Source organism: Coregonus lavaretus (genome assembly GCF_964263955.1).
Source record: "Coregonus lavaretus genome assembly, contig: HAP1_SCAFFOLD_1026, whole genome shotgun sequence".
NCBI classification, from domain to species: domain Eukaryota; kingdom Metazoa; phylum Chordata; class Actinopteri; order Salmoniformes; family Salmonidae; genus Coregonus; species Coregonus lavaretus.
The window spans coordinates 3436-75524 of NW_028167062.1; the positions used below are offsets into that span (position 1 = coordinate 3436).

The window sequence follows — 72089 nt, forward strand, 5'->3', positions numbered from 1 at the left end:
AGATCAGTGGTCATAATAAGATGATACATCAGTGCATTTACACTTATCTACCTACGACATATTTGGCTGGACAGCAAAAACAACTTTAAAGCCTTTTTTGTCTTCAGTTGGACTGTTTTCTAGTTGATGCTCTTTGCCTTTGTAGGGCCATTTATTCAAGCAGTCAACGGACAACAACTCTTAATGCAATCACGGGGAAAACACTTTTGAAAGCAGTTTTGACCTTTGTTAAAAAAAGATGGGGATCCAAGCTTTTCATTGATAACACGCTTATTTCTATACTCCTACAATTGCGCTAATGCATTGTTTTAAAAATGCAGTTACAACTGGAGTATCAAGCATGGTTTAGGAACATTCACAACAGAGCTCTTAAAAGGGCAACGGCATCTTAAAACCGGAGTGTCAAGCATGGTTTAGGAACATTTGCAACAGAGCTCTTAAAGGGGCAACGGCATCTTAAAACCGGAGTATCAAGCATGGCTTAGGAACATTCACAACAGAGCTCTAACGATGTCACAACATTCAGTTCAGTGTTCAGTAGACCTGGGTTCAATTAGGATTTGTTTTCTTACAAATGCCTTAGCTGGGCATTTTTGAGCTTGCCTGGCACAATGAAACCAATGGAATAATCCCAAAAGTGCAAACACTCAAAATGTGATCAAATGCTCAAAGTGTTTGACAGAAAACAAATACTATTTGAACTCATCTGTGGGTGTTAGTGGCTGTTGCTGTGGTTGAATGATGTTGCTTGTAGAATGCAGCCTTGGTGTACCATGGTCTCCATGATGGGATCCTGCACTCAGTAGGAGGTAAACCCTGTGATGATGGTGCAGGGTTTTGTGCCATCCTTTGCATGAATGCCTCAGAGGCGTCGTGGTCAAGTTCAGTCCAGTTTCTTTTTGCCACCCATTGCTTGTGATGTTGGAGGAGAGTTTACTGAATTCCTCATAGGCGTCATGGTCAAGTTCAGTCCAGTTTATTTTTGCCACCCATTGCTTGTGATGTTGGAGGATAGTTTACTGAATGCCTGATAGGCGTCGTGGTCAAGTTCAGTCCAGTTTCTTTTTGGCACCCATTGCTTGTGATGTTGGAGGAGAGTTTACTGAATGCCTGATAGACGTCGTGGTCAAGTTCAGTCCAGTCTCTTTTGCCACCCATTGCTTGTGATGTTGGAGGAGAGTTTTGTGCATATAGTCTCCTGAATGCCTTAGAGGCGTCGTGGTCAGCTTCAGTCCAGTCTCTTTTACTGTCATCCACTGAACTTTTCCTTGTTTACGTTTGAGGTTTTAACCTTGGAGTGTGTGACTGTCACCGGCCCCAGTATGACCAGGTGGTGTCTCCAGTATGACCAAATCAAATCAAATCAAATGTTATTTGTCACTTACACGTGTTTAGCAGATGTTATAGCGGGTGTAGCGAAATGCTTGTGCTTCTAGCTCCGACAGTGCAGTAATATCTAACAAGTAATATCTAACAATTTCACAACATATACCCAATACACACAAATCTAAGTATGGAATGGAATTAAGAATATATACATATATGGACAAGCAATGACAGAGCGGCATGGACTAAGATACAGTAAAATATTATAGAATACAGTATATACATATGAGATGAGTAATGCAAGATATGTAAACATTATTAAAGTGACTAGTGTTCCATTTCTTAATGTGGCCCGTGATTTCAATAGGCAGCAGCAGCATCTAATGTGTTAGTTAGTGATGGCTATTTAACAGTCTGATGGCCTTGAGATAGAAGCTGTTTTTCAGTCTCTCGGTCCCAGCTTTGATGCACCTGTACTGACCTCGCCTTCTGGATGATAGCGGGGTGAACAGGCAGTGGCTCGGGTGGTTGATGTCCTTGATGATCTTTTTGGCCTTCCTGTGACATCACTGGTGTCTCCAGGGAGACCAGGTGGTGTCTCCAGGATACCAGGTGGTGTCTCCAGGGATACCAGGTGGTGTCTCCAGGGAGACCAGGTGGTGTCTCCAGGGAGACCAGGTGGTGTCTCCAGTGAGACCAGGTGGTGTCTCCAGTGAGACCAGGTGGTGTCTCCAGTGAGACCAGGGCACTGCTTACAGAAGTTTCTTCTTCTTTCTCTGTAGCTCCACCTCCTTTCTTGTTGTCTTCATCTCCTTGGAAGATGGTCGTCTTCTCCTTGGGAGTCTTTGAGTACATTTCCATCTCCCAAGCTGAGAAAACAGTGAGATGAGTTGTGGATATTGTGTCAGTGGGCTTGGTCTGGTTGGATTTGGAGTGGAATGCCGGTTCTGGGTGCTTTGTTTCCTTGATTGTAATTTTGTTTAATTTTCTAGTCTCCTTTCCTTGCTTTTAGTTTTGCTGTTATGGCTGCAATCTCAGTTTCCATGACCGACTTTTCTTTCCTTGCTTGCAATTCCGCTTGCTCCTTTTCCAAAGCGTGTTTTTGCTTCAAGCCAGCAGCACGTTCTACAAGAACAGCACGTTCAGCTTCAGCTTCAGGTTCCATTCGAGAAATGGAGTTGCTGATGACCTTCCACTGGTGAAATTCCTTCCACTTGACTTGGTCGAACTAGACAGTACACCAGTCTGAAAGATCAACATGCTCCCTCTCCTCCTTAAACAATTGCTGCACTGAATATTGGAGGGCAATGAATGTGTTCATGTGCTGCTGCAACACTCTTCTAGCTTTGTTCATAGCCCTCACAGGCTTCACATTTCCAGTTTGTCTCTCCTTGAAGATAAAAGTTTCCTTATTCGATTTCAATGATTGTTTCCACAAAACAATAGGTTCATAAAAATGTAGCAAACACTTTCCAACGTTGAAATTCGTAAAAGCACCCTGTTGGCACTTACAACTTGTCTTCACAGTTTCCAGTTGACAGGCAGAGCTTGGCATCAATTCGGTCTATTCCATTGGGCGCGTCTGGGACGCAGCATTCAACAAGAAGGGGGCGCACAGAGGAAAGAAGGGGGCGCGCAGAGGAAAGAAGGGGGCGCGCAGAGGAAAGAAGGGGGCGCGCAGAGGAAAGAAGGGGGCGCGCAGAGGAAAGAAGGGGGCGCGCAGAGGAAAGAAGGGGGCGCGCAGAGGAAAGAAGGGGGCGCGCAGATGAAAGAAGGGGGCGCGCAGAGGAAAGAAGGGGGAGCGCAGAGGAAAGAAGGGGGCGCGCAGAGGAAAGAAGGGGGCGCGCAGAGGAAAGAAGGGGGCGGCAGAGGAAAGAAGGGGGCGCGCAGAGGAAAGAAGGGGGCGCGCAGAGGAAAGAAGGGGGCGCGCAGAGGAAAGAAGGGGGCGCGCAGAGGAAAGAAGGGGGCGCGCAGAGGAAAGAAGGGGGCGCGCAGAGGAAAGAAGGGGGCGCGCAGAGGAAAGAAGGGGGCGCGCAGAGGAAAGAAGGTGGCGCGCAGAGGAAAGAAGGGGGCGCGCAGAGGAAAGAAGGGGGCGCGCAGAGGAAAGAAGGGGGTGCGCAGAGGAAAGAAGGGGGCGCGCAGAGGAAAGAAGTGGGCGCGCAGAGGAAAGAAGGGGGTGCGCAGAGGAAAGAATGGGGCGCGCAGAGGAAAGAAGGGGGCGCGCAGAGGAAAGAAGGGGGCGCGCAGAGGAAAGAAGTGGGCGCGCAGAGGAAAGAAGGGGGCGCGCAGAGGAAAGAAGGGGGCGCGCAGTGGAAAGAAGGGGGTGCGCAGAGGAAAGAAGGGGGCGCGCAGAGGAAAGAAGGGGGCGGCAGAGGAAAGAAGGGGGTGCGCAGAGGAAAGAAGGGGGTGCGCAGCGGAAAGAAGGGGGCGCGCAGTGGAAAGAAGGGGGCGCGCAGAGGAAAGAAGGGGGCGCGCAGTGGAAATAAGGGGGTGCGCAGAGGAAAGAAGGGGGCGCGCAGAGGAAAGAAGGGGGCACGCAGAGGAAAGAAGGGTTCAAACATCTACTGATTCAACTAGCCATCTAGTCATCAACCACTTCACTAGGACAGCACATCTACTGATTCAACTAGCCATCTAGTCATCAACCACTTCACTAGGACAGCACATCTACTGATTCAACTAGCCATCTAGTCATCAACCACTTCACTAGGACAGCACATCTACTGATTCAACTAGTCATCTAGTCATCAACCACTTCACTAGGACAGCACATCTACTGATTCAACTAGCCATCTAGTCATCAACCACTTCACTAGGACAGCACATCTACTGATTCAACTAGTCATCTAGTCATCAACCACTTCACTAGGACAGCACATCTACTGATTCAACTAGCCATCTAGTCATCAACCACTTCACTAGTTGAATCAGGTTGTAGAGGTTTATCTGTCTAAAACCTTCATTGGTATTCTTCATTGTTTGTGATAATATTTAATCAATCGAGTGGCGCAGTGGTCTAAGGCACTGCATCGCAGTGCTAGCTGTGCCACTAGAGATCCTGGTTCGAATCCAGGCTCTGTCGTAGCCGGCTGCGACCGGGAGACCCATGGGGCGGTGAATAATTGGCCCAGGGGAGGGAATGGCCGGCAGGGATGTAGATCAGTTGGTAGAGCATGGCGTTTGCAACGCCAGCGTTGTGGGTTCGATTCCCACGGGGGGCCAGTATGATTTTTTTTTTAATAATAATGTATGCACTCACTAAATCTAAGTTGCTCTGGATAAGAGCGTCTGCTAAATGATTAAAATGTAAAGTGAAGGATTAATCTACCTATAACTGAAGGCAGCCAGTGTATAAAAACTGCATCAGACAGATACAAATTAGAGTTTGACTGTGTTTTACTATAGACCATTACGCCAGCCAATGTCCAATCCCAAGAGCATGGGGACTCTTAATTTGAAGGGACATTTTACACTATGGTTCTACTGATGCTGCCAAGGGAACAGAGATGAACCAGTCGAGTAGCTGGTGCAAAGCTTTCGCTAACAAGCATGTTGGGAGAATGAAACCACGTGGGATAAACGTTCAGGACAGGTAGTGAGTGAAAATGTAAAGTGACCCGTTCAGCCACTGTCTGAATTATTCCATGGAACTTCTTATACGGTTTTTTTCTTTGCAATGTTTTTATTTACATTTTTTTTTTTTTAACAGATTCCAGTTGGAACGTTCCTCACTAAATATACCCCCCCCCCCCCCCAACAACAACAACAACCCCCCCTCAAACAAATACAGAGACAGTCAGCCAATGAAATTACAGGATATGATTTAAGATACAAACGTCAAATACATGTCGACAATCCTTCCTCCAAAAGGACCCTTCTATGGGATCACATGTCATGAAAATCCCCCAAAAAGCCATGTTCTTCTTTATTTTCCTAGCTTCGTGAGGAATCACCCAAAGAGCAAATTCACAATGGAAACCTTAGTCCTACCCTGAACCTCTCGTTGAGTCTTTGAAAGGAAGTTCAAATCCAAGGACACAGAAAGAATCCAATGGAACACGGTGATGTCATAGAGAATGATAGAGGCCCTCTAGTGGCCAAAACCCGTATTATCATGGGCAGGGCCTTTGAGGGCAACTGGGTGGGACTTCCATCTTTATTGAATGGCCACGCCTCCAACCACACCCGTACCTGCAGCCTTACAGGCGTACTGCCTAATAGCCAACTATCAGCACAATACATTGTGTTAACGTAGGATTGGCCGACTATCATCACAATACATTGTGTTAACGTAGGATTGGCCGACTATCATCACAATACATTGTGTTAACATAGGCTTGGCCGAATATCATCACAATACATTGTATTAACGTAGGATTGGCCGACTATCATCACAATACATTGTGTTAACACAGGCTTGGCCAACTATCATCACAATACATCGTGTTAACACAGCCTTGGCCAACTATCCTCACAATACATCGTGTTAACACAGGCTTGGCCGACTATCATCACAATACATTGTGTTAACACAGGCTTGGCCAACTATCATCAAAATACATTGTGTTAACACAGGCTTGGCCAACTATCATCACAATAAATTGTGTTAACACAGGCTTGGCCAACTATCATCACAATACATTGTGTTAACACAGGCTTGGCCGACTATCATCACAATACATTGTGTTAACACAGGCTTGGCCAACTATCATCAAAATACATTGTGTTAACACAGGTTTGGCCGACTATCATCACAATAAATTGTGTTAACACAGGCTTGGCCAACTATCATCACAATACATTGTGTTAACACAGGCTTGGCCAACTATCCTCACAATACATTGTGTTAACGTAGGATTGGCCGACTATCATCACAATACATTGTGTTAACACAGGCTTGGCCAACTATCATCACAATACATCGTGTTAACACAGGCTTGGCCAACTATCATCAAAATACATCGTGTTAACATAGGCTTGGCCAACTATCCTCACAATACATCGTGTTAACACAGGCTTGGCCGACTATCATCACAATAAATTGTGTTAACACAGGCTTGGCCAACTATCATCACAATACATCGTGTTAACACAGGCTTGGCCAACTATCCTCACAATACATCGTGTTAACACAGGCTTGGCCGACTATCATCACAATAAATTGTGTTAACACAGGCTTGGCCAACTATTATCACAATACATTGTGTTAACACAGGCTTGGCCAACTATCCTCACAATACATCGTGTTAACACAGGCTTGGCCAACTATTATCACAATACATTGTGTTAACACAGGCTTGGCCGACTATCATCACAATAAATTGTGTTAACACAGGCTTGGCCAACTATCATCACAATACATCGTGTTAACACAGGCTTGGCCAACTATCCTCACAATACATCGTGTTAACACAGGCTTGGCCGACTATCATCCCAATAAATTGTGTTAACACAGGCTTGGCCAAGTACATATATCAACACATTCATTTTCAAGTTTTATCATTTAATCATTTTCAGGGGCAATTTCATTTTGGCTTTATGCTTTCAAGTTACCACGTTCCATTCACCATTACACTCGGTTCATTCTGCTCCAGTCACTGCCTATGTACACCATCCGGATCCTCACTGCAAGCCTGCAGACATCAAGCATCTGTGCCACGTGTTGACGTGTGTTTATGTGTTTAAATGTTTATGTGTTTATATTTATACTGGACAGAGAAGGAACCCTGGGGGCTTTTACAGAATGCTAATGTCTTACAAACACACACACACACACACACACACACACACACACACACACACACACACACACACACACACACACACACACACACAACGCTGGAACCTTTGCCATGAGCTGTTAAAGCCATCGTCAGCCATCCTCCTCCTCCTCCTCCTCTGCCTCCTCTTCCTAATATTCTTCCTCCTCTATGGCTTCGAGGATCGCGAGTTCAATCTCAGTGCTAGTTTAAACCTATCCCAAAACCTTAACCCTTACCTTAACCAGTCGGAATTAATGCCTAAAGCATTTTTATCTGAGACATTCCCTTTGCCTTCCGGAGCCTTCAGACCCAGGTGTCTCAATGAGCTCTCACAGTCTCACTGCAGAATTAGACATTTTTGCACTTTTCTCTAAACTTCAAATTTCGAAGTTGCTCCAAAAGTCAAATTTAGAAGTTGCTCCAAACGTCAAATTTAAAAGTTAAGGGTCAAGGTTAAGGGTTAAGGTTTGGGGTAGGGTAAAAAAACATATAAAAAAAAATAATGAGTGTCTGCAACTGGGATTGAACACGCAAACTTTTGATCCAGAGTCATGGGATTACATAACCTTAGCAAAACCCAAGTCTACTTGGCGGTAATAACGCTCACTGTTGCCCCTAGTGGTCGGTTTTGAAGGCATTTCCTGACTTCCTCATGACATGGACAGACGTCCAGTTGAGAAATCAATCTTGAGCAATCTGGCTGGTCTAAAACAGATATTAGACCCAGGTCAGTCTAGTTTCCCTTCAATCCCAAACTTTAACGCGGCAATCAGCAATTGAAACAATAACAAAGCTACTCCACACCCGTTTCGGTAAAAAGCTGAGGGATGGAGCTGGATAAATGTATCCTCTCTCAATGTATGGACAGAGCTGTGGATGCAAGGACTGACCATCCACGATATCAACATTATAACTCTAACCTATAGAGACCAAGGACTGACCATCCATGATATCTACATTATAACTCTAACCTATAGAGACCAAGGACTGACCATCCACGATATCAACATTATAACTCTAACCTATACAGACCAAGGACTGACCATCCACGATATCAACATTATAACTCTAACCTATACAGACCAAGGACTGACCATCCACGATATCAACATTATAACTCTAACCTATACAGACCAAGGACTGACCATCCACGATATCAACATTATAACTCTAACCTATACAGACCAAGGACTGACCATCCACGATATCAACATTATAACTCTAACCTATACAGACCAAGGACTGACCATCCACGATATCAACATTATAACTCTAACCTATACAGACCAAGGACTGACCATCCACGATATCAACATTATAACTCTAACCTATACAGACCAAGGACTGACCATCCACGATATCAACATTATAACTCTAACCTATACAGACCAAGGACTGACCATCCACGATATCAACATTATAACTCTAACCTATACAGACCAAGGACTGACCATCCACGATATCAACATTATAACTCTAACCTATACAGACCAAGGACTGACCATCCACGATATCAACATTATAACTCTAACCTATACAGACCAAGGACTGACCATCCATGATATCAACATTATAACTCTAACCTATAGAGACCAAGGACTGACCATCCATGATATCAACATTATAACTCTAACCTATACAGACCAAGGACTGACCATCCACGATATCAACATTATAACTCTAACCTATACAGACCAAGGACTGACCATCCATGATATCAACATTATAACTCTAACCTATACAGACCAAGGACTGACCATCCACGATATCAACATTATAGTTTTAACCACGTTTTGATGCTCTACAGTGTTGACGTTTATGATGTTTACAAACATTTGCATAAAATAAGTAATTATTTTGGGTTCTGACGGGGTACCACTGTCACGGTACTGATGTGGATGCGGTGGTGAAGTCAGGCGCAGGACACAGAGGATAAGTCAAAACGACTTTACTGAAATACTTGGAACAAATACAAAATAAATGGCCTCGAAAACACCGGAGGCGAACTAATACGCGAAATGCGTAAAAACACTCACAAACAAAAGTACCGAACCTCGACATCAAACGACAGGCGGACAATATCACACAACTACCAAACATAACACAGGGAAACTTATAGGTGACATAATCATGACAGAATACGAAACAGGTGCACTTAACTAGACATGACAAAATAAACATCGAAAACATCAAACGGTGGCAGCTAGTACTCCGGCGACGACGAACGCCGAAGCCTGCCCGAGCAAGGAGGAGGAGCAGGCTCGGCTGAAACCGTGACATTGCCACTGTGGAAGCATGTGACTTGATTTCCCGGTCTCTGATTTCAGTTGAAACTCTGTGATCAACTTTTTATTTATTTGAAAGGAACACAGACAAGAACAAATAGCAGCAGGAATGTTTATACAACTAGAGACACAATACTGTTAAAATATATATATCAGTATATTATGGAAACTAGTTATTGCAGATAAATACAATTATAATAAACCACATATACAAAATGTGTTGTTTGGCTAGCCCCATGGATCCTAGCAGTGGATAGTTCTAAATAAATGATATCTATAAAAGTGCTGATCCAATGAGGTGTGGTGGTTGCCATCTTAGTTCCAACATATTTTTAGCTGCTGTCCAACCTGACAACATTATACGTCTTTGCTGTAATGACAGTGGTGAATTATCATTCAGTAATAACAGTTTGGGGGAACAAGGTATGAGGATACCTCTTTCCAAAACATGTCCCTTGGTCACTCCCAGTACATATGATTAAAGGAGCCCAAGGCACCTTGATTACATAGATCAAACAGAGGAGCAGTTGTGATTTCTATTAAATGATGTTTTCTAGGTGGAAGGTATACCCTGTGTATGAGATTATAAAATGTATCAGCTGGTGATTAGGATTGTTAGATGAACCCACTAAGTTCCTGATGAACTCAACTGGTGAGCCTCTTTAGCAGCTAGTTCCATGAACACACTGATTTCAATGTCCTTTGCCAAGGTCAGATGACTTTCAGTCAACAGTCTCTATTGTGTAGCTTCACTCCGTAGCCCACATACTAGTCTGTCACTAATGATGTCATTTACAACAGCATTAAACTCACAGTGTTCTGGTAGTTTCTTTAATGCAGCAGCAAACATTGTTACTGATTCTCCCTCTTCCTGATGTCTCCTGTGGAACCTGAACCTTTCAGCATTAACTAGTGGTTCTGGTGAAAAATGTCCTTTAAGTATCTCCACAATATCCCCATACGTCTTATTACCTGTTCTGTCTGGCTGTAGCAGGCTGCCTAGTAAATTAAATGTCTTTGGCCCCATTACACTAAAACATGGAGGCACAATGTTGTCCTCATCCATGTCATTTACAAGAACAAAATATTCAAACCGTTCTGTATATGAGCTCCACTGCTCAATACTTTCATCAAACTGTTCAATGTTTCCAACAATTCCAGCCATTTTTCGTTTCTCAATAAGCTCCTGATTGTCACTCACTTCAATATTGTCCTCGACCAAAGCAATATTTTCCTCAGTCACGTGATCTTCATTCACTTCACTCACTGACGTTTCCTCCTAAGTTCGCTCATTTAGCAGTTTTAATTAAAAGGTTTGTCTTCACAGTTTAATAAATGTCTTTCCTTTAATCAATATATATTCCTCCCTTTTTAATCAAGTTGTTTTCCTGCTCCGACATCCGTCTCAAGTCCTTTTCTGCCGTCCATGACGATGTTAACTCTCTTTCTTAGCTAGCTGGACTATGCATTTGCCTCTGTTATCAATACACTGTGCTAACATTAGCCTAGACTGGACCACAGAAAATAACAGTTTTAAACAGTTGTAAAAACCAACTTCTTCCAGACAGAGTAGTTCCTGTAGATTCAGACTTACTCATCACCAATCTTTTGTTATGTCTCGTGGGTTTCATAACCACGTCTGTATAACAATTCAATAATGATGAGACAGGAGACAGGAATCAGATCAACCATTTATCTGGAACGTGATCATCTCAACACATACAAACCCCATGATGCTCTGCAGCACAACCCCAATATACAACAAATACATAGATAAGTAAATGGACAGTAAACAAAACTCATAGAGGAATTTAAATGTTCAGTTGTAGAAAGCAGGGCCATGGGATAGGGTCAGAAAGGTCAGTATGTTTGATAACTGGTTACAGAGGTGACATAACAAGCATAAGGTCCATTATAACACAGTGAAGTAGAGGTGGGAGCTAAAAGCAGACATGGACAGTGAGACGGTGTGAGGAGGTCAGGGGTGAAACACTAGATCAGGACAGGTAGAAATGGCAGGGCTGGAAATAGACACAGAGACACATTCTGATCATGGCTCAGACCTGACCTGAGACACCCAAACAGAAGATGCCATAGCAAAGTCCTGTCCAGTAGGCTATTTGGGATTTCCTTTCATCAAAATTCAACACATGGAAATGTGTCCAGTGTGTGTGTGTGTCCAGCATGTGTGTGTGTGTCCAGTGTGTGTGTGTGTGTGTGTGTGTGTGTGTCCAGTGTGTGTGTGTATGTCCAGTGTGTGTGTGTGTGTGTGTGTCCACTGTGTGTCCACTGTGTGTCCACTGTGTGTCCAGTGTGTGTGTGTGTGTGTGTGTCATGTGTGTGTGTATCCAGTGTGTGTGTGTGTTTGTGTGTGTCCACTGTGTGTGTGTCCAGTGTGTGTGTGTCCAGTGTGTGTGTGTGTGTGTCCAGTGTGTGTGTTTGTGTCCAGTGTGTCCAGTGTGTGTGTGTGTGTGTGTGTCAGTGTTACCATGGTTATTATTTACAGGGACACTGAGGAGTCAACATCATGAACCCTAAACCCTGGATAGAGGGGCTCAGTGAATGTGGAGTGGAATGTGTTCAGGTGAGTCAGTGTGTCAGAGGAGACTCTGTAGAAGGACAGAGTGCCGGCTGGCCAGTCCAGATACACTCCTACTCTGTGGGAGCTGGAGGAGGGGACGTCTATGGAAGTGGACTTCTTATTGTGACAGGCTCTGTAACGGTTGCCATAGCAGAACAGACTCCAGGACTTGTCATTGTATCCAATCACACAGTCATTACCCCATCCTCTCCTGCTGATTCCTTTATATGCCACTCCTATATCAGCCCAACTCCCACTCCACTCTACCTCCCAGTAACAGCGTCCAGTCAGACCCTCTCTACACAGCACCTGTTCCCTGTCCTCAAATCTCTCTGGGTGATCAGGATACGGCTGCTTCTCTCTCCTACATGTCACCTTTCTGTTCTCCTCAGACAGAGAGAGGCGTCTGTTTACTGTGTTTAGGTCCAGTGTGAGATCACAGACATCTGATGGATGAAACCAGACACAATATTAGAAATCATCATCATTCACATTAGAATGTTAACTCACTTTTCACTAATTCATTTAATGTAGATGTTTCTAGGTATCAAAAGGAGAAGTTAAGGTAACTTTAGACTTGTTGAATGATCATATGTTATACTGTATGGTAATATAAAACACACTTATTCCCATTAATTACACACACACACACACACACACACACACACACTGAACACACATCCTGAACACACACACACACACATACACACTGAACACACACACACAAACACACACACTGAACACACACACACACACACACACACACATCCTCAACAAACACACACACACACACACACATCCTGAACACACACACACACACTCACCCTGAACACACACACACATTTCTAAAGTAACACGAACACGTCACACAGAGACACATATTGTCAAAGCAACTCTTTGTAAACTTTGGTGTCCCTGATTTGTGCTTCTGTAGAACTACAGCTGATATTTAATATGACCAAGTAAGTAATGATGGTGGTCTTTGACTTTGACTTCACTTGAATTAAAGACTTATTCTTAATCATATTCTTCACAGCAGTCAACACTCACATTTTCTAAGTCCAGGTTTCATTGTGTTCTCTCCACCATGTTCCACACTGTAGCAGTAAGCAGAAGAACAGACAGTCATTGAGGGATACACCTGAACTCACACACACACACACACACACACACACACACACACACACACACACACACACACACACACACACACACACACACACACACACACACACACACACACACACACACACACACACACACACACACACACACACACACACACACTGGACACACACACACACACACACTGGACACACACACACACACCCTGGATACATACACACACACACACACACACTGGAAACACACACACACACACTGGAAACACACACACACACACACACACACACACACTGTAAAAACACACACACACACACACACACACACACACACTGGAAACACACACACACACTGGAAACACACACACACACACACTGGAAACACACACACACACACACTGGAAACACACACACACACACACACACACACACAAACACACACACAAACAGTCAGTATATACATTTGTCCAAGTGTGTGTGTGTGTGTGTGTGTGTCCAGTGTGTGTGTGTGTCCAGTGTGTGTTTGTATGTCAAGTGTGTGTGTTTGTGTGTCCAGTATGTGTGTGTGTCCAGTGTGTGTGTGTGTGTGTCCAGTGTGTGTGTGTGTGTTTGTCCAGTGTGTGTATGTGTGTCCATTGTGTGTGTATGTCCAGAATGTGTGTGTGTGTCCAGTGTGTGTGTGTGTGTGTCCAGTGTGCGTGTGTGTGTGTTTGTCCAGTGTGTGTATGTGTGTCCATTGTGTGTGTGTGTCCAGTGTGTGTGTATGTCTAGTGTTTGTGTGTGTGTCCAGTGTATGTGTGTGTGTGTGTGTGTCCAGTGTGAGTGTGTGCGTGTGTGTCCAGTGTGTGTTTGTGTTTATGTGTGTGTGTGTGTGTGTGTGTGTGTGTCCAGTGTGTGTGTGTGTGTGTGTGTGTGTGTGTGTCCAGTGTGTGTGTGTGTCCATTGTGTGTGTGTGTCCAGTGTGTGTGTGTGTATGTCTAGTGTGTGTGTGTGTGTCTAGTGTGTGTGTGTGTGTCCAGTGTGAGTGTGTGTGTGTCCAGTGTGTGTGTTTGTCCAGTATGTGTGTGTGTGTGCGTCCTTTGTGTGTGTGTGTGTCCTTTGTGTGTATGTGTCCAGTGTGTGTGTGTGTGTGTGCGTCCTTTGTGTGCGTGTGTGTCCTTTGTGTGTATGTGTCCAGTGTGTGTGTTTACAGTGTGTGTGTGCGTGTGTGTCCAGTGTGTGTGTGTGTCCAGAGTGTATGTGTGTCTAGTGTGTGTACTGATACACGTGCACACACACACACGGGACACACACACACACACACACACACACACACACTGGACAAACACACACACACACACGACAGACACACACACACTGGACACACACAGACACACACACACCGGACACACACACACACACACTGGACACACACACACACACTGGACACACACACACACTGGACACACACACACTGGACACACACACACACTGGACACACACACACACACACACACACACACACACACACACACACCAACACAAACACACACACACACACGGTCAGCATATAACTTAGTCCAAGTGGTGGTCAGTATGTGTGTCTCAACTAGCCTGATAACTCCAACATGTCTGATATGAACATTGACATAAACCCTCTACATACTTGAGTTTCTCCAGTCTGCAGTGTGGATCCTCCAGTCCAGCAGAGAGCAGTCTGACTCCTGAGTCTCCTGGGTGATTGTAGCTCAGGTCCAGCTCTCTCAGGTGTGAGGGGTTTGACTTCAGAGCTGAGACCAGAGAAGCACAGCCTTTCTCTGTGACTAGACAGCCTGACAGCCTGCAAAGAGTCAAATCATATTAAAACCACACTGCTATTCTTTGGTGGTGAAAATAGTGGCAGTATATTTTTTTCAACATATTCAGATATATCAGTGTCCTGAAACCTGTCATATCTTTCATAAATGAATGTATCATTATTAGAAATGACAAATTATCAAAGTATTGCTTGTAGAGAGAAAAATATAAAAGTACAAATATTTGAGTAGACTGACCAGAGCAGTTTAAAAAGCAGTATCAGTCAAAAGAAAGACAGTGAGGTATCAGATTTAGATTGTATTGAGTATACAGTCCACACCATTTCTATTTTGACAGTGAAGCTAACATTTTAAATGTGGCTCTATACTCCACCATTTTGGATTTGAGATCAAATGTTTAATATGAGGTGACATTATATACTGTCACCTTTTATTTGAGGATATTTTAATACATATCTGTTTCACCGTTTAGAAATGAAAGCACTTTATGTATCTAGTCCCCCCATTTGAAGAAGTCAAACGTATTCTGACCATTTGACTTGTAATGCATTAAAGTAGTCAAAAGTGGAGTATTTGGTTGTAAACTCGTTGGTTGCATTTGCAGTTTGTTTTGATTGTGTTTTGGGTTATGTTTTGCCCAACAGTAACTGAATGGTGGATGATGACTGGATTCATCTTCTGTCTAAGTGAGTAGATAACATGTTTCTAAACACTACTAAATTAATCCTGATGATGCCATGATTAAGACAAATCATGATTGAATCATGAATAATAATGAGTGAGAAATTTACAGAGGCTACAACAAAATATGCTAACCTCTCACCATTACCAATAATAGAGGGGGTATGATCCTTGTTCCTCTGTAACTTTCTCATTCATCATCATTCACGATTCATTCATGATTATTCATAATTATGGTAGCATCCACATGAATGTAGAAGTGTTCAGAAACATATTCTATTCTTACTGACAATACAAGTGAAGTGACTCCAAAATGACAGGACATTATTCACCATTCAGTTTCTATTGGGAAAAACATCATCCAAAACACAACCAAGACAAACTGCAAATGTATTAAACCAGTTTGTAGAATCACAAGCTTGATGTAATCACTGCAGGAAAGAAATATGGGACCAAATACTAAACTTATGACTACTTCAATAAAATATAAGTGAATACAGTGATCCCTCGCCACTTCGCGGTTCACTTATCGCGGATTCGCTATTTCGCGGATTTTCATAATGCATTTTTTTTTTTTTGGTGCATTGTGCTCTGCATTCTGATTCGCTAAAAACTCACTCCCGCTTCTTGTATCAAAACATGCTACGAATTGTGCTATCATTTTGTCGTCTCGTGCAGTTATGTGTACGTACATAAAACAGCTTGGCAAATTTACATTAAGTTGGCCAAATTATCTTGTAATTTCGAACATCTCCTAAACCCATAAAGTCGACGAAACGGCCTGGACCGACAAAAGCACCTGCGGATGGGCCCAAACGGCGGAAGATGCTACCTATCTCAGATAAAGTTAAACTTCTGGACATGCTAAGGGAAGGTAAAAGCTATGCAGCCGTTGCTCGCCATTACGGAATCAATGAATCTTCCGTTCGTTACATAAAGAAGGAGGAAAAAAACATAAGGACGACAGCAGCAGTCAATGAGGAGGAAGGACTAACGCTTGGTCGCTTAGCAACCATGGTGCGAATGGCCACTGAACTTAAGCGAGTAGCTGAGGAATGGGACCCTTTGATGAGCCGTTCATTACAGTTCTCCAATGTAATCGATGGTGGCATGTCGGTGTACAAGGATCTTTTTGCAAAGAAGAAAAAAGAGCGACAACAGCTGCCTATCACTATGTTCTTCTCCCGAACAAACACACCTGCACCGCGGGCTTCAGAAGAAGAGAACACTGCAGAGCGCAGTCAGGATGCAGCGGCCCAGTCTGAAGAGCAGTGAAACGGCCTACACGTGAGTCACTGTATTTGTATACATGTAATAGTTGCTAATTGTAAAAAAAAAAAGTTTTCTATTTCGCGGATTTCACTTATCGCGGGTCATTTTCGGAACGTAACCCCCGCGATAAACGAGGGATTACTGTATGTCCAAATTATTAAGACCTTTTCAAATGGGAGAACTAGATACATAAAGTGCTTTCATTTCTAAACAGTAACACAGATATGTATGAATACCCTCAAATAAAAGGTGACATTATATACTGTCACCTAATATGAAACATTCTATCTCAAATGCAAAATGATGGAGCGTAGCACCAAATGTAAAACTGTAAGCTTCACTGTCCAAACACATATGGTGTGGACTATGTGTGCCTGGTAAACACATGTGGATCTGGTGAACAGTTATCACTTGTTGACCAACTACAGGAATACTGACCTCAGAGTCTCCAGTTTACAGTGGGGATTCCCCAGTCCAGCAGAGAGCAGCTTCACTCCTGAATCCTTCAGGTCATTGTTACTCAGATCCAGCTCTCTCAGGTGTGAGGGGTTTGACTTCAGAGCTGAGACCAGAGAAGCACAGCCTTCCTCTGTGACTCCACAGCCTGACAGCCTGACAAAGAGATCATCATGATTTCACAAACTGTTAATTTAACACCAGTAGTGTAGAAGGACAATGGCAGATGCATTTGGTTTATTCTCTTAAACAACCTATAGATTCATCTTCCGTCTTCTAGAATTGTATGGTCATATTGTTATACTAATGTGAACATCAATGCATTTATTCAATATGTTTTTCAATAAAATATTATATACATATTATAATACATATTTTACTCTAAACATAATATTTATTCCTGATGATTAGTACTCAAAAGTCATTTTATATACTCACAGAGCAGCTCTGGAGGCTTTGACCACTGGCAGCAGCCTCAGAAGACCTTCCTCTGATCTGGAGTATTTCTTCAGGTCAAACACATCCAGCTCCTTTTCTGAAGTCAGCAACACAAAGACCAGAGCTGACCACTGTGCAGGTGACAGTTTGGCTTCTGAGAGACTTCCTGATCTCAGGTAGCTTTGGATCTCCTCCACTAGAGAATGGTCATTCAGTTCATTCAGACAGTGGAACAGATTGATGCACCTCTCTGGAGAGGGATTCTCCCTGATCTTCTCCTTGATGTACTTGACTGTTTCTTCATGGCTCTGTGAGCTGCTTCTTGTCTTTGTCAGTAGACCTCGTAAGTGCTTCTGATTGGACTCCAGTGAAAGGCCAAGAAGGAAGCGGAGGAACAGGTCCAGGTTTCCTGTCTCACTTTGTAAGGCTTTATCCACAGCACTCTTGTAGATGGTAACTTTACGCTTCTGTCTGATCCTCACAGAAAAGTTGCTGGACGTTGATTGAGATTCATCCATTAGATTCTCATTGTTGTTGATGAATGAGAGGAACACATATACAGCAGCCAGAAACTCCTGAATGCTCAGATGCACGAAGCAGTACACCTTGTCCTGGCACAGGCCACATTCGTCTTTAAAGAGCTGTGTGCACAATCCTGAGTACACTGAGGCTTCATTGACATCAATGCCAGCCTCTTTCAGGTCTTCTTCATAGAAAATCAGATTGCCATTCACAAGCTGTTGAAAAGCCAGTTTTCCCAGTGACAGAATGCTCTCTTTATTCCAGTGTGGACCTGTCTCTTCTTTCCCAAGATACTTTTCATTCTTCTGTTTGGTATGAAACTCCACAAGGTGTGTGTACATCTCAGTCAGAGTCTTGGGCATCTCTTCTCTCTTATGTTTCAGCATGTGTTCAAGGACTATTGCAGAAATCCAACAGAAGACTGGAATGTGGCACATGATGTGGAGGCTCCTTGATGTCTTTATGTGTGAGATGATTCTGCTGGCCAGGTCCTCATCACTGAATCTCTTCCTGAAGTACTCCTCCTTCTGTGGGTAGTTGAACCCTCGTACCTCTGTCACCTGGTCAACACACCCTGAAGGGATCTGATTGGCTGCTGCAGGTCGGGTAGTTATCCAGAGGAGAGCAGAGGGAAGCAGATTTCCCTTGATGAGATTTGTCAGCAGAACATCCACTGAGGTTGACTTTGTGACGTCACAACAGATCTTGTTCTTCTGGAAGTCTAGGGGCAGTCGGCACTCATCCAGACCATCAAAGATGAACAGAACTTTGTACTTGTCGTAATTGGAGATTCTTGATTCTTTGGTTTCCATTGAGAAGTGATTGAGAAGTTCAATGAAAGTGTGTTTTTCCTTTTTCATCAAATTCAGCTCCCGAAAAGGGAATGAAAATACAAATTGGACATCCTGATTTGCTTTTCCTTCAGCCCAGTCCAGAATGAAATTCTGCACAGAGACTGTTTTTCCAATGCCAGCGACTCCCTTTGTCAGCACAGTTCTGATAAATTTGTCTTGTCCAGTTAAAGGTTTGAAGATGTCGTTACATTTGATTGCAGTCTCTGGTCTTGCTTGTTTCCTGGTTGTTGTCTCAATCTGTCTCAGCTCATGTTCATTATTGACCTCTCCTGTTCCAAACTCTGTGATGTAGAGCTCTGTGTAGATCTTATTGAGTAGTGTTGGGTTTCCTTGTTTAGCGATCCCCTCAAATACACATTTAAACTTCTTCTTTAGATTAGATTTGAGTTCACGTTGGCAAATCACAGCAAGCTCATCTGAATCTATAAATAACACAGAGGATATTAATATTATGTATGTTTTAATGCCTAAGTATTGTAAGACTGTGTTATAAAGTTGAACATTATAATCATTTATTCTCTTAACTGACAGTATAATTGTTTTCATAATGCATTCCACACTGGAGTGATTATATTATTATTATTCGTATTACTTTTCTCCAGTGTGTCAGCAAGCTCCTTCTGATTCATTTTCCTCAGGACGTGCAGTGTGATCTTCAGAGCCCCCTCTCTGGCACTGCTCTCCTGCTTCTCATCTTCAGCATCCACCACTTCCTTATCCTGCTTCTGACTCTCAAAGCCTTCTGGGAGTTCTGGACTAAGAATCCTCTTGAACATCTTCAGCTCGTTCTTCACAAATGTCATAATATTCTCTTCAAGCAACTGAAATAAATAAAGTAAATAAGTTAAGCAAGAGACTAAATGCTTTCTCATTAACACATTCATGAATGATTGACAGATCAACTTTACTTGAGGTAAACAAAAAAAATTGTACATAACAGGACCACATACACTGAATATGGAGGCCAGGTCTTTTTGATGACTCTGGGAAGACTGACCACTGAGAATCTCTGACTCTGATCTCTCCTGTTGGTTTCTGTGGACAAAACATGAGATTACATTTCCTCATCCAGGGAGTGCACACACACACACACACACACACACACACACACACACACACACACACAGGGAGGGAATGTTGTGTTTGTGTAATATTGTTTCAGGACTATGAAAATGGAAAAAAGTATTAGCCTATGGATTATGAAAACAACAAAAATAAATGGTAAAATGGGAGAGGAGAAATTACTAGAGACAGTGTTGTTTAACTCACTGACCATGACCCATGAGTTCTTCTTACCTTTGTTCAGTAGAAAAGTCTCCCTCTCTAAACGTTATAGGTTGTTCCATAGACCGGTCACTCTTCATGGACACACAGCTGGGTACAGGGGAGACTGGTCTCTCCTGCTTGATTGGGCTTCAACACAACAGAGACAAACATTACGTCTCTCATCTACTCTGAGTTCAGATGGGGAAACAAGAGTTTCATTCCAAAACGCTATATATCCATTTTCAGAAATGTTTGTAAATTAGCTTCTATTGTTTAAAGAAATTATCAAATAAATGGTTGTGTTTTCTCACTAGCTAATCATGGCATGGGGTTGTTCAATGACAGACGTGTTTGTTTAAAATCTATCACTTGATGGTTTCATTTCAGAGAGACAATAATCATGTTTTTTTGCAAAATGCTACATATCTGCCTCACTCTCAGAGAAATAAGTAGTACTGCTAGGTTTTACCCAGTAATAATATATATAGCTGCCTCACTCTCAGAGAAATAAGTAGTACTACTAGGTTTTACACAGTAATAATATATCTGCCTCACTCTCAGAGAAATAAGTAGTACTGCTACTTATTTTACACAGTTAAATGTAACAAATAACTACATTTTTAATAAAGACCTGTACAAATGATACACTTGTGACATCAATATTTAAATATATTTAAACAATTACAATAAATACAGTAATATGAGATCTGTATGTAAACATTTACATTTTATTTTTTAGTCATTTAGTCATTTAACATTTAGCAGATGTTTTTATCCAGGGTACGGATTCCCAAAAGCATTTTAAGGCCAAGTTCATCATTAGAACCTTGGTAGGAGCATTGTTAAATCTCTGAGCTGTTTCCCAAACCCCTCGTTATTAACGTTGCACTTGAAAACGCTCATATTCTAACACCTGCCTCAGACCACGTGTAGAACAGCCAAGTGCGTCGTTAGTGTCACGGATGCCGCCGAGGCTGCTCCTCCTCCTTGCTCGGGCAGGCTTCGGCGTTCCCGGAGTACTAGCTACTACCGCTTGATGTTTTCGATGTTTGTTTTGTCATGTCTAATTGATGCACCTGCTTCGTATTCTGTATTGATTATGTCACCTATAAGTTCCCCTGCGTTATGTTTGCATTTGTGTGTTATTGTCCTATTGTCTCGACTGTGTACCCTGGCATTGTTTTACGCACTCCACGTATTTGTTCGCCTCAAGTGTTTTGAGGCCGTTTATTTTGTGTACCTGTAGAGGTGATTAGTAAAGTCGTCCTGCGCTTGACTTCACCACCGCATCCACATCAGCACTCTTGACAGTTAGATGCTTTTTTGCCCTCTCGCGTCACTTTATACACAGAAGATCTCCACTAAACATAAAATCACATGGTTTATCCGTCTCTCTGTGACCGCCGATAACTTCAGAACAAAGTTGACTACAAATACAAAGTTGACAATGTCTTTGCAATTGATTCAAAACAACGGAAGTACACAAATTATGCTTCAAATGAAAACCGAGATGACTGCATTACAATATAAACAGTAGGCTATAGGCCTATTTCAATCATATTGAAATATAGTCAATGTTCAATATATTTAGTTGTATTTTGCTACTTGTAGGCTACTGTCTGTAATTTGTCTCAATATATTTCATGATGTGTAGCCTAACATGTGCGCAATGATGTGCCAAATCTGTGATTTAGTGAATTTTTATTGTGTAAGCATTTGAATAAACTACCTCAATATTTGCAGCCGTAGGTAGTAATATCTTTCTAGAAGCTGATCCGTGGTCAGTATTGTGAAATAATTATAATGTTAAGGAAAGATTTTAATGGAGAAAACTGATCCGAGAGCAGCGCTCCCCTTCTTTCAATCCTATCAGTATCGATACATGCTCCACCGGACATGATACCTTGTCATGCTGCTGATCCAGTTTCTACTGGTCTGCCTGCGGATCTGGAACTCTGACCTGCTCACTGGATGTGCGACCTTGTCCCGAACCTGCTGTTTCGACCCCCTCTCTCTCTCTCTCCCTCTCCTTATCTCTCTCTACAACACCTGCTGTCTTGACCTCTGAATGCTCGGCTATGAAAAGCCAACTGACATTTACTCCTGAGGTGCTGACGTGTTGCACCCTCTATAACCACAGTGATTATTATTTGACGGTGCTGGTCATGAACATTTGAAAATCTTGAAGAACAATCTGAACTTAATGGGCATGTACTCTTATAATCTCCCCCCAGCACAGCCAGAAGAGGACTGGGAACCCCTCAGAGCCTGGTTCCTCTCTAGGTTTCTTCCTAGGTTCCTGCCTTTCTAGGGAGTTTTTCCTAGCCACCATGCTTCTACATCTGCATTGCTTGCTCTTTGGGGTTTTAGACTGGGTTTCTATATAAGCACTTTGTGACAATTGCTGATGTAAAAAAATACACAATTGTGGTACGCATATGAAGCAGACCAGGCCAGGGTTTAGGGTTTGAGAAGTCCAAGAAGTAAAAATGACTTCCTTAGTTGTTAGTAAAACATTTTTTAACTCAGCATTGTTGGTTAAGGGCTCGTAAGTAAGCATTTCACAGTAAGGTCTACACCTGTTGTATTAGGAGCATGTGACAAATCTAATTAGGATTGATTTATTTGTTCATTTTATAAATGTTCTGTCTTTAGTAGTTGAACACATTATTACTTCAACCTCGTGAAAGTGACAAACTGACAGGTTTTCATGTTAGTCAAAAACAACTTTATATGGAAGGAGTGCCTTTGATTTGACGGCCTGCACATGCGCAGTTCGGCGTGAGACGACCGTTTGGCGTGAGACGACTGCTCGACCTGATGACATGTTTTTACGCATGACCTTCAAATTAAATTAAATGAAATTGTATGTCACATGCGCCGAATACAACAGTGGTACACTTTACCGTGAAATGCTTACTTACGAGCCCTTTCCCAACAATTTAGTTAAAAAGAAACAAAAAGTAGCTAAATAAACAAAGGAAATAGTAACATAATAAAATTATAATAATGAGGCTATAAGGAGTACCAGTACTGAGTCAATGTGCAGGGGTACCAGGTAGTTGAGGTAATATGTACATGTAGGTAGGGATAAAAGTGACTAGGCAATCAGGATAGAGATTACATCTCCTCATCCAGGGAGTGCACACACACACACACACACACACACACACACACACACACACACACACACACACACACACACACACAGGGAGGGAATGTTGTGTTTGTTTAATATTGTTTCAGGACTATGAAAATTGAAAAAAGGTTTAGCCTATGGATTATGAAATTAACAAAAATAAATGGGAAAATGGGAGAGGAGAAATGACTAGAGACAGTGTTGTTTAACTCACTGACCATGACCCATGAGTTCTTCTTACCTTTGTTCACTAGAAAAGTCTCCCTCTCTAAACGTTATAGGTTGTTCCATAGACCTGTCACTCTTCATGGACACACAGCTGGGTACAGGGGAGGCTGGTCTCTCCTGCTTGATTGGGCTTCAACACAACAGAGACAAACATTACATCTCTCATCTACTCTGAGCTCAGATGGGGAAACATAAGAAGAGTTTCATTCCAAAACGCTATATATCCATTTTCAGAAATGTTGGTAAATTAGCTTTTATTGTTTCAAGAAATTATGAAAGAGATTGGTGTGTTCTTTCACTATCTAATCATGGCATGGGGTTGGTTGTAAAATGACACACTTGATGGTTTAATTTCAGAGATTGCCGCACTCTCATATAAATAAAAATATGGGATGCACACAGTCAAATGTAACAAAAAACTACATTTGTAATACATATACAGAACCAGTCAAAGAAAACATTTACATTTGACATTTTAGTCATTTAGCAGATGTTCTTATCCAGGGCCCGGTTTCTCAAAAGCATCTTAAGGCTAAATTGATCTTAAGTTCATCGTTAGAACCTTCGTAGGAGCCGATTAATTCAGAAAAAAAGTTGACTACAAATACAAAGTTGCCAATGTCTTTGCAATTGATACAAACAAGGACGTATAAAATGATGCTTCAAATGAAAACCGAGATGACTGCATTAAAATATAAACAGTAGGCTATAGGCCTATTTCAATCATATTGGAATATATTTCATGTTCAATCAATTGAGTTCTATTCTGCTACTGTCTGTAATCTGTCTCAATATATTTCATGATGTGTAGCCTAACATGTGAACAATGATTCAAATCTGTGATTTATAATAAGCCGCCTCAATATTTGAATGGAGAAAGCTGATCTGAGAGCAGCGCTCCCTTTCTTTCGATCCTATCAGTATCGATACATGCTCCACCGGACATCCAACCTTGTCGTGCTGCTAATCCAGTTTCTGCTGGTCTTCCTGCAGCTATGGAACCCTGACCTGTTCACCGGACGTGCGACCTTGTCCCAAACCTGCTGTTTTGACCCTCTCTCTCTCTCTCTCTACCACACTTGCTGTCTCGACCTCTGAATGCTGAACTATGAAAAGGCAACTGACATTTACTCCTGATTTGCTAACCTGTTGCAACCTCTATAACCACAGTGATTATTAGTTGACCCTGCTGGTCATCTATGAACATTTGAACATCTTGAAGAACGATCTGGCAATAATGGCCATGTACTCATAAACTCAGCAAAAAAAGAAACGTCCCTTTTTCAGGACCCTGTCTTTCAAAGATAATTCGTAAAAATCAAAATAACTTCACAGATCTTCATTGTAAAGGGTTTAAACACTGTTTCCCATGCTTGTTCAATGAACCATAAACTATTAATGAACATGCACCTGTGGAACGGTCGTTAAGACACTAACAGCTTACAGACGGTAGGCAATTCAGGTCACAGTTATGAAAAGTTAGGACACTAAAGAGGCATTTCTACTGACTCTGAAAAATACCAAAAGAAAGATGCCCAAGGTCCCTGCTCATCTACGTGAACGTGCCTTAGGCATGCTGCAAGGAGGCATGAGGACTGCAGATGTGGCCAGGGAAATAAATTGCAATGTCCGTACTGTGAGACGCCTAAGACAGCGCTACAGGGAGACAGGACAGACAGCTGATCGTCCTCGCAGTGGCAGACCACATGTAACAACACCTGCACAGGATCGGTACATCCGAACATCACACCTGTGGGACAGGTACAGGATGGCAACAACAACTGCCCGAGTTACACCAGGAATGCACAATCCCTCCATCAGTGCTCAGACTGTCCGCAATAGGACTGAGGGCTTGTAGCCCTCACCAGACATCACCGGCAACAACTCCTATGGGCACAAACCCACCGTCGCTGGACCAGACAGGACTGGCAAAAAGTGCTGTTCACTGATGAGTCACGGTTTTGTCTCACCAGGGGTGATGGTTGGATTCGCGTTTTTCGTCGAAGGAAAGAGCATTACACCTTTTTCATGATGTCCATCCGGTTTGCTTCTATATGCCATATCTTTCTAGCTGTGCTCTTTCCCAAAAGCTCCCAACATACAACCTATATACTTATTATGGACACATTATGCTTACATTATTAGCTATCTTTGTTATTATTTGTTGTTATTTGTTATTAGTCCCATCCTTCAACTCTATTCAATACCTCCCATCTATCTCTTAACACCATCCATATAGGATTTCTATTTGCCTTATATATTTCAACCGTACTGTGATGTTTTACAAAAGTTCTGAACCTTTCTATTCTCATTGCTTCTACAGATTGTGAATGAAAAAATTAACATTTTTGCTAAAAGTATTATTATATTATTGATTGATTGACTATGACTTTTCAGATCACCCAGTAATGCTATCTGCAAGGTTAGCTCCAGTTAAATATTGCAATCCTTTAGCCATTCCTGGACCTGTGTCCAAAAACAAGCTACAAATGGACAGAACCAAAACAAATGATCTAACGTTTCTGTCTCTTCACAGCAAAATCTGCAGAGCTGGGAAGATTGTATACCCCATATAAATAACATTCTATTGGTAGCAATAATTTTATATAATAATTTAAAATTGCAAGATTCTAATTTTTGAATCCAGTGTTGTTTTGTGTGTCAGTTCATAAACATTATGCCATGGGATCGGTACGTCAAAGATCTCTTCCCAACTATTTTGCAATCTATATGGGACGGCTGTCAATCCTTTGGTCCTTAAGTGAAACTGATATACTTTTTTATTTGTCACAGTTTTCCTTAACCAATTATGTTCTTTAATGCAAGGCCGATAGACAAGTTCCTTACTTTCTCCCCCTTCCACTTTCCTCTTCCACTTTTGCGGTAAGGCTGCAATTATTTGGTTGTAATTTTGTTTTTGTTAGCTGCATGTGCGACATAACTCCACCAGTCCTACCGATGATATCATTTACGAAGATTATACCTTTTTTAAACATTCTGTCAAAAAATAAAGTTTTTTTGTCAATTAGTATATTTGAATTTAACCACAATATTTGTTGCATTATTTGTTCTGTCATTTCTGGAGGATTAAATTGAAATTGCAACCAACTTTCTATGGCTTATTTTAGAAATAGTGACATTTGGGAGATTATTTCCTTTTCAAATAACTGAAAGTGAGAGGTTGTAATCTGAATAAAGGGAAAAAGGCCTTTCTTGAACATTGGGTGAGACAATCTTACTAATTTGCTTAAGAACCAGTTCGTATTTAGTATAACTTTTGTATGACTGAAGCTTTTAGTGATAGGTCTAATGCTTTAATATTTAATAATTTCTGTCCTCCGAATTCATATTCATATATTTGGTTGTAATCCAGAGAGGTTAGAAAATGTATCTAGATCCTCTATGAGGCTGTGGAGGGATTCTAGTTGTGGATTTAAAAGAAAACATGAATCATCAGCGTACAATGACACCTTTGTTTTTAAGCCCTGTATTTCTAATCCTCTGATATTATTATTGGATCTGAATTTAATAGCTAACATCACGATGGCCACAATAAATAGATATGCCGATAGTGGACAACGTTGTTTCACTCCTCTTGACAGTTTAAAACTTTCTGAGAAATAGCCATTATTTACTATTTTACACCTAGGGTTACTATACATGATTTTGACCCATTTTATAAGAGATTCTCCAAAATTGAAATGATCCAGGCATTTATATATAAACCCCAGTCTAACTTTATCAAATGCCTTTTCGAAGTCTGCTATGAATAGCAGGCCTGGTTTCCCATATTTTCCATAGTGTTCTATTGTTTCCAATACTTGCCTTATATTATCTCCAATGTATCTTCCATGTAAAAAACCTGTGTGATTAGAATGAATAATATCCGACAATACATTTTTAATTCTATGCGCTATACATTTTGCTAGGATTTTTACATCACAACACTGAAGTGTAAGGGGCCTCCAATTTTGTAAATGGACTGGATCTTTATATTTTCCACTTGTATCCTGTTTCAGTAATAATGAGATCAGACCTTCTTCTTGAGTGTCAGATAATCTACCATTTACATAGGAGTGGTTAAAACATGCTAATAACGGTCCTCTTAGTATATCAAAAAAGGTTTGGTATACCTCGACTGGTATGCCATCCAACCCTGGAGTTTTCCCAGACTTAAAGTCTTTAATTGCATCCAGAAGTTCCTCCTCTGTAATTTCACCTTCACATGAGTCTTTCTGTGTGGCTGTTAATTTGACATTATCAATAGAAAACAATCTCTACAATTAGCTTCAGTTAGAGGAGATGGAGGCGACTGAAAAGAAAACATATGCTTAAAGTACTTTGTTTCTTCCTTCAAAATATCATTTGGTGAATTATGGGTGACACCATCAATTGTAACCAGTTTCATTAAGTTATTTTAATAGCATTCCTATGTTGAAGATAAAAAAATAATTTTGTGCATTTTTCCCCATATTCCATCCAGTTTGCTTTATTTTTTATAATATATTACACTTGATCTTTCTTGAATAAGTTTCTCCATTTCTTTTTGTTTTTCCTCTAATTTATTCTGAGCCTCTATGTTACAGTTTTTATTGCCAGCTATCTGTTCTGTTAGACTTTCTATTTCCTTTCTTAGTATAAACTCTTTTGACCTAAATTGCTTTTGTTTTCGAGATGAGAACTGAATTGCATGGCCTCTAAAGGAACATTTAAAGGTGTCCCATACAATAAGGGGATTCACTGTACCTATGTTATGTTGGAAAAAGTCAGTTATAAATTCCTTTGTTCTAATTATAAATACATTATCATCCAATAGGCTTTGATGAAATTTCCAATATCCTTGCCCACGTGGAAATTCAGTAAGAGTAATGTATATGCCTATTATATGATGGTCTGACCGCATTCTGTCCCCTATCAACACTTTTTTTTACTTTTGGTGCCAACGAGAATGAGATAAGAAAGAAGTCAAGACGACTAGCTTGATTCAGTCTCCGCCATGTATATCTCACTAGATCAGTATATTTAAGCCTCCATATATCTACTAGTTCTAATGTATCCATGACATTCACAATTTCCTTAAGAGCATGTGGGTGATTGTTTGTGGTGTGATTTCCTTTATGGTCCATTGAGCTATTTAAAACAGTATTATAATCCCCCACCATAATAATATTGTCTTGAATTGCTTGCAGGCTTGATAATTTATTATATATATTGTCAAATAATTGTGGATCATCATTATTTGGTCCGTAAAGGTTAATGAGCCATATTTGTTTATGGTCCAATAACATATTTAAAATAATCCATCTACCTTGCGTATCTATTTGGACAATTTGCACATTCGGATCGAAATTACTATTAATTAATATCATCACCCCTTTTGAATTTCTTTGCCCATGGGAGAAGTATATTTCCCCCCCCCATTCTTTTTTCCACGCTACTTCATCTCAAATTGTTGAATGAGTTTCCTGTATACAATAGATATTATATTCCTTCTCTTTGAGCCATGTAAATATTGTTCTTCTTTTGTTATTATCAACTTATTTCACCATACACCATAATGAGATACAAGTTTCAAGTCAATTTATCATTATATATGTTTGTAAATTTACCAATAAAAAATACCGTAATGATTGAGTGTCTATATAGCTGTACCGTGATATTTGCATTGCTACGGAGTAACCCTTCAATTGTTCTCCACTAATTCCCCCATCCATCGAAAACAGCACACAGTGCCACCCACAAAACAGAATCAGATTAACCGCCAAAAGCATTTCCAATGCTTTCACCTCTATATATACATCTATATAACTCTTTTTTTTAAATTATGCATATCCTATTTTCCATCATTATCAATTAATATGCATAATAATGTCGGCAGTTCACGCATAGGATTCTAACATATAACCCGGATTGCCATTGTATTACATTTAATTCATTGACAAGCAATTATTATCCTAGCAAATAATTCCCGTGGTCCATCCCATACCCCCCCCCCCTCCCCCCCAACATCCCCACCCCCCCACAACAGATGCCAGACAAGCACACACGCACATACTCACATACTCCAACACACTCAACCCCCTCCTCCACAATCCACCATAAAATCAGATACTCAACGGCTGTTATATCCCAGAGCCCAACTAGAGAAATAACTTTATTTACGAGTGCACATACAGTTAAAGTTGATTGAGAAAGCATGCAGATTGAGCAGAAATTTATAACAATGTGAGATTTGATTAATCTACTTAATCTATGTCAAGCCCTAGGTGATGGAGATCAGATCCACCCTCTTCACCTGAGACACAAACATTCTGATCCCCTGTTGTAACCATTTTCCCAAGCATCTCCATGCGGTCAGACCTTTGATTATTTTGTGCCACCAGGGCCACAATGATAAACCCCCTCTCTGATTGTCCGAGTGTGACCCCCTCCCCATGGGTTACTGCAGCCAGTGTTGCCAGCACTGCCACTACCTGGGTGGGCGTACCCCACCGGAATCCCCACCGGCTAGGTAAAAGGTCGTCAAGGTTCTCATTAGCAGCTTTGAGAATTTCCTTATATATTATGCTCTCCCATCAGGGGGCTCTGGCTTTGTAGGACCAACCCTGCCAGGCAGGCTCAGAATCTTGAGGGGGCGGTGCTGCTCAAGTAGGTCTCTGACCGCATTTATTTCTCTGTTTAGGCTGCATATTCAAAGCAGGTCCATAAAAGAGATGGGAACTTCTCTTTGGTGTATGGGTCGCTCAGGTGGGTGTCCAGGTTATAGGGTTAGGGATCTTTCCATCATGATAGGACAATGAAAAATTAGATTAGATGTATACTATATTTTAAAATGTATATCCCTCATCTACACAAAATTGAAAGCTCTCTCTCACTACCCCTGCTCATAGACCCCCGGTCGGCTCTGGGATATGCAACCATTTCCCCTCTCACTCACTTAACGCCGCACCTTTTCAAACACAAAAATACACACCACATGGTTGACTGCGGAAGAAATGGGCCGAGCGTGCAAACGCACCCGCATCCACATCTGCCGCAAGGGGGAAAGGACGCCAGAGAGAGCACAGGACCAACCACAACAACCATCCGCCAAAACAACAACCTCCCGCCAAAAAAGCCATGTTCTAATTATTTGTATTTAAAGATGTATTATTCTGCTTGTTATATCGTTTTATCCTTTTATAAAATACTATACTTACTATAAATGTTTTTTAATATTACAATCCCTATTTGACATTTTAGTCATTTAGCAGACGCTCTTATCCAGAGCGACTTACAGGAGCAATTAGGGTTAAGTGCCTTGCTCAAGGGCACATCGACAGATTTTTCACCTAGTCGGCTCAGGGATTAGAACCAGCAACCTTTTGATTACTGGCACAATGCTCTTAACCACTAAGCTACATGCCGCCCCCTATCATTGCCAGTATCAGGTGCTCCAATATTTGACTCCTCTATTACAACTTTTAGAATAGCCATGGAGTAGTCTTTGTGTCTCTGAACATTTGGTTGTCAATATATAATTTATCCACCACTAGTACAACACGTTTCCCTTTTAATCTGTTTTCCTTGAAGATTGGATACAGAACTTTGCGCCTTTCTACAATCTCCCTCAGGAACTGATCATTCATGCCTATTTTCGTGCCAGCAAGTCTTTTTCCTAGGCTTTTCACCATAGCTTTATCCTTAAAAAAAGCAAATTTGGCAACGATTGGGCGCTCATATTTCTGTCCTCTTTTTCCGAAACGATGTACATGTTCGAGTTGGATTTTATCGACAGCCTCGAGTGGGATTTCTAGCGCTGTATGCAGGAAGTCCTTAATAATATTCTCTGTTATTTCTCCCTCCTTTTCCTGAATACCCGTAAGTACTAGATTTTCCCTCATCGATCTAGTTTGGATGTCTAGTAAGGCTTCTCTCAGAAGATTGTTCTCCTTTTTTAGTTCCCTAACTTCCGTTTCCATTTTAGAGACTGTCACTTTTAATTCTTTGGTTTCTTTCTCCATTACCAAAGCTTTTTCGTCACTCATTTGAAGACTCGCTTTCAACTCTTTTACGTCTATACTGACCAATTCTAGTATGCCCAATTTGTCATTTATCGACTTCAACAGGTCGCTTTCCACACTTACCATACCCAGTGGTGAAAAGCATATATCATCTGTATCAGTCGATGAGTCGCGTTTCCTTTTGGGGATCGGCTGTCCACGCTTGTCTTCAGTCATGTTTGGGTGTTGCGTGTTGTTGTAATATTTGTCGATATATTTCTCTAGCCCTATGATCTGTTTTGTGTTATTATCCAGATTGAATTATATTAACTGCGAATATATGAAATGCTAATATTTAGTCTAACTTACTGATTTTGAATATTATGTTTTTATCTTGAGGTGTTTTGTACCGATTTCTATTCAATACGCCATCTTGTCTACGCGTGCCTTGCTCTTTGTGGTTTTAGACTGGGTTTCTATACAAGCACTTTGTGACAACTGCTGATGTAAAAAATGTCTTCTGGGAATGCATATGAAGCAGACCAGGCCCGGGTTTGGGGTTTGAGAAGTCAATGAGAGGTAAAAATGACTTCCTTAGTTGTTAATTTTGAAAATGTTCTGTCTTAAGTAGTTAGTCAAAAACAACTTCATATCGAAGGAGTGCCTTTGATTTGACGGCCTGCACATGTGCAGTTCGGCACAAGACGAACATTAGACCCAATGACGTATTTCTGCGCATGAGCTTCAAATCAAATCAAATTGTATTTCTCACATGCGCCAAATACAACAGTGGTAAACTTTACCATGAAATGCTTACTTACGAGCCCTTTCCCAACAATGCAGAGTTGAAAAGTCACAAAAATTCACAAAATAAAAAAAGAAAATAGTAACATAATAAAATAACAATAATGAGGCTATGAGGAGTACCAGTACTGAGTCAATGTGCAGGGGTACCAGGTAGTTGAGGTAATTGAGGTAATATGTATATGTAGGTAGGGGTGAAAGTGACTAGGCAATCAGGAAAGAGATTACATCTCCTCATCCAGGGAGTGCACACACACACACACTCACTGACACACACACACACACACACACAGGGAGGGAATGTTGTGTTAGTTTAATATTGTTTAATATTGTTTCAGGACTATGAAAATGGAAAAAAGTATTAACCTATGGATTACGAAAACAACAAAAATAATTGGGAAAATGTGAGAGGAGAAATGACTAGAGACAGTGTTGGTTCACCTACTGGAGGGCTCTTCTTTATCTACAGTGGTGTTACTTTGGCAGATAATGTCACCCATCTAAATAAATAGTATATATATATATTTAACTAAATGTATGGTGTTTTTGGTTTATGTCAGTTTCATTGTTTGTTATGCTATAAATTGTTATTTTATGGTTGTAAGTGGTCAAATGAACTAGAAAATGTCATATTTTGAAATTCTGAGTAATTACTACTTTAGTAAGGATACACTTTATTCAGTACTACTGCAGTTGATGACTACTTCCAATAGATAGCAGCATAAAACCACAAATGACATTTCAGAATATTCCTTTAGTTTTCTCCCTGGATACACCACCACTCCCCCTCACAGGAAAACTCCTGCACACGCTTTTTACTGTTTCTTTCCACACTGCTAACGCAAGAGGAACGACTGAAAAAGCATTTAACACATTACTGTGAAGTAATATAATGATGATTATTATTAGCTGTTTTGAAATTATACTTGATTACTATAACGATTATCAATAAGCCTGAACATTAATTTAGTCACCTCTGGTCGAGAAAAACGTATTTTCCTAGTACATTCATTGTCAGATTCATCAACCAGCAGCGAGCACTCTGCCTTCTAGCACAAGCGAGGGGCATGTTGAGGTACATTTGCTAACCGAGAGGGTTGCATGATGTAATTTATTGGTGGGCTGGAAGACGCACTCTTGTCTTATCTATTCCGAGGTTGTTTACTCCCAATATCAGATATTAAGATCATTTTTTATAATGCATGTATACTAGGGTTGAGGTTAGCGCATCTGACTAGTGATTAATTACCCAGGGTTCAACACCTGCTATAGTCACTATTTAATTGCTCTTCTAAAAGCAACACAGGCCTAATATGAGATATATAGCTAACTAAAGTAATGAGTGACAGTCTTAGTTAATCACGGGACATATAGTCTTTGGTTGCATGCTATTTTATGTTAATGATATTGTTGCTTGTAGCCTATAACTGATGCTTTGTGGTCTTATGCTGCCATCTATTGGAAATATTTATTAATTAAAAGTTATTAATTCACGTACAGCCTTGCAATAATAAATATCATAAAATAACTTATGGGTTAAGGCTAAAATAGGTTATACCTAGGGTTAAGTCTAAAATAGGTTATACCTAGGGTTAGAGTTTCTGTATAGCACTTTGTGACATCTGCTGGTGTAGAAAGAGCTTTATAAATACATTTGATTGATTGTTAGGTTTAGGGGTTTTAAGGCAAAAAACAGTATGGGTTTATGGCACTCTTGCTCCTCCTTGTGGCCGTATGTGGGTACTACATACCTCATTCACAACACCTGCTAGGCTCATAATCTGAGGTAGCAACTGCGTCAGATCTACAAATCCATTAGCTAGACCACCCGATTAGAGAACAATCACCCCATTATATCCATTTGGTTTGCAACTCAGTGAACCTGTGCAGCATTCGCTCAATTCGATGCCTACAAACGAAGATTTCGATGCATATCAAATTACCCAGCAGCCATATAGAAACAACAAATCATCAAAAAAAAGTGTATTTCTTAATTAAAAAATGTTTTCTGGCTGTTTAAATCGGCCACATCTTGAAAAAGAGGAGGGACATGCGTTTTTTTTTAAACTTTTGATGGCTATCAAATCTTGTTAATAATAATTTACCTGAGGTAAACCTACAGGGTTAACACTCACCAAGTAGCCGTAACCTTGTTAATAATAAGTTACCTGAGGTAAACCTACAGGGTTAACGCTCACCAAGTAGCTGTAACCTTGTTAATAATAAGTTACCTGAGGTAAACCTACAGGGTTAACACTCACCAAGTAGCCGTAACCGTGTTAATAATAAGTTACCTGAGGTAAACCTACAGGGTTAACGCTCACCAAGTAGCTGTAACCTTGTTAATAATAAGTTACCTGAGGTAAACCTACAGGGTTAACACTCACCAAGTAGCCGTAACCGTGTTAATAATAAGTTACCTGAGGTAAACCTACATTGTTAACGCAGGCAGGTCTCATTGATAACAATAGTGAAGCTGGCATTGTGACTCAGAACAATGGGCTGGGAATAGAACGTTCTGAAGGCGAGTCGGTGTCACGGAGCTCAATAGAACTAATAGGAGCTGGTAGGGTGAAAAATGCCCAAACATGAGGCCTGTTTTTTCGCGATTACTTCATAAGTAGGGACATAAGGTAATATTATGAAACTGGGCTCCATGGCGGATGCAATGAACTAGTTTTTATCAAGATAAAAAGCGTAAAAAATGTCATGGAGCCCAGTTGAGGCGCCCCGAAAATAATATTCAAAAGTTCAGTCCTTGGACACAGAGGGGTTAAACACTAAAGTTACCGTCCATCTAGTGAAGAGAGGAGAACCGGACAGATGGATGGTAGGTAGCCAGCATCCGTCAACGAGAGAGGGAGAAGCTCTCCACAGTATTTAACAGGTGGAAGAAACAACCAGGGAGCTCCATCGGTCCACAAGAAATGCAGGCAGCCGGTGATGATGTAGTGGTAGCTAGGATAACTAGGATGCTGCTGGTAGAGTAGCTAGCTTAGCTAGCTGTACCGACTAGCTTGGATAGCTAGCAGGTCGTTCGTCTGTCCCTCGAGGATGATGACGAACCCGTTGAACCACACAATTAAACAAGGATAGCGAGTGAAAAGGATCTGGCTACACTCATACTGTCCCTGACCAAAAAGCAAATTGAACAATAAACTCAGGCATCTCAACACTGAAACGAACTCCGTCATTATTCCCCAAGATCACCTCAGCCCTAACTGGACAATATCCTGGCACCACACCAGATGTGGACGCGGACAGTTCCAGAACGTGGACATGAGCAGAGCAACACAACAAACTAAACCAAATCTTTACAGTGGGTTACATTAGTAATATTCATTTATATATAACAAATATTCAAAGTTTCACGTATCCAAAAAGCGTCTCAGAGTAGAAAAATTGGTCCTCTCTCTCCCCAGACAGACTCATTTAATACTGGGTCGTTACAATATTTTGAGATCTGGGCCCATTTCCAAAAAGCGTCTCAGAGTAGAAAATGTGTCGTATAAGTGCTGAGAATAAAGACTTCTACTCTTATGGGTATAAATTAAAGCTATTCATGAAGCCTCTAGTCCCACCTAGTCGGCAGATATTTAGGACACCTCATGAGCTGTCCTAACCAGTTAAGAGTTAACAGCAGGTGTCTTGATAATACTATAGAATAATGCAGTGAGTCAGTGATTGCTTTGGAGTAGTTAAAAATAATATTTTTATATTTCTATATGATCAATCCATAAATAATATAGACCTACATGCAACAGTATGTCTTGTGCTTTTGGCAATGATTTCTGTATAATAATTATGTATAACAACTGATACCATGTATGTCTGCATAGCATTTGGTCTTCATTTTGGCATATTAACTCATGCTTATTTCTGAAGAGTAACTCAGGTTTTCGCCCAGCGGCTAAGGAGTTGGAGCTGTGGCAGGAGTTGGACCTATGTCAGAAAGGTGGCTGGTTCGAATCCCGTGCCGGGCGCTGGAAATAACAGGTGGGCTTGATCTGACCTGGAGGGCTGCTGCGTTCACATCCTCAAAACATTCACCTTTCGTTGATCAGAACTATAGAGGTTCTTCTTCACTGAACCCAAAAATATATATTACTTTTATTGGTTCCATACAGTTGAAGTCGGAAGTTTACATACACTTAGGTTGGAATCATTAAAACTCGTTTTTCAACCTCTCCACAAATTCCTTGTTAACAACTTATATTTTTGGCAAGTCGGTAAGGACATCTACTTTGTGCATGACACAATCATTTTTCAAACAGTTGTTTACAGACAGATTATTTCACTTATAATTCACTGCATCTCAATTCCAGTGGGTCAGAAGTTTACATACACTAAGTTGACTGTGCCTTTAAACAGCTTGGAAAATTCCAGAAAATGATGTCATGGCTTCAGAAGCTTCTGATATTCTAATTGACATAATTTGAGTCAATTGGAGGTGTACCTGTGAATTTATTTCAAGGCCTACCTTCAAACTCAGTGCCATTGTTCTCTTTTACTTTACTTTCTTTTTACTTTTCTCTTTTTTTTAGTTGAAATTTGAAAATGAATTTTCCCACACAGCAGGAAATGCATACTTGTAATGTATTCAAGGTTTGAAAAGGCTTCTAAAGTTTATAATTTCCACTTCAAAATGTCAGACTTATTTTGCTATAATGAAAAATGTATCAACCCCTACAAAAAATGTCCATTAGTTATAATCCACATAATATAATTCACATTTCCTGTTGCTGCAGGATGCTGCAGGATTATTTTCCTGCTGAGAGAAACTGGGTCAAATTAAGATATGGCATCTGTAAGTGCATTCATCTTACAATAGCTAGGTGAGACAACCACATATCACAGTCATATATACAGGATATAAACATTTTATTCTAGCTGAACAATGGAAATGTAGTGTTTTGCAAACAACAACAAAAAAAATGCATACACATTTAAAATCTATGAATTACAAATCTGAGAAAAGTAATATTAGCAATAAATTATATATATTTTTAAACACAAATGTGATTTTTTGGGGGGAAATAGCGTTTTGGAAATAAACATAATAAATTCTTCATATAATTGTTATCTCACCTCTTAGCTTTGGTGTCATGTTCCCCAGAGAGACGCATTTTAGAGGCAGGCCCCCCCTCCTCTCTCTCTCCAGAGAGACTCATTTTAGAGGCAGGGCCCCCCTCCTCTCTCTCCCCAGAGAGACTCATTTTAGAGGCAGGGACCCCCTCCTCTCTCTCCCCAGAGAGACTCATTTTAGACCACTGACCCCTAAACAGAGATGCAGCATGTTGGTTGTGGTGAACACAGTGACAACTCATTCTAGAATGTCAATTTTTCTCTTTTACTCATGATCTCTTAGAAATAAAATATTTACTAACAGACACATGCAAATAGTCGGGTGATTTAATTTAATCACATGAACATTGTTACGTTCCTCAACAAGAAATAAAACATTGTCTCTCAAACAGAAGAAGGAACTAACAAAGAGTCACTGACAACAACCAAAACGAAACAGGTGGTTTTAGGAGGGGTTCTGAAAGACACTCATGGGGGTGTCCACTTGTGGTGGGAAAACAGAGGCTTTCTGAACCCTTTGGGGCTTTCAACAAATTTTGCAGAAAACGCCATGGATAGATTTGAGTACTAATAAAAATAACATTTAGTTAGTTATGTTTTCAAAAATTATGCATCTGTGGTATTATTTAGGATACTAAATACAGAAGATTATCAAAGGTTATACTAAATAAAACACATTATTTAAACAACAATGGGAAAATCCCAATCCCTGTCCCTACCTGCTGAGCTCCCATTCAGGGGCTACAAACTGGAAGACATCAAACTAAATGTATAAATAAGGTGTCCAGTAGAGGTCAGTGTTTGAAAGAGACTTTGCATCTAAAAAAAAAGCACCGGCACCAGGGAGAAATCAGTGAGATCTCTCGCATTTTGTGAGGCCGGTTGGACGTACTGCCAAATTCTCTAAAACGACGTTGGAGGCAGCTTACGGTAGAGAAATTAACATTCAATTATCTGGCAACAGCTCTGGTGGACATTCCTGCAGTCAGCATGCCAATGGCACGCTCCCTCAAAACCTGAGACATCTGTGGCATTGTGTTTTGTGACAAAACAGCACATTTTCAAGTGGCCTTTTATTGTCCCCAGCACAAGGTGTACCTGTGTAATGATCATGCTGTTTAATCAGCTTCTTGATATTCCACCCCTGTCTGGTGGATGGATTATCTTGGCAACTAATAAATGCTCACTAACAAGGATGTTAACAAATTTGTGCACAAAATTGGAGAGAAATATGTTTTTTGTGCGAATGGAACATTTCTGGGATATTTTATTTCAGCTCATGAAACATGGGACCAACACTTTACATGTTGCATTTATATTTTTGTTCTGTATAGATAAAAACACAAAGCTTCCAGCAGATGTCAGTGCTCTTCTGACAGCTGTCAGATGGTAATGTGATGTCCGAAGCTTCGACCGTCATCATCACGTAGTATTGGTACTTTGATACAAGCATTGATACGTTGTGTCGAATCAGTAGTGCTTTGAAAACTGCAGCGGCGCATCGGAGCTCCGGTATTAATCGTCCAATCCCTGGTGTCCACTGAATGTTGACTAGCAACAAGAAAGTGGTACCTAAAAGACTCCCACCATGAGTGCCCATTGAAGTGGCTCCAGACGAGGACATCTGAAATAAAAACCCTCCAACTTACAATATGGAGTAAAAAAAACAAGTGGAGCAAACCAAACCAGACCAAACCAGACCAAACCAAACCAGACCAGACCAAACCAGACCAAACCAGACCAAACCAGACCAAACCAGACCACACCAAACCAGACCACACCAGACCACACCAAACCAGACCAAACCAAACCACACCAGACCAAACCAGACCAAACCAAACCACACCAGACCAAACCAGACCAAACCAGACCAGACCAAACCAGACCAAACCACACCAGATCAAACCAAACCAGACCAAACCAAACCAGACCAAACCAAACCAAACCAGACCAAACCAAACCAGACCAGACCAAACCAAACCAGACCAAACCAGACCAAACCAGAGCAATCCAGACCACACCAAACCAGACCAAACCAGACCAAACCAGTCCAAACCAAACCAGACCAGACCAGATCAAACCAGACCAAACCAGACCAAACCAGACCACACCAAACCAGACCAAACCAGACCAAACCAGACCAAACCAGACCAAACCAAACCAAACCAAACCAGAACAATCCAGACCAAACCAAACCAGACCAAACCAGACCAAACCAAACCAGACCAGACCAAACCAGACCACACCAAACCAGACCAAACCAGACCAGACCAAACCAAACCAAACCAAACCAAACCAAACCCTGGGAGATACAAGACAGAAATACTTTGTTCATCAACTTAAAGAAGCAGAGCTACAAAGAGGTGCCAGTCTTCTAACATCTCTAAGGCCAACCAGAACACTGGACCAGCTACTCTTCAATATCACATAACAGATGGAACCCTTCTGACTAAAGAGATGACAAGCCAGCACAGGCATAAGCATACTGTCTATTGAGGTGGCGCCAAGAGGTGCGGCCAACGTGCTAACGTCCAAACCTCAAAATATAAATGGAAATACCAAAGCCTGTAACAACATGTAGTCGTGACTGATATTTTTCACCTCATCTTCCTGTTACTGTTTGTTAAGGTAGTTATAGACAGTGCAGCAACACAAGGCCACATTCCTCTCAGCCCTTCCACTCTCTCAGGCTAATGTGTATTTATTAAAAGTAGACTATTTCTTTCAATCTGTTCTTTTCTAAACGTATCTGAGAATGTAGACAGAAGGGCTAAAACGGGCATGATTGATCTGAGGGGAAATCATTGATACATTCAGAAAGTATTTTTGCAACAAGTAGGAGATTTATATTATGTAAAGTAGGCTAGGTTATAATATATAATAGTGGTTTGTTAGTGATATGCAGATGGAGGTCTATACCTCAGCTATAGCCTACATATCCTAGATGACAAGCCTAAACCTGTTCAGATCAGTTCCCATAACGTTTCAGGCCTACCAGTAGCAGGACAGAGCATGTAGCCTAGGCATGAGCAATATGTGTATGTGTTATTTCATAGTTTTGATGTCTTCACTATTATTCTACAATGTAGAAAATAGTAAAAATAAAGAAAAACCCTGGAATGAGTAGGTGTGTCCAAACTTTTGACTGGTACTGTACTTCAGATGTAGCCTACATATCCTAGATGACCAGCCTAAACCGGTTCAGATCAGTTCACATAGGTTATCAGTAGCAGGACTGATCACCTACAAATCGGTTTTAAGTCCAAATAACAGGGCATGTAGCCTTGGCCAAATATTTTCAAAACATTTCCTAAAGAGACCATCTGGGCCCGGTTTCCCAAAAGCACCTGAAGGCTAAGTTAATCGTTAGAACCTTTGTAGGAGTATTGTTAAATCTCCAAGCTGTTTCCCAAAACCATTGTTTCTTTATTTTTACTATTTTCTACATTGTAGAATAATAGTGAAGACATCAAAACTATGAAATAACACATATGGAATCATGTAGTAACCAAAAAAGTGTTAAATAAATCAAAATATATGTTATATTTGAGTTTCTTTAAATAGCCACACTTTGCCTTGATGACAGCTTTGCACACTCTCAACCAGCTTCACTTGGAATGCTTTTCCAACAGTCTTGAAGGAGTTCCCACATATGCTGAGCACTTGTTGGCTGCTTTTCCTTCACTCTGCGGTCCGACTCATCCCAAACCATCTCAATTCGGTTGAGGTCGGGTATTATGGAGGCCAGGTCATCTGATGCAGCACTCAATCACTCTCCTTCTTGGTAAAATAGCCCTTACACAGCCTGGAGGTGTGTTGGGTAATTGTCCTGCTGAAAAACCAATGATAGTCCCACTTAAACCAAACCAGATGGGATGGCGTATCGCTGCAGAATGCAGTGGAAGCCATGCTGGTTAAGTGTGCCTTGAATTCTAAATAAATCAGAGTGTCACCAGCAAAGCACCACCACACCATAACACCTCCTCCTCCATGCTTTACTGTGGGAAATACACATGCAGAGACCCACACCGCGTCTCACAAAGACACAGCGGTTGGAACCATAAATCTCAAATTTGGACTCCAGACCAAAGGACAAATTTGCACCGTTCTAAAGTCCATTGCTCATGTTTCTTGGCCCAAGCAAGTCTCTTCTTATTATTGGTGTCCTTTAGTAGTGGTTTCTTTGCAGCAATTCAACCATGAAGGCCTGATTCACACAGTCTCCTCTGAACAGTTGATGTTGAGATGTGTCTGTTACTTGAACTTTGTGAAGCATTTATTTGGGCTGCAATTTCTGAGGCTGGTAACTCTAATGAACGTATCCTCTGCAGCAGAGGTAACTCTGGGTCTTCCATTCCTGTGGCGGTCCTAATGAGAGCCAGTTTCATCATAGCGCTTGATGTTTTTTGCCACTGCACTTGAAGAAACTCTCAAAGTTCTTGAAATGTTCCGTATTGACTGACCTTCATGACTTAAAATAGTGATGGACTGTCATTTCTTTTTGCTTTTTTGAGCTGTTCTTGCTATAATATGGACTTGGTATTTTACCAAATAGGGTTATCTTCTGTATACCCCCCTACCTTGTCACAACACAACTGATTGGCTCAAACGCATTCAGAAGGAAAGAAATTCCACAAATTAACTTTTAAGAAGGCACAACTGTTAATTGAAATGCATTCCAGGTGACTACCTCATGAAGCTGGTTGAGAGAATGCCAAGAGTGTGCAAAACTGTCATCAAGGCAAAGGGTGGCTATTTGAAGAATCTCAAATATAAAATATATTTTTGTTGAACACTTTTTTGGTTACTACATGATTCCATATGTGTTATTTTATAGTTTTAATTTCTTCACTATTATTCTACAATGTAAAAATTAGTAAAAATAAAGAATGAGTAGGTGTGTCCAAACGATGTCGGGAAGATTATGATATCAATAGTGTAGAAAACAGCGGGCAGGGTGGTAAACCCAAAGGCAAACACCCTACGCATCGCAGAAATGGGAATTGTAACCTGACTCACACTGTCCCCTACAAAAGTCCCGTGCTTCGACTACTCAGACCCCTCACATGTCCGGGCCATAAATTCTGATGGCCTCACAGACACCATACCACTTCTGACACCAATGTAGCGAACAGCGGGTCAGGGAAGCGAACCATCCTACGCATCGCGCCGTTGGCGCCAATTGGGTTACTTGGTTGGAATTGTGACGTGGCTCATATAGCGAGGATCACTACAATATAGTAGAACTATGATACAATTACATTTATCATATGAAAAGTTAAATGTAGAACTATAATATATGAATATATTGAATTTGACTTGCCCACATACAGTTAGCTCCATTTTGTATGATTAAACTGACACGTACCTGTCTCAGTAGAAGTCGACTGTTAGGTCTGAGGGTTTTACTTCCATTCACTGTACTAAAATTACACCAGACATTTAATTTCTCTACACACTTTATAATAATCCCTGGAAAGATTCTCACCTTGTAGCCTGAATTCAAAACATGTCAAGTCGTTGAGATAGTTTCAGTTCTGCTGAGAGCACCTTCCTGATGACTAGCACTCTGTGTATTCTTATGGGTGAAGTCTGATCTGGAATGTGAAGCTAACTGAAATGTAGATAAGCTATAAAAAACAGTATATCTAGCTTGCATCATAGTACACCCCTCAGGCTAAGTTCAGGTTTCAGCATGAGGCAGACATCAACAGCCGAGTTGTGGGCTACTACCTTGGTCGTATTCATTAGTTTAAACCGCAGCCAACAGTTTTAAAATGTTGCATAAACAGTTTACTCCAAACGCTGTACAACGTGACCTAAACGATTTCTGTTGCCAAACGTTTTGCTACGGTGGGCACTAATGAACACACAGTCTTTCCACAGAATTTATTTGTCTCTCTTTCACACAACATACCTTCCTGAGTGAAAATAGTAGATTAGAAAGAGAAAATGTTGTTGCTTGTTGTGTTTTAAGCCTGTTTTGAGAAGACAAGTCTATAGACCTATGATACAGAACACTCTTAGAAAAAAGAGTTCCAAAAGGGTCCTCTGGCTGCCCCCATAGGAGAACGCTTTTGGGTTCCAGGTAAAACCCTTCTGGCTTCCATGTAGAACCCTCTGTGGAAAGGATTCTTCATGGAACCCAAAAGGGTTCTACCTAGGACCAAAAAGGGTTCTACAAAGGGTTCTGCTATGGGGACAGCCAAAGAACCCTTTTAGATTCTAGATAGTGTATGAGCGATCACCCTGGGGCACACAGTTGGAAACAGAAGGAATTCACCCCACGCATCGAATTTATATCCAAAACATTTTAAGGAGAGTAGGCCTATTATAACACTGTCCACAAAACATATAATCAACTATATGAATACACATAACAATATCATCAACTATATTAATACACATAACAATATCATCAACTATATGAATACACATAACAATATCATCAACTATATTAATATCATAACAATATCATCAACTATATGGATACACATAACAATATCATCAACTATATGAATACACATAACAATATCATCAACTATATTAATACACATAACAATATCATCAACTATATTAATACACATAACAATATCATCAACTATATTAATACACATAACAATATCATCAACTATATTAATAAACATAACAATCGTCGTCTTACCTTTTATATGTCTCTCAATAGAAGTAGAGTCTGGAATAATCATTCGGTGGTGGAAAGTTCCTTTAGTTTGTTCTGCTCATTTCCATATCAGGTTCTACCTGTTCTCTCTCCCACTCCCTGTCTCTTTATAGCTCTTACAATGTGCCTTGGCATACATTCTACAAGTGTCTGGAACTCCAAATGTAGTTCTGATTTAGTGTTCCAAATGAAAACAATTTGATTAAACTGGTTAATATGGTTAAAATACATTAAGACTGAGTAATGCTGTGATTGTTTTTATTATTTTGTACTGAAATGTTTGACTTTATTTTCCCTATGTCCTTTCAATATAGGAACAATTTGTGAAATGACAGCCTTCTGGACAAAATATGGACAAAAGTCTATGGATTAATTTGATGGTATGTGTCTTGCAACATTATGTAAAATGACAGGTTGAGAAACACTGCATCTTCCTATGTGCATATGTGAGAAGGAACGCAAACTGTCTCCCTATGTGTGCCATCCCTAAACATCAAGTGTTTGTGGTTCATTAAAATGTTTATTGTTAAGGTAAAAAAAAAAAAAAACTGTGTCTAGAACTCTATTGGAGGGATGTGACATCATTCTTCCACAAGAAATTCCATAATTTAGTGTTTTGTTGATGGTTGTCTTCAATTGGGTTGAGACCTGGTGACTGAGACGGCCATGGCATATTGTGAAACATCAGCAAGTTCAGCAGTCTTTATCACTGAAGCTCCTGCCAAACGTGCCCCAACAATCACTAATCGTTAAGCTCTTCCCGAGCAGGGTCGCAGTCTCTCTTCGTAGCAGCTCCTCTCTCCCCAGGGGTAGCAGCTCCTCTCTCCCCAGGGGTAACAGTTCCTCTCTCCCCAGGGGTAACAGCTCCTCTGCTGTCTCTGTGTCTTGTCTAATGTTTGGTGTAATTTGCTGATGGTCCCTAACTAGCCCCATAGGGATATCCAAATTCAACCCAAATGTACCACAGTCATTACGATTGGGTCGGGTGCAGTTGCATTCTGAATTGATTATTACTTGGTGTGGGCATGTGGGCAACCTTCATTTACGTTGTGATGCAGTCACAACCACAAGTCTCACTAAACTCAGTTTTGGACAAGACTGACTTTATGACAAAAATTATCCAACATTTTTCCGCGGAATTGTGCCATGTTTATTCTGGTGATAACTGGATCACTGGCTGTCTCATGGAGTGTGTGAGGGTGAGTGTCATGGTCGGGATGGCCTGAACTCAGAGCCTGATAGAATACCAAGGAAAACCGTAGTAACTGCAGTAGAACATGGTGGAACAAAGCAAGATGGCAGTAACCTCACTTACTGCTGTTTCCTAGGTTTTTACTGGGATTTTGTAGTTACAGCAAATTTGACCCTCCATTTCTCTGAAACTGAAGATAATTGAACCAGGACACTTTGTCACAAGATATACCAGATACTACGAAGCCTGATTTAGGTCTGAACTCATCTTTGACCAAATGTGTAGCAGCAGTTTGCAATTGTACGGCAGAATAGCTGTGCACATAATCCTAATACCTCTTCATGGACTACATTTGAACACTTAAACATTGTCTTCTTTTAGGGCGGGACCTGGTATGGTATGGTCACATTGCCTAGTGGTTAGAACGTTGGGCCCGTAACTTAAAGGTCGTTGGTTCGAATACCCGAGCCGTCAATGTGAAAATCTGTTGATGTGCCCTTAAGCAAGGCACTTAACACTAACTTGCTTCATGGGTGCTGTACTACTATGACTGACCCTGTAAAACTGCACCTATCTGGTGTATCTGACAATAAAAACATATATATTTTTTTGCAATTCCAACAGTTAATTTAACAATGCTGGTCATAACTCTTGTTGACGTTGATCCAAGGACATCTTCACTTGCATTACCCTCTTACTGCAGAAAAATATTCTCATGAAATCATGTGACTTATAGTTAGAGAGAACGATTCCTGTAAACGCACGCTGCTACAAGCAGGAAACAAGGTATGGACAAACCAGAAATGTGACATTTCTGTTTGATAGTAACCCTGAATGATGAATGTGTGATCTATCTTGTTATCTTTTTGGCCAACCACATTGGAACATTCTAATCTTTAAGGACATGAAGTATGGAGTCATTGTTTTCAGGAAGGTGTCTCCATGGCGATAGGAGGGACAGGAGGCAGACTAAGGGCAAGGGCAGCCGCCTGAACTACTGCCCTACAAAGGCAAAGAGCAGTCTACGCAAATGTCCGTGCATAAAGGAGGGTTGAAGGAGGGTTGAAGGAGACTATTTTTAACGGAAGGTAGATGGAGACCAGGGTTAAAGGAGGGTAGAAGGAGACTAGTTTTAACGGAAGGTAGATGGAGACCAGGGTTAAAGGAGGGTTGAAGGAGACTAGTTTTAACAGAAGGTAGATGGAGAGTAGGGTTAAAGGAGGGTAGAAGGAGACTAGTTTTAACGGAAGGTAGATGGAGAGTAGGGTTAAAGGAGGGTAGAAGGAGACTAGTTTTAACGGAAGGTAGATGGAGACTAGGGTTAAAGGAGGGTAGAAGGAGACTAGTTTTAACGGAAGGTAGATGGAGACCAGGGTTAAAGGAGGGTTGAAGGAGACTATTTTTAACGGAAGGTAGATGGAGACCAGGGTTAAAGGAGGGTAGAAGGAGACTAGTTTTAACGGAAGGTAGATGGAGACCAGGGTTAAAGGAGGGTAGAAGGAGACTAGTTTTAACAGAAGGTAGATGGAGAGTAGGGTTAAAGGAGGGTAGAAGGAGACTAGTTTTAACGGAAGGTAGATGGAGAGTAGGGTTAAAGGAGGGTAGAAGGAGACTAGTTTTAACGGAAGGTAGATGGAGAGTAGGGTTAAAGGAGGGTAGAAGGAGACTAGTTTTAACGGAAGGTAGATGGAGAGTAGGGTTAAAGGAGGGTAGAAGGAGACTAGTTTTAACGGAAGGTAGATGGAGACTAGGGTTAAAGGAGGGTTGAAGGAGACTAGTTTCAACAGAAGGTAGATTGAGACCAGGGTTAAAGGAGGGTAGAAGGAGACTAGTTTTAACGGAAGGTAGATGGAGACCAGGGTTAAAGGAGGGTAGAAGGAGACTAGTTTTAACGGAAGGTAGATGGAGAGTAGGGTTAAAGGAGGGTAGAAGGAGACTAGTTTTAACAGAAGGTAGATGGAGAGTAGGGTTAAAGGAGGGTTGAAGGAGACTAGTTTTAACGGAAGGTAGATGGAGACCAGGGTTAAAGGAGGGTAGAAGGAGACTAGTTTTAACGGAAGGTAGATGGAGACCAGGGTTAAAGGAGGGTAGAAGGAGACTAGTTTTAACGGAAGGTCGATGGAGACTAGGGTTACAGGAGGGTAGAAGGAGACTAGTTTTAACAGAAGGTCGATGGAGAGTAGGGTTTTGAGGGCGTGAACTGGTATTGTAAGATTACCTAGTGGGGACAGTAACTGAAAGGTTGCTGGTTCGAATACCTGAGCCGTCAAGGTAAAAATCTGTCTGTATCCTTAAGCAAGGCACTTACACCTGATTTGCTCCAGGGGGCGCCGTACTACTATGGCCCTGTAAAACAACACATTTCACTGCATCTATCCGGTGTCTGTGACAATACATTTACAAATATTTTTATTTATTTATTACAACAGTTAATTTAACAATGCTGGTTATAAATCTTGTTGACATTCATCCAAGGACACCTTGACTTGCATTACACTCTCACTCCAGAAAAATATTCTCATGAAATCATATGACTTACATTTACGTCATTTAGCAGACGCTCTTATCCAGAGCGACTTACATGAGCAATTAGGGTTAAGTGCCTTGCTCAAGGGCACATCGGCAGATGTTTCACCTAGTCGGCTCGGGGATTAGAACCAGCGACCTTTCGATTACTGGCACAACGCTCTTAGCCAATAAGCTACCTGCCGCCCCTATAATTAGAGAAAAGGATTCCTGTTAACGCGGCCTGCTACAAGCAGGAAACAAGTTATGGATGTGTGATCTGTCTTGTCATCTTTTTGGGGTAACCACATTGGAACATTCCAACATTCATCTTTAAGGACATGAACTGGCAGAGCAGGTTTCAGCAAAGTATGGAGTCATTGTTTTCAGGAAGGTGTCTCCATGGCGATAGGAGGGACAGGAGGCAGACTAAGGGCAAGGGAAGCCACCTGAACTACTGCCCTACAAAGGCAAAGAGCAGTCTACGCAAACAGTGAATCTGAGAAAAATGGCTTTAAAGTTGGGTTTTTTGTCCAATCATTTCAACCATGACCACTGATCTGACCTATGACCCTTAAATTCTGATACTGCACTCTGCCTTTGTATGACCTTAAACAGCTGTATGGGTCATGCAGAAGCAAAGTGCAGTATGTAAAAATCTAAATGAGTTTATCCAGCTTTCTTGTTGTTTTTCTGTTTGATGGAAACAGTTTGAGAGTTGTAACTATATTCCAACTGTATTTAATGGTGTTATGTAGTCGTGTTTCCATGTTTTCAATGTTGTATTGGAGTAGGCCTAACCCTCACCAATATTTCTGTTGATGGAGAGAGACACCAGACAAGACACAGAGACAGCAACAGAAGAATATGATATGATGGAGAGAGACACCAGACAAGACACAGAGACAGCAACAGAAGAATATGATATGATGGAGAGAGACACCAGACAAGACACAGAGACAGCAATAGAAGAACAGGATATGATGAAGAGAGACAGAACAGGCCATAACAGAAGAAAATAGACACAGGAGACAGTAACAAACTAGAACCTGAGACAGCAACAGACAAGACACAGACAGCAACAGACAAGACACAGATTGAAACAGACAAGACACAGACAGCAACAGAGAAGACACAGACAACAACAGACAAGACACAGACTACAGACAAGACACAGACAGCAAAATACAATTTAAAGACAGCAACAGACAAAGAACAGACAGCAACAGACAAGACACAGAGAAAGTGACAGAAGAGGGCAGATGGAGAGAGAACCAAGGTTGGTTGAGCAGAAGAGGGCAGACAAGAGAGACAGCAACAGAAGAGGGTAAACAAGAGACAGTAACAGAAGAAGGGAGACAAGAGAGACAGCAACAGAAGGGGGGAGACAAGAGAGACAGCAACAGAAGAGGGGAGACAAGAGAGACAGCAACAGAAGAGGGGAGACAAGAGAGACAGCAACAGAAGAGGGGAGACAAGAGAGACAGCAACAGAAGGGGGGAGACAAGAGAGACAGCAACAGAAGGGGGGAGACAAGAGAGACAGCAACAGAAGAGGGCAGACAGGAGAGACAGCAACAGAAGCGGGGAGACAAGAGAGACAGCAACAGAAGACAGAGAAAGTAATGGAGAGAGGCAGAGGAGGGGAGATCAGACAGTAGACTGTATCACTTAAAGCTGGTCTATATAATCTAATTACTGCACAGTGAGTGTGTGTGGGGGGGGTGGGGGGGGGGGGGGATATGTGTGTGTGTCTGTGAGTGTGTGTGTGTGTGTGTGAGAGAGAGAGTAAATAATGGTAAAACAGCATTATAATGATAGTCATACAATGTCAAATATTTCTTAAGTATAAACATTCTCTATGATGAAATAACCTTAGGCCTACTATAATATAACATTGAAAACATGAAAACACGACTACATAACACCATTAAATACAGTTGGAAGGTAGTAACAACTATCAAACAGTTTCCATCAAACAGATAAACAACAAGAAAGTTGGATCAACATATTTAGATTTCTTGATGCTGCACTTTGCCGTTGCATTACCCATGTACTTGTTTAAGGTCATACAAAGGCAGAGTTCAGTATCAGCATTTTAGGGGTCATAGGTCAGATCAGTGGTTATGGTTGATATGCACGGACATTTGCGTAGACTGCTCTTTGCCTTTGTAGGGCAGTAGTTCAGGCGGCTTCCCTTGCCCTTTAGTCTGCCTCCTGTCCCTCCTATCGCCATGGAGACACCTTCCTGAAAACAATGACTCCATACTTCATGTCCTAAAAGATTTGAATGTTCCAATGTGGTTGGCCAAAAAGATGACAAGATAGATCACACATTCATCATTCAGGGTTACTATCAAACAGAAATGTCACATTTCTGGTTTGTCCATACCTTGTTTCCTGCTTGTAGCAGTGTGCGTTTACAGGAATCGTTCTCTCTAACTATAAGTCACATGATTTCATGAGAATATTTTTCTGCAGTAAGAGGGTAATGCAAGTCGAGGTGTCCTTGGATCAACGTCAACAAGAGTTATAACCAGCATTGTTAAATTAACTGTTGGAATTGCAAAAAAATATGTATGTTTTTATTGTCAGATACACCGGATAGGTGCAGTGAAATGTGTTGTGTTACAGGGTAAGGCATAGTAGTACAGCACCCATGAAGCAAGTTAGTGTTAAATGCCTTGCTTAAGGGCACATCAACAGATTTTCACATTGACGGCTCGGGTATTTGAACCAGCAACCTGTAAGTTACTGGCCCAACGTTATAACCACTAGGCAATGTGACCATACCATACCAGGTCCCGCCCTAAAAGAAGACGATGTTTAAGTGTTCAAATGTAGTCCATGAAGAGGTATTAGGATTATGTGCACAGCTATTCTGCCGTACAATTGCAAACTGCTGCTACACATTTGGTCAAAGATGAGTTCAGACCTAAATCAGGCTTCATAGTATCTGTTATATCTTGTGACAAAGTGTCCTGGTTCAATTATCTTCTGTTTCAGAGAAAATGGAGGGTCAAATTTTATGCAACTACAAAATCCCAGTAAAAACCAAGGAAACAGCAGTTAGTGAAGTTACTGCCATCTGGCTTTGTTCCACCATGTTCTACTGCAGTTACTACGGTTTTCCTTGGTATTCTATCAGGCTCTGAGTTCAGGCCATCCCGACCATGACACTCACCCTCACACACTCCATGAGACAGCCAGTGATCCAGTTATCACCAGAATAAACATGGCACAATTCCGCAGAAAAATATTAGATAATTTTGGTCATATATTCAGTCTTGTCCAAAACTGAGTTTAGTGAGACTTGTGGTTGTGACTGCATCACAACGTAAATAAAGGTTGCCCACATGACTACACCAAGTAATAATCAATTCAGAATGCAACTGCACGCGACCCAATCGTAATGCCAGTGGTAAATTTGGGTTGAATTTGGATATCCCCATGGGGCTAGTTAGGGACCATCAGTAAATTACACCATGTACATGGGACAACATGTTACAATTCCAATAGCTCCAAATTTGGATTGCAAAACTAAAGAGAGACATCAGACAAGACACAGAGACAGCAACAGAAGAATAGGATATGATGGAGACAGACACCAGACAAGACACAGAGACAGCAACAGAAGAATATGATATGATGGAGACAGACACCAGACAAGACACAGAGACAGCAACAGAAGAACAGGATATGATGGAGAGAGACATCAGACAAGACACAGAGACAGCAACAGAAGAATATGATATGATGGAGAGAGACACCAGACAAGACACAGAGACAGCAACAGAAGAATATGATATGATGGAGACAGACACCAGACAAGACACAGAGACAGCAACAGAAGAACAGGATATGATGGAGAGAGACACCAGACAAGACACAGAGACAGCATCAAATAGGATATGATGGAGAGAGACACCAGACAAGACATAGAGACAGCAACAGAAGAATATGATACGATGGAGAGAGACACCAGACAAGACACAGAGACAGCAATAGAAGAACAGGATATGATGGAGAGAGACACCAGACAAGACATAGAGACAGCAATAGAAGAATATGATACGATGGAGACAGACACCAGACAAGACACAGAGACAGCAACAAAAGAACAGGATATGATGGAGAGAGACACCAGACAAGACACAGAGACAGCAACAGAAGAATAGGATACGATGGAGAGAGACACCAGACAAGACACAGAGACAGCAATAGAAGAACAGGATATGATGGAGAGAGACAGAACAGGCCATAACAGAAGAACATAGACACAGGAGACAGTAACAAACTGGAACCTGAGACAGCAACAGACAAGACACAGACAGCAACAGACAAGACACAGACAGCAAAATTCAATTTACAGACAGCAACAGACAGGACACAGACAACAACAGACAAGACACAGAGAAAGTGACAGAAGAGGGCAGATGGAGAGAGAACCAAGGTTGGTTGAGCAGAAGAGGGCAGACAAGAAGATAGCAACAGAAGGGGGGAGACAAGAGAGACAGCAACAGAAGGGAACAAGATCCCACTAAACACAACTGCCCAAACGGCTGCCTAAGTATGGTTCCCAATCAGAGACAACAAGCAACAGCTGATTCACGTTGCTTCTGATTGAGAACCACCCCGGCCAACATAGAAACACATGAACTAGAAACTGAAACATAGAACACAAAACATAGACTCTACACACCCTGGCTCAGCATATGAGAGTCCCCAGAGCCATGGCGTGACGGACAGCAACAGAAGAATAGGATATGATGGAGAGAGACACCAGACAAGACACAGAGACAGCAACAGAAGAATAGGATATGATGGAGAGAGACACCAGACAAGACACAGAGACAGCAACAGAAGAATAGGATATGATGGAGAGAGACATCAGACAAGACACAGAGACAGCAACAGAAGAATAGGATATGATGGAGAGAGACACCAGACAAGACACAGAGACAGCAACAGAAGAATATGATATGATGGAGAGAGACACCAGACAAGACACAGAGACAGCAACAGAAGAATATGATATGATGGAGAGAGTCATCAGACAAGACATAGAGACAGCAACAGAAGAATAGGATATGATGGAGAGAGACACCAGACAAGACATAGAGACAGCAACAGAAGAATAGGATATGATGGAGAGAGACACCAGACAAGATGAGAGACATCAATAGACGACACAGAGAAAGTGATGGAGAGAGACAGAGGAGGGGAGAACACACAGTAGACTATCACTAAAAGCTGATATAGGGATTCTAATTGCTGCACTGTGTGTGTGTGTGTGAGAGAGAGAGAGAGAGAGAGAGAGAGAGAGAGAGAGAGAGAGAGAGAGAGGGTGAGAGAGAGAGAGAGAGAGTGAGAGAGAGAGAGTGAGAGAGCCAGAGTGAGAGAGAGAGAGAGAGAGAGAGAGAGAGAGAGAGAGAGAGAGAGAGAGAGAGAGAGAGAGAGAGAGAGAGAGAGAGAGTTTAGGTACTGTGGGATTATTTAATCAGTTTGGCTCATTAGACAGGTCAGAGTCTATATTTGAAGTTCTTGAGTGGTTTTTGGCAATACACTAGTGATGTATTCATGGTTTTTGCTGTTGAAATTCCTTGCCGGACCCTCCTACTGCCTATGGGCTAAGCCACCGATGTCTTCAAATCCTAGGGGAGAGAGGAGCTGTTACCCCTGGGGAGAGAGGAGCTGCTACCCCTGGGGAGAGAGGAGCTGTTACCCCTGGGGAGAGAGGAACTGCTACCCCTGGGGAGAGAGGAACTGCTACCCCTGGGGAGAGAGGGGTTGCTACCCCTGGGGAGAGAGGAGCTGCTACCCCTGGGGAGAGAGGAACTGCTACCCCTAGGGAGAGAGGAGCTGCTATTCCTGGAGAGGCAGGAGCTTTTACCCCTGGGGAGAGAGGAGCTGATACCCCTGGGGAGAGAGGAGCTGCTACCCCTGGGGAGAGAGGAGTTGCTACCCCTGGGGAGAGAGGAGCTGTTACCCCTGGGGAGAGAGGGGCTGTTACCCCTGGGGAGAGAGGAGCTGTTACCCCTGGGGAGAGAGGAGCTGATACCCCTGGGGAGAGAGGAGCTGCTACCCCTTGGGAGAGAGGAGCTGTTACCCCTGGGTAGAGAGGAGCTGATACCCCTGGGGAGAGAGAAGCTGCTACCCCTGGGGAGAGAGGAGCTGTTACCCCTGGGGAGAGAGGAACTGCTACCCCTGGGGAGAGAGGAGCTGTTACCACTGGGGAGAGAGGAGCTGTTACCCCTGGGGAGAGAGGAACTGCTACCCCTGGGGAGAGAGGAGCTGTTACCACTGGGGAGAGAGGAGCTGCTACCCCTGGAGAGAGAGGAGCTGTTACCCCTGGGGAGAGAGGAGCTGCTACCCCTGGGGAGAGAGGAGCTGCTACCCCTGGGGAGAGAGGAGCTGCTACCAGGAGAGACTGCGACCCTGCTCAGGAAGAGCTTAACGATTGGTGGTTGTTGGGGCACGTTTGGCAGGAGCTTCAGTGATGAAGACTGCTGAACTTGCTGATGTTTCACAATATGCCATGGCCATCTCAGTCACCAGGTCTCAACCCAATTGAAGACAATCATCAACAAAACACTAAATAATGGAATTTCTTGTGGAAGAATGATGTCACATCCCTCCAATGGAGTTCAAGCCACTTTTATTTTCTTATTTTTAATTTTTCAACCTTGACAATAAAAACTTTAATGAACCACAAACACTTGATGTTTAGGGATGGCACACACATAGGGAGACAGTTTGCGTTCCTTCTCACATATGCACCTAGGAAGATGCAGTGTTCCTCAACCTGTCATTTTACATAATGTTGCAAGACACATACCATCAAATTAATCCATAGACTTTTGTCCATATTTACAGAAGGCTGTCATTTCACAAATTGTTCCTATATTGAAAGGACATAGGGAAAATAAAGTCAAACATTTTAATACATAACAAAATAATAAAAACAATCACAGCATTACTCAGTCTTAATGTATTTTAACCATATTAACCTGTTTAATCAAATTGTTTTCATTTGGAACACTAAATCAGAACTACATTTGGAGTTCCAGATACTTGTAGAATGTATGCCAAGGCACATTGTAAGAGCTATAAAGAGACAGGGAGTGGGAGAGAGAACAGGTAGAACCTGATATGGAAATGAGCAGAACAAACTAAAGGAACTTTCCACCACCGAATGATCATTCCAGACTCTACTTCTATTGAGAGACATATAAAAGGTAAGACGACGATTGTTATGATATTAATATAGTTGATGATATTGTTATGTGTATTAATATAGTTGATGATATTGTTATGTGTATTCCTATAGTTGATGATATTGTTATGTGTATTCATCTAGTTGATGATATTGTTATGTGTATTAATATAGTTGATGATATTGTTATGTGTATTTATATAGTTGATGATATTGTTATGTGTATTCATATAGTTGATTATATTGTTATGTGTATTAATATAGTTGATGATATGTTTTGTGGACAGTGTTATAATAGGCCTACTCTCCTTAAAATGTTTTCGATATAAATTAGATGCGTGGGGTGAATTCGTTCTGTTTCCATATGTGTGCCCCAGGGTGATCGCTCCTACATTATCTAGAATCTAAAAGGGTTCTTTGGCTGTCCCCATAGGAGAACCCTTTGTAGAACCATTTTTGGTCCTAGGTAGAACCCTTTTGGGTTCCATGAAGAATCCTTTCCACAGAGGGTTCTACATGGAAGCCAGAAGGGTTCTACCTGGAATCCAAAAGCGTTCTCCTATGGGGACAGCCAGAGGACCCTTTTGGAACACTTTTTTTCTAAGAGTGTACTGTATCATAGGTCTATAGACTTGTCTTCCCAAAACAGGTTTAAAAGCAAGCAACAACATTTTCTCTTTCTAATCTACTGTTAACTCTTTTCACTCAGGAAGGTATGTTGTGTGAAAGAGAGACAAATAAATACTGTGGAAAGACTAACAACAACTTACACTTCCTCAAAACAGGTTGTGTGTGTGTTCATTAATGCCCACCGTAGCAAAACGTTTGGCAACAGAAACCGTTTAGGTCACGTTGTACAGCGTTTGGAGTAAACTGTTTATGCAACATTTTTAAACTGTTGGCTGCGGAGTAAACTAATGAATACGACCCAGGTTGTAGCCTACAACTCGGCTGTTGATGGCTGCCTCATGCTGTAACCTGAACTTAGCCTGAGGGGTGTACTATGATGCAAGCTAGATATACTGTTTTTCTAAAGTTAGCTTCAGTTAGCTTCACATTCCAGCTCAGGCCTCATCCATTAGAATATACAGAGCGCTAGTCATCACGAAGGTGCTCTCTCAGCAGAACAGTAGATATCTCAATGACTTGACATGTTCTGGTTTTGAATTCAGGCTACAAGGTGAGATCATGCCAGGAATGATTGTAAAGTGTGTAGAGAAATTAAATGTATGGTGTAATTTTAGTACAGTGAATGGAAGTAAAACACTCATACCTAACAGTCTACTTCTACTGAGACAGGTTTGTGTCAGTCTAATCATACAAAATGGAGCTAACTGAATGTGGGCAAATCAAATTCAATACATCAATATTCATATATTATAGTTCTACATTTAACATTTCATATGATAACTGTAATTGTATCATAGTTCCACTATAGTGTAGTGATCCTCGCTAAGTGAGCCACGTCACAATTCCAACCAAGTAACCCAATTGGTGCCAGTGGCGCGATGCGTAGGTTGTTTGCCTTTTTACAAGTGCAACCTGGGTTCGCTTCCCTGCCCCGCTGTTTGCTACATTGGTGTCAGAAGTAGTATGGTGTCTGTGAGGCCATCAGAATGCACAGCCCGGATGTATGAGGGGTCTGAGTAGTCGAAGCACGGGACTTGCTTTTATAGGGGGCAGTGTGAGACAGGTTACAATTAGGTTTAACCCTATTGCTGCGATGCTTAGGGTGTTAACCTAGTTTTCGCCAGCGACCTGGGTTCACTGCCCTGCTCCACTGTTTGCTACAATATTAATATCACAGGCTACCCGACGTCCGTTGAACAAAGAGACACAACAATATGAGTGAAAGGATTTTAGGATAATATTAGTTATTGTTGATTTAGAGTTGTCTTCTGGGTTCAGCCTTCTAGCTTCCTTTATCAATTGGGTGAAATATAACAAATGACATGGCCTCAGAGTTGGGATATAACCAGTCCCAGTTTAAATCGCCATGACAACCATTTCATTATTTCCCCAGAGCAGCAAGGGCATCTAGAGACTCAACCTTTGCAGAATCAGAATCACCTTTATTCGCCAAGTACATTTGCACATACATATGTAGGATCTTAATTTGAGCCAGTTTGCTACAGCAGGAAAATATTCCTGCAGCAACAGAAAATGTGAATTATAATTAATGGACATTTTTGTAGCGGTTGATACATTTCTATTAAGGGAAACTCAAGTCTGGCATTTTTAAGTGGAAATTACAAACTTCAGAAGCCTTTTAAAACCTCAAATACATTACAAGTTTTACATTTCCTGCATTGCGGGAAAGGTTTTCTGCAGTGGGGGGGGGGGGGGGGTGATCAAATTAAATCTTACATCTGTACACATAATTCTACATGGTGATAGTGACAGACAACATTTAGAGATAGAATACAGACAGAAGAGTTTACACAAATGTCTGTACAACATTATACACAACTAGGAAGAGTGAGCATAGAGCTATAAGATAATGAACAGTGGATATACAGATATACAGTACAGTGGGTATACAGTTGATATACAGATATACAGTACAGTGGGTATACAGTTGATATACAGATATACAGTACAGTGGGAATACAGTTGGTATACAGATATACAGTACAGTGGGAATACAGTTGATATACAGATATACAGTACAGTGGGAATACAGTGGATATACAGATATACAGTACAGTGGGAATACAGTTGATATACAGATATACAGTACAGTGGGAATACAGTTGATATACAGATATACAGTACAGTGGGAATACAGTTGGTATACAGATATACAGTACAGTGGGAATACAGTTGATATACAGATATACAGTACAGTGGGAATACAGTGGATATACAGATATACAGTACAGTGGGAATACAGTTGATATACAGATATACAGTACAGTGGGAATACAGTGGATATACAGATATACAGTACAGTGGGAATACAGTGGATATACAGATATACAGTACAGTGGGAATACAGTTGATAAACAGATATACAGTACAGTGGGAATACAGTTGATATACAGATATACAGTACAGTGGGAATACAGTTGATATACAGATATACAGTACAGTGGGAATACAGTTGGTATACAGATGTACAGTACAGTGGGAATACAGTTGGTATACAGATATACAGTACAGTGGGAATACAGTTGATATACAGATATACAGTACAGTGGGTATACAGTTGGTATACAGATATACAGTACAGTGGGAATACAGTTGGTATACAGATATACAGTACAGTGGGAATACAGTTGGTATACAGATATACAGTACAGTGGGAATACAGTTGATATACAGATATACAGTACAGTGGGTATACAGTTGGTATACAGATATACAGTACAGTGGGAATACAGTTGGTATACAGATATACAGTACAGTGGGAATACAGTTGGTATACAGATATACAGTACAGTGGGTATACAGTTGGTATACAGATATACAGTACAGTGGGAATACAGTTGGTATACAGATATACAGTACAGTGGGAATACAGTTGGTATACAGATATACAGTACAGTGGGAATACAGTTGATATACAGATATACAGTACAGTGGGAATACAGTTGATATACAGATATACAGTACAGTGGGAATACAGTTGGTATACAGATATACAGTACAGTGGGAATACAGTGGATAAACAGATATATAGTACAGTGGGTATACAGTTGATATACAGTGGATGTCCACATGTACAGTACCAGTATAAATATATCTAAGAGAGATGAACAGAGTGCTAATGCAGTATAGTGCAGTTATTTAGTGTACAGTTCAGTGATGGCTTGATGTGGTGTGCAGCATAGAGTGTATAGTCCTTTAGTCTCTATGGGCCAGATGATAGTGTACAGTTCAGAGATGGCTTGATGTGGTGTGCAGCATAGAGTGTATAGTCCTTTAGTCTCTATGGGCCAGATGATAGTGTACAGTTCAGAGATGGCTTGATGTGGTGTGCAGCATAGAGTGTATAGTCCTTTAGTCTCTATGGGCCAGATGGTAGTGTACAGTTCAGAGATGGCTTGATGTGGTGTGCAGCATAGAGTGTATAGTCCTTTAGTCTCTATGGGCCAGATGGTAGTGTACAGTTCAGAGATGGCTTGATGTGGTGAGCAGCATAGAGTGTATAGTCCTTTAGTCTCTATGGGCCAGATGGTAGTGTACAGTTCAGAGATGGCTTGATGTGGTGTGCAGCATAGAGTGCATAGTCCTTTAGTCTCTATGGGCCAGATGGTAGTGTACAGTTCAGAGATGGCTTGATGTGGTGTGCAGCATAGAGTGTATAGTCCTTTAGTCTCTATGGGCCAGATGGTAGTGTACAGTTCAGAGATAGCTTGATGTGGTGTGCAGCATAGAGTGTATAGTCCTTTAGTCTCTATGGACCAGATGGTAGTGTATAGTTCAGAGATGGCTTGATGTGGTGTGCAGCATAGAGTGTATAGTCCTTTAGTCTCTATGGGCCAGATGGCCAGTTGGTGAGGGCTACAGCATGGGGAAAGAAACTGTTCAGATGGGGGTCTATAACATCCAATCACATAGGTTTACAGCAGCTGACAGTTGCAACGTTATTGCTAATAACTCAAACTGCCTTATTTAGATAAAAACATAATCTCTGTACAGATGTAGGATCTTAATTTGATCACCCTGTTGCAGGATAACTAAAACTTGTAGTGTATTTGAGTGTATTTAAGCTTTAAAAAAGGTTTCTGAATATGATCAATTCCACTTTTCTATTAAAAGAATTGTTCATTAATTATAATCCACATAATAATTCAAATGTCCTGTTGCTGCAGGATTATTTTCCTGCTGTAGCAAACTGGCTCAAATTAAAATCCTACATCTGTAGCAATACACCTCTCTTTGATGTATATGGCTATATCAGGATTGACTTTTGACCATTTGACATCTTTTATTTACTGTTGTTTAGGCTGGTTGAATGAGTCGCCTATAAAAGCTACTTCATCTGCAAGAGAACAGGCGGCTGCACCAGCGACTGTAAGCAGTTATGTGATTTCCTCATATGAACGTGAAAGTAAGTGTGTAGCCTACGCAGTTACACAATGGCTGTTGAAACTGTGGCACATATTTCTCGGTAACATTAGAAGTTGGATAAATGTGTTGATATGTAGGAAAGACGGGCCGACTCTCGTAGGTCTAGGCTAAACTACAAACTATTATAAGGTTAGGTTGACGTCAGACATTCAATAGTCAGAGTAGGTTTGAGCTATGATCACTTATCATGCTGACAAACCTGATAGTCTCCGTTTGAAATGGTGTGTAAAATACCATGCCTAGGCTACAAGCTCTGTCCTGCTACTGTTAGGTCTATAACGTTATGGGAACTGATCTGAACAGGTTTAGGCTGGTCATCTAGGATATGTAGGCTATAGCTGAGGTATAGACCTCCATCTGTATCAGGCCTAGGCTCCTGCTACTGTTACTGTTATAACGTTATGGGAACTGATCTGAACAGGTTTAGGCTGGTCATCTAGACTATAGCTGAGGTCAGTGGTGATTTTAGCATGTCAATCTTGGTGGGGCAAAACATAAATAAAGGGGGATGCATGCCAGCAAAGCCACTCCACAACACAACACTAAACAATACATTCATTGCACTATAACGGTGACAAACGGTGACCACAAACTGTTAGGGCCTACATAAAGCAGAGTCCCAACAGCAGAGTCCCAACAGCAGAGTCCCGACAGCAGAGTCCCGACAGCAGAGTCCCGACAGCAGAGTCCCAACCGCAGAGACCCGACAGCAGAGCCCCGACAGCAGAGTCCCAACAGCAGAGTCCCTACAGCAGAGTCCCGACAGCAGAGTCCCAACAGCAGAGTCCCGACAGCAGAGTCCCGACAGCAGAGTCCCGACAGCAGAGTCCCGACAGCAGAGTCCCAACAGCAGAGTCCCGACAGCACAGTCCCAACAGCAGAGTCCCAACAGCAGAGTCCCAACAGCTGTCCTATCATTTCTCTTCATTATTTCTCTTCATATGACAAGGATTAAAAAGGATTTGCCTGTAGATTGTCGACTTGATTCGTGATGATGACTGCTGGCTAAGATTTTGAAAGTATGATGTTGACATGATCAGTTCAATTAAAGCTACTGTAGATATAATGTGATTTGACGTCATTTTATCTGTTGGCCAATGACCTTCTTGGATGGGCACTTCTAATGTAACTCTGTGGCAGCACCCAATGGGCTTGAATTTTCTAGGTCTACCCTTAGACTTGGCGGTGACGTAGTGTCCCCATGAGTGACAGAACACTGAGCCAATCACGAAGCAATGCTCTGTATTGTCTTCTGGCTTGACCCACCACCACAGAAAGCACTGAGCTAGGCTGAAACACCTGCATTTTGGAGCTGCCTTACTCAAGAAAACAAAAAAGAGAACATGTTTTTTGGCGGCTTTATTAACTCAATTATATATATATTATTTTTTACATTTTTTGCAAACTGATATGTGACACGTATTAATGCCAAAATAACATGCAAAACAGGAAAGGCCACCTGCCCTGAATGACGGGTCACCACTGGCTGAGGTATAGACCTTGATCTGCTTTACACAAAAAAATACTGTTATACATTATAACCTAGCCTACTTTAAATAATAAAAAATCTCTTAATTGTTGCAAAAAAACTTTCTGTAGAGATCACTGATCCCCCCCAGATCAATCAAGCCTGTTTTAGCCCTTCTGTCTACATTCTCAGATACGTTTAGAAAAGAACAGATTTAAAGATAATAATTGGCTGACTTTTAATTAATACAAATAAGTGTGAGACATGGCCTTGTGTTGCTGCACTGTCTATAACTACCTTAACAAACAGTGACTTATTATTATTATTATTATTATTGACAGTTAACATGGAGAAGAGATGTCACAACCAGATGTTCATTTGATTGCATTAAATAGCCTGACTGTTTCAATATGTCTGTTAGTAAATGTTTTGTAAGAGATAATTAATAAATGATAACAATTCACATTCAAGAATTACTGTGTTAACTACAACCAACATGTTGGATCTCTGTTTAGGGGTCAGTGGTCTAAAATGAGTCTCTCTGGGGAGAGAGAGGAGGGGGGCCCTGCCTCTAAAACAAGTCTCTCTGGGGAGAGAGAGGAGGGGGTCCCTGCCTCTAAAATGAGTCTCTCTGGGGAACATGACACCAAAGCTAAGAGGTGAGATGACAATTTTGTTTAAGAATTATTAAGAATGTATTTCCTAAATGCTATTTCCATAATTGTTCACGTGTTATTTAATCAGAAATGGTTGCTTATGGGTACCTTCAATATTACTGGTCTCAGGTGTTTAATTAATAGATTTTAGATGTGTATAATTATTATTAGTATTATTGCAAAACGCTATATATCCATTGTTTAGCTGAAATGAGATGAATGCACTTACTGTAAATCTGAATGACAGGTCGGCACTGCTCCAAAGCAATTACATGTGGTACAGAAACCACTGACTCGCTGCATGTTTCTATTATCAAGACACCTGCTGGTACCTCTTAACTGGTTAGGACAGCTCATGAGGTGTCCTAAATATCTGCCAACTAGGTGGGACACTTATGAATAAAGAGGCTTCATGCATAGCTTTAATTTATACCCATAAGAGTAGGACTAAAATGGCTTTATTCTCAGCACTTATACGACTAATTTTCTACTCTGAGACGCTTTTTGGATATGGGCCCAGATCTCAAAACATTGTTTTAAAAAACGAATAATTTTTGTTTTACATAATAAAAAATGAATATTACTAATGTACCCGACTTTAAAGACTTGGTTTAGTTTATTGTGTGGCTCTGCTCATGTCCGCGTTCTGGAACTGTCTGCGTCCCCGTACAGAACTGTCCGCGTCCACGTACAGTTTGGCGCCAAGCATATTGTCCAGTTACGCTCAGAGTGGTCTGAGGTGATGTTGGGGAACAACGACGGAGTTCGTTACAGTGTTGAGACCGAAGTTTATTGTTCAATTTGCTTTTTTGCGTAATGGTCATTGACAGTATGAGTGTAGCCAGATCCTTTTCACTCGCTATTCTTGTTTAATTGTGTGGTTCACCGGATTCGTCATCATCCTAGAGGGACAGACGAACGACCTGCTAGCTAGCCAAGCTAGTCGGTACAGCTAGCTAAGCTAGCTACTCTACCAGCACCACCCTAGTTATCCTAGCTACCACTACATCATCACCGGCTGCCTGCATTTCTTGTGGACCGATGGAGTTCCCTGGTTATTTCTGTTAGAAATTGCGTAATTCAAATCTGGTATTGGAATAAGACAAAACATAATCAAGAGATATTCAATCCAAGCTAAATTTATTATATGCAAAATGTATGTATGATAAGTATGATGGTTCGTATACGGGCTCACTGAAATACCACGCAGGGCAGACAGAGAACTGATCCATTGTTACAGGCTGTTCTTTAAATACCCTGACAGTTTTAGTTCCCGCCCTCTGCTGGGCCTATCAAGGTAGAGACTGAGCGTGGTTTAGACTTGCCCAACCTATCGCTGGCGCTCAGGCTGGTCCCAGTCCCTTGGCGCTCCACTGTTGCACACTGTTGCCAGGCATAAGTTGTTATCATAACAACCTGTAGAGTCAGCTCCCATAGACACCGTTCCACTGTATCCTATGTACCTACGTTCAAGGACGGTTCACAGATCACAAAGAAGCAGTGTAGTCTAGTATTTGGAGACACAAATTCTTATCTCATCCTACCCCCTAACGTTCCTCACATGAATCACAACTTGTTATGTGAAACAATTTATATCAGTACAGTACAAACCTTCTATGTTTAATCACCAATGCATTCCTTCTAAGCTATTCATCACATCCAGCTATGAGAAAACAAATCCCCACATTTCTTCCACCTGTTAAATACCATGGAGGGCTTCTCCCTCTCTCGTTGACGGATGCTGGCCTACGCTCCCTCTGTCCGGTTCTCCTCTCTTCACTAGATGGACGGTAACTTTAGTGTTTAACCCTTCTGTGTCCAAGGACTGAACTTCTGAATATAATTTTCGGGGCGCCTCAAGTGAAATTTTTTACAACGTTTATTTCTGATAAAATGAGTTCATTGCATCCGCCATGGAGCCTGGTTTCATAATATTACCTTCTGTTCCTGGTTATGAAGTAATCTCGAAAAAACAGGCCTTATTTTAGGTCATTTTTCACCCTACCAGCTCCTATTAGTTCTATTGAGCTCCGTGACACCGACTCGTCTTCAGAACGTTCTATTCCCAGCCCATTGTTCTGCGTCACAATGCCAGCTTCACTATTGTTATCAATGAGACCTGCCTGCGTTGAACCTGTAGGTTTACCTCAGGTAACTTATTATTAACACGGTTACGGCTACTTGGTGAGCGTTAACCCTGTAGGTTTACCTCAGGTAACTTATTATTAACAAGGTTACGGCTACTTGGTGAGTGCACTCACTGTTCACCTGAATACACGTTGTGGTAACTGTACTCCCAGCGATGGCTGGCGGATAGCCATCAAACATTAAACATTTTCTGATCATGGTCAACCATATTTGTTTTAAGAAAAAAGCGTACAATCTAAACAAAACGCATGTCCCTGTCCTCTTTTCCAAGATGTGGCCGATTTAAACAGCCAGAAGACATTTTTTAATTAAGAAATAACAATTTTTTCGACGACTTGTTGTTTCTAAATGGCTCCTGGGTAATTTGATATGCATCGACATCTTTGTTTGTAGGCATCAAATTGAGCGAATGCTGCGCAGGTTCACTGAGTTGCAAACCAAATGGGTATAATGGGGTGATTGTTGTCTAATCGGGTGGTCTAGCTAATGGATTTGTAGATCAGACGCAGTTGCTACCTCAGATTATGAGCCTAGCAAGTGTCATGAATGAGTTATGTAGTACCCACATACGGCCACAAGGAGGAGCAAGAGTGCCATAAACCCATACTGTTTTTTGCCATATAAACCCTAAACCTAACAATCAATGAAATGTATTTATAAAGCCTTTTTTACATCAGCAGATGTCACAAAATACTATACAGAAACTCTAACCATATGTTTAACCTATTTTAGCCTTAACCATAACCCTAATTCTAGGGTAGGGTAGCCTAGAACACTTTTAGAAACTATTTTAGTAATAATATTATCTTAGTAAATACAATTATAGTGCTAAATAACATTTTGATTATTTTGTTAATCAACACCTGTCAAGCGTTTTGCTGTTTTTTTGTTGTTATTAGTTATTTTATGATATTTATTATTGCAAGGCAGAACGCTTGATAAATAATACACATTTGTTTTATTTTTCAAATGTGGTTTGAACTGGGTGACCTAGTAACCTCTATGTGAAAGTCCAGCAATTGACGTGGGATAGGTGGGGCAGGTTTGAGACTGATCTAAGGAATTAACAAGAAAAATACACTTAATTCTCAGCTGCCTCACCAATGTCTGTACATTAATTAATAAATTTTAATTGCTAAAAATGTCCAATAGATGGCAGCATAAGACCACGAAGCATCAGTTATAGGCTACAAGCAGCAATATGATTGACATAAAATAGGATGCAACCAAAGACTATATGTCCCATGATTATCTAAAATGGTCACTCATTACTTTAGACCTGTGTTGCTTTTGGAAGAGCAATTAAATAGTGACTATAGCAGGTGTTGAACACCGGGTAAATAATCACTACTCAGATGCGCTAACCTCAACCCTAGTATACATGCATTTTTAAATATCTAATATATCGATTAAACAAACTCAGAATAGATAAGACAAGAGTGCGTCTTCCAGCCCGCCAATAAATTACATCATGCAACCCTCGCGGTTAGCAAATGTACCTCAACATGCCCCTCGCTTTTGCTAGAAGGCAGAGTGCTCGCTGCTGGTTGATGAATCTGACAATGAATGTACTAGGAAAATACGTTTTTCTCGACCAGAGGTGACTAAATTTATGTTCAGGCTTATTGATAATTGTTAGAGTAATGAAGTATAATTTCAAAACATGAGCATAAAAACAGCTAATAATAAACATGAATAATCATTATATTATTTCACAGTAATCTGTTAAATGCTTTTTCAGTCGTTCCTCTTGCGTTAGCAGTGTGGAAAGGGACAGTAAAAAGCGTGTGCACGAGTTTTCCTGTGAGGGGGAGTGGTGGTGTATCCAGGGAGAAAACTAAACTAACCTTCTGAAATGTCATTCGTGGTCTTATGCTGCCATCTATTATAATTATTTAGTAACTGCAGTAGTATTGAATAAAGTATATCCTTACTAAAGTAGTAATTACTCAGAATTTCAAAATATGACATTTTCTAGTTCATTTTACCACTTACAACCATAACATAACAATTTATAGCATAACAAACAATGAAACTGACATAAACCAAAAACATCATACATTTAGTTAACTATATATATATATATATAAACACAGTGGGGAGAACAAGTATTTGATACACTGCCGATTTTGCAGGTTTTCCTACATACAAAGCATGTAGAGGTCTGTAATTTTTATCATAGGTACACTTCAACTGTGAGAGACGGAATCTAAAACAAAAATCCAGAAAATCACATTGTATGATTTTTAAGTAAATAGTTTCCATTTTATTGCATTGACATAAGTTTTTGATACATCAGAAAAGCAGAACTTAATATTTGGTACAGAAACCTTTGTTTGCAATTACAGAGATCATTCGTTTCCTGTAGGTCTTGACCAGGTTTGCACACACTGCAGCAGGGATTTTGGCACACTCCTCCATACAGACCTTCTCCAGATCCTTCAGGTTTCGGGGCTGTCGCTGGGCAATACGGACTTAAAGCTCCCTCCAAAGATTTTCTATTGGGTTCAGGTCTGGAGACTGGCTAGGCCACTCCAGGACCTTGAGATGCTTCTTAAGGAGCCACTCCTTAGTTGCCCTGGCTGTGTGTTTCGGGTCGTTGTCATGCTGGAAGACCCAGCCACGACCCATCTTCAATGCTCTTACTGAAGGAAGGAGGTTGTTGGCCAAGATCTCGCGATAGATGGCCCCATCCATCCTCCCCTCAGTACGGTGCAGTCGTCCTGTCCCCTTTGCAGAAAAGCATCCCCAAAGAATGATGTTTCCACCTCCATGCTTCACGGTTGGGATGGTGTTCTTGGGTTTGTACTCATCCTCTTCTTCCTCCAAACACGGCGAGTGGAGTTTAGACCAAAAAGCTATATTTTTGTCTCATCAGACCACATGACCTTCTCCCATTCCTCCTCTGGATCATCCAGATGGTCATTGGCAAACTTCAGACGGGCCTGGACATGCGCTGGCTTGAGCAGGGGGACCTTGTGTGCGCTGCAGGATTTTAATCCATGACAGCGTAGTGTGTTACTAATGGTTTTCTTTGAGACTGTGGTCCCAGCTCTCTTCAGGTCTTTGACCAGGTCCTGCCGTGTAGTTCTGGGCTGATCCCTCACCTTCCTCATGATCATTGATGCCCCACGAGGTGAGATCTTGCATGGAGCCCCAGACCGAGGTTGATTGATCGTCATCTTGATCTTCTTCCATTTTCTAATAATTGCGCCAAGAGTTGTTGCCTTCTCACCAAGCTGCTTGCCTATTGTCCTGTAGCCCATCCCAGCCTTGTGCAGGTCTACAATTGTATCTCTGATGTCCTTACACAGCTCTCTGGTCTTGGCCATTGTGGAGAGGTTGGAGTCTGTTTGATTGAGTGTGTGGACAGATGTCTTTTATACAGGTAACGAGTTCAAACAGGTGCAGTTAATACAGATAATGAGTGGAGAACAGGAGGGCTTCTTAAAGAAAAACTAACAGGTCTGTGAGAGCCGGAATTCTTACTGGTTGGTAGGTGATCAAATACTTATGTCATGCAATAAAATGCAAATGAATTACTTAAAAATCATACAATGTGATTTTCAGGATTTTTGTTTTAGATTATGTCTCTCACAGTTGAAGTGTACCTATGATAAAAATTACAGACCTCTACATGCTTTGTAAGTAGGAAAACCTGCTAAATCGGCAGTGTATCAAATACTTGTTCTCCCCACTGTATATATATATATATAGTTAACTAAATGTATGGTGTTTTTGGTTTATGTCAGTTTCATTGTTTGTTATGCTATAAATTGTTATGTTATTGTTACTATTTATTTAGATGGGTGACATTATCTGCCAAAGTAATACCACTGTAGATAAAGAAGAGCTCTCCAGTAGTTGAACCAAAACATTCAAAGGCCATTTTCTCAAAAGTGAGGTTACAAGTTTATCATCTTTCAAAGCAGAATTACTTTCCCATTGTTCCTCAACTGTAGTGTATGATATACCTTTTTCTAGCTGAGTCTCTACTTTTATCCAATGTAAAAAACACAATTTCAAATTTTGCTACATAAGACCGAATCGAGCTGGTCGGTCACATTTCACTGTGAGTGAGGCAGATATATATTATTACTGTGTAAAACCTAGCAGTACTACTTATTTCTCTGCGAGTGAGGCAGATATGTAGCATTTTGCAAAAAAACATGATTATTTGTCTCTCTGAAATGAAACCATCAATTGATAGATTTTAAACAAATACATGGCTGTCATTGAACAACCCCATACCATGATTAGATAATGAAAAAACACCAATCTCTTTCATAATTTCTTGAAACAATAAAAGCTAATTGACGAACATTTCTGAAAATGGATTTATATCGTTTTGGAATGAAACTCTTCTTATGTTTCCCCATCTGTGTGTGTGTGTGTGAGTGTGTGTGCACTCCCTGGATGAGGAGATGTAATCTCTATCCTGATTGCCTAGTCACTTTTACCCCTACCTACATGTACAGATTACCTCAATTACCTCAACTTCCTGGTACCCCTGCACATTGACTCGGTACTCCCTATAGCCACATTATTGTTATTTTATTATGTTACTATTTCCATTTTTTATTTAGCGAATTTTTGTTACTTTTTAACTCTGCATTGTTGGGAAAGGGCTCTTAAGTAAGCATTTCACGGTAAAGTGTACCACTGTTGTATTCGGCGCATGTGAGAAATACAATTTGATTTGATTTGAAGCTCATGCGCAGAAATACGTCATTGGGTCTTATGGTCATCTTGTGCCGAACTGCACATGTGCAGGCCGTCAAATCAAAGGCACTCCTTCCATATAAAGTTGTTTTTGACTAACATGAAAATGTGTCAGTTTGTTAAACTACTTAAGACAGAACATTTTCTAAATGAATAACTAAGGAAGTCATTTTTACCTCTCATTGACATCTCAAACCCCAAACCCTGGCCTGGTCTGCTTCATATACGTTCCCAGAAGACATTTTCTACATCAGCAGTTGTCACCAAGTGCTTATACAGAAACCCAGTCTAAAACCACAAAGAGCAAGCAATGCAGATGTAGAAGCACGGTGGCAAGGAAAAACTCCAGAGAAAGGCAGGAACCCAGGAAGAAACCTAGAGAGGAACCAGGCTCTGAGGGGTGGCCAGTGCTCTTCTGGCTGTGCTGGGGGGAGGTTATAAGAGGATATGGCCATTAAGGCCAGATCGTTCTTCAAGATTTTCAAATGTTCATAGATGACCAGCAGGGTCAAATAATAATCACTGTGGTTAAAGAGGGTGCAACACGTCAGCACCTCAGGAGTAAATGTAATTTGGCTTTTCATAGTCGAGCATTCAGATGTCGAGACAGCAGGTGCGAGAGAGCGAGAGCGAGAGCGAGAGCGAGAGCGAGAGAGAGAGAGAGAGATAGATAGATAGATAGATAGATAGATAGATAGATAGATAGATAGATAGATAGATAGATAGATAGATAGATAGATAGATAGATAGATAGATAGATAGATAGATAGATAGATAGATAGATAGATAGATAGATAGATAGATAGATAGATAGATAGATAGATAGATAGATAGATAGATAGATAGATAGATAGATAGATAGATAGATAGATAGATAGATAGATAGATAGATAGATAGATAGATAGATAGATAGATAGATAGATAGATAGATAGATAGATAGATAGATAGATAGATAGATAGATAGATAGATAGATAGATAGATAGATAGATAGATAGATAGATAGATAGATAGATAGATAGATAGATAGATAGATAGATAGATAGATAGATAGATAGATAGATAGATAGATAGATAGATAGATAGATAGATAGATAGATAGATAGATAGATAGATAGATAGATAGATAGATAGATAGCTACAGGTAAAAAAAATGTATAACCTTGCTGTTGTTGACAAGCATAGGTCAAAACAGCAGGTTTGGGACAAGGTAGCACGTCCAGTGAACAGGTCAGGGTTCCATAGCAGAAACTGGATTAGCAGCAAGGTTGCACGTCCGGTGGAGCATGTATCGACACTGATAGGATCGAAAGAAAGGGAGCGCAGCTCTTGGATCAGTTTTCTCCATTAAAATCTTTCCTTAACATTATAATTATTTCACAATACTGACCACGGATCAGCTTCTAGAAAGATATTACTACCTACGGCTGCAAATATTGAGGTAGTTTATTCGAATGCTTACCCAATAAAAATGCACTAAATCACAGATTCGGCACATCATTGGGCACATGTTGGGCTACACATCATGAAATATATTGAGACAAATTACAGACCGTAGTCTACAAGTAGCAAAATAAAACTAAATATATTGAACATGGAATATATTCCAATATGATTGAAATAGGCCTATAGCCTACTGGTTATATTTTAATGCAGTCATCTCGGTTTTCATTTGAAGCATAATTTTATACGTCCCTTGTTTGAATCAATTGCAAAGACATTGGCAACTTTGTATTTGTATTCAACTTTGTTCTGAATTTATTGGATTTTGCAAAAAAAAACATTTGTCTCTCTAAAATGAAGCCATTACTTCATCGATTTTAAAGAAACACATGTCTGTTATTGAACAACCCCCTGCCATGATTAGATAGTGAGAAAAAACAACCATTTATTTGATCATTTCTTTAAACAATAAAAGCTAATTTACTAACATTTCTGAAAATGGATATATAGCGTTTTGGAATGAAACTCTTCTTATGTTTCCCCATCTGAGCTCAGAGTAGATGAGAGATGTAATGTTTGTCTCTGTTGTGTTGAAGCCCAATCAAGCAGGAGAGACCAGCCTCCCCTGTACCCAGCTGTGTGTCCATGAAGAGTGACCGGTCTATGCGTCAACCTATAGAGTTTAGAGAAGGAGACTTTTCTACTGAACAAAGGTAAGAAGAACTCATTGGTCATGGTCAGTGAGTTAAACAACACTGTCTCTAGTCATTTCTCCTCTCCCATTTTACCATTTATTTTTGTTGTTTTCATAATCCATAGGCTAAACCTTTTTTCCATTTTCATAGTCCTGAAACAATATTAAACTAACACAACATTCCCTCCCTGTGTGTGTGTGTGAGTGTGTGAGTGTGTTGTGTGTGTGTGTGTGTGTGTGTGTGTGTGTGTGTGTGTGTGTGTGTGTGTGTGTGTGTGTGTGTGTGTGTGTGTGTGTGTGTGTGTGTGTGTGTGTGTGTGTGAGTGTACTCCCTGGATGAGGAGATGTAATCTCATGTTTTGTCCACAGAAACCAACAGGAGAGATCAGAGTCAGAGATTGTCAGTGGTCAATCTTCCCAGAGTCATCAAACAGACCTGGCCTCCATATTCAGTGTATGTGGTCCTGTTATGTACATTTGTTTTTGTTTACCTCAAGTAAAGTTGATCTGTCAATCATTCATTAATGTGTTAATGAGAAAGCATTTAGTCTCTTGCATAACTTATTTACTTGATTTATTTCAGTTGCTTGAAGAGAATATTATAACATTTGTGAAGAACGAGCTGAAGATGTTCAAGAGGATTCTTAGTCCAGAACTCCCAGAAGGCTTTGAGAGTCAGAAGCCGGATAA

General features: G+C 41.0%; 1 protein-coding gene across 1 annotated transcript; it reads right to left on the bottom strand.

The window, feature by feature from the left end:
• Positions 1 to 11052: 11052 nt before the first annotated feature.
• Positions 11053 to 43197, bottom strand: LOC311113931 (NLR family CARD domain-containing protein 3-like). Its single transcript, XM_084189205.1, has 11 exons — positions 43087 to 43197; positions 37602 to 37790; positions 23741 to 23857; positions 20391 to 20507; positions 20045 to 20129; positions 19687 to 19915; positions 17719 to 19516; positions 17263 to 17436; positions 14721 to 14894; positions 13005 to 13051; positions 11053 to 12400 (listed from the first exon to the last, which is right to left on the bottom strand). Exons 2-11 carry the CDS (start codon positions 37772 to 37774, stop codon positions 11874 to 11876), a joined length of 3441 nt encoding a protein of 1146 aa, XP_084045331.1. The 5' UTR covers positions 37775 to 37790; positions 43087 to 43197; the 3' UTR covers positions 11053 to 11873.
• Positions 43198 to 72089: the final 28892 nt, after the last annotated feature.

Bases quoted from the DNA above. Each gene is read 5' to 3' on its own strand.
- LOC311113931 (XM_084189205.1), bottom strand. From the start codon at position 37,774: ATGAGTCTCTCTGGGGAGAGAGAGGAGGGGGTCCCTGCCTCTAAAATG. The intron at 19,517-19,686 runs GTAATACGAATA...TGTTATTTATAG, and splicing joins TGCTGACACACTGGAGAAAA to ATTCAGATGAGCTTGCTGTG. The intron at 13,052-14,720 runs GTATGTAGAGGG...TTACTGCTACAG, and splicing joins TGCAGACTGGAGAAACTCAA to TGTGGAACATGGTGGAGAGA.